Here is a 72,089-nt window from a genome sequence, read left to right as displayed (position 1 = left end):
TTAGCAAAAATATCGCCAAATTTGAATTTCGTTCTGGTATACCAGAATGAAATTACAACAGTGGTCTATGGAGCAGTGTAATACACATAATCATGCAAAATCGGAATCAACTGAAATTTTGGGAATAAGATTTTTTCGTGGATACCTACTGAAAAATGTCATAAAAAGAGGATGCTATAGGATCACGAATCCTCCTTTAATAAGCGTTCCCCAACAATGACCGACTGAAGCACCTATGGCGCTAATAAGGTCGACACAGTTACCTTTGATTCCAAATCATCTTTTTATTACACTTCCTCACTGATAAGTTAAATAGTTATAAAAATATGTATAAGAATCTAATAATATAAAAATACAATTTAGAGGGTCATTCAGACAGTTTTGCCTCTACTATCTCAACTCCTGCAAATAGTAGCCTTTTCATGTTTTTCACGATATAACCTAGGGTCTTATCTAGCTTCTGTGAAAATTTTGATATCTTTTTCCATAACAAGTGACAAAAAGTGATTGGGTATCTTTATTTTTAACTTTCATCTCTGAGACATTCATGCTGAGTTTGAATAAGCTACCATGTATGTACTAGTACTTCAAGAAGACTCTCGGACCAAGTACAGAACCAAAGTTAAAAGAGCAGAAGTAGAACTGATTGAATGACCCTCAAAGTCACACAAATAAAATATATAAACAGAAAAATGAGCATAATAGTAAACATCTTGCTAGACCATTGAATGGCTAGAACCCACTGACCATTTCTTTTGTGTGTCAGCTTAATTTGTCTCAATATTTGAGTGCAAATACCACTAGATTATGCTCCACTCTAAACCGCCTTAAATTAGCTTATTCCATACCATCTGTCATATATTTGAAAATAAAAATAAAAATATATTTAAATCATGTCCAAAAATGTCAAGTTAAAGTATTAATATTATGATTCAAAGTACCAATTAATGAACAAGTTGCATGTTTATTACATCGGTTAACGAAGGACTATAATACGGTGTACCATCTCCGCCAATTTCCTTTTTAATTTCCCTTTTTTTTAATTTCCCTTTTTTTTTAATTTTTTTTTTTTAATTTCACTTTTTTTAATTCCTCTTTTTTTTGAATTTCCTTTTTTTTGAATTTCCTTTTTTTTTTTTGAATTTCCTTTTTTTTGAATTTCCTTTTTTTTGAATTTCCTTTTTTTTTGAATTTCCTTTTTTTTTGAATTTCCTTTTTTTTTGAATTTCCTTTTTTTTTATTTCCTTTTTTTTTAATTTCCTTTTTTTTTGAATTTCCTTTTTTTTGAATTTCCTTTTTTTTTGAATTTCCTTTTTTTTTTGAATTTCCTTTTTTTGAATTTCACCTTTTTTTTGAATTTCCTTTTTTTTTGAATTTCCCTTTTTTTTTTGAATTTCACCTTTTTTTTTTGAATTTCACCTTTTTTTTTTTGAATTTCACCTTTTTTTTTTTTTTGAATTTCACCTTTTTTTAATTTCCCAAGTAAAATAAAGTTTGGCAGAGGCGGGGTACGAACTCACGGCGCAGGGCTTTGGATACTCTGTGGGCCTAGCGCCTTAGACCAGTCGGCCACTTGTCATATTGTTATGTTTCGAAAATTATTTGAACATATGGTCGCAACTTCAACATAGGCCTACCACGTGACAAGCAAAGGCAGAAAATGTACCATATTTTGGAATTTTATTTGTTAAAAACACTAATGTGTATTAATAGCGCTCAATTGTTGAGAAATCCGACATGATAAATGGGCAATTATTATACATGCATTATCGATTTGAACTCGCTAGGCCGTATGGCCGCACCGGCTGCACGTGCTATAATACTCCTATATTACTCCCGGGATACCGGGTATATACATGTGGTTCACATTTTAGAACCTGCCATTTTTCGTGCATACACGGTCTGGATTTTCGCAATTTATAGGATAATTACACGTAGGTCCCCCAAAGTTTCTTCCAGTTATTGAAGTGCTTATATAATGACATGATGTTGCATTCAATAATATAAGCCTACGTATACTTTACTTTACCTTTACTGTCACTATTATAATTATATAAACTTTTTCATAACCATTTTATACTAGTATTTTGATGTAATAAATATCAGTATAATTTCGAGTTCAACTGAATGCTTTCATCATGATTAATAACATGTTTTATTTATCAAAAATCGACTATGGCATAGTCTAGGACCTACGTAAAATTTTCATAACATTTTTACCATCAATAGAGTGTTAATTTTGACTAAATTCAGAAAATATTTTGGCGTATATAATTATAAAATTGAAATAAAATTCTCTGCCTTGATTTATTTGTTTGTTTATGTATTTATTTAACAATTACCGGTAATTGATTATTTGCTTATTTATGTGTTTATTTATCAATCAATGAATTCTTTTATTTATTGATTTATTGATCAATTAATGATTTATTTTATTTATATTTATTTCTTTATTTAATCGTTTTCATTTAATAAATTAATTGATAACAACCGTATTCATTCCAATAAGCGCCCATGCCCCAATATAAAGCGCCCACCCAGGGAAGCTTAGGGATTAAGTTTAAAATGTAGCTCCTGGATGACCTTTGACCTCGGATGACCTCGATTTTAAGTTTTACGTGTTCCCCTCATATCAAGGATTCCACTGCCCACCAAATTTGAGCCCGATCGGACAAAGTTTGAAATTTGACCCCTCCGTAATGACCTTTGACCTTGGTTGACCTCGATTTTATTTCGCGCATTATATTCCCCTTGTATCAAGGATGCCACCCACCAAATTTGGGCCCGATCGGACAAAGTTTAATTTTTGATGAATATGCATTTTTTTTGCGAAATAATTTCCCCTTTTTTTTTTAATTTCCCCTTTTTTTTTTAATTTCCCCGATATTTTTTTTGATGTGCGTATAATGTTGCAGCTAGTGGATTCAGTTTAGTATACCGCGGGGAGCATTAGCTTTAGTCAAGGCTTCGTCCGTACTTTATCTTTGAACACAGCTATCCAATTGAACATGGATAGCGCTCGCATAGCTTTCTATTTTTATATCTTGGCCCCGGGATCTTGGCCTATAGTGAAGACAAAAATTAAATCCAAACCTAGTAAAACAATCCGAATCCAATAGATATAGAGTGATCACGAGGCTTATATTAAAGAAGGCCTAATTTGAATTAGATTACATTACAATAATAATTATTAATAATATATTAAATATTTAGACCCTTCCACTGTATAAGTAGCTAATATATAATTATTCGGCATATAGCTAAAGCCACGATTTCTCCGTGTTCATGGTGTTACAAAATTTAAAATCCGTGTTATTCCGTGATTTTCCGTGTCCACTATAAAGCACTAGGCAGCCTTGCATCGTAGGCCTAAAATTAATGCTATTGTTTAATGGTTGATTACTGCTAAATAATCACTTTTCTTTGTTTTATTTTGCAAATCAACACAAAAGTTAGACATTTTATACAGTTTTTCACTATTTGGTGGCATTTTCAAATTTCCCTGAGCAAACCCCGACATAAGATGAGTTTTTAACATCTTTTTAAACATAGTTACATTTTTAGCAGTTCTAAAATATATAGGCAGTTCATTCCATAGACGTGGAGCTGTAATTTCAAATGACTCACGTGCTGTTATTTTGTTTCTTGAAGAAGTTGCATGTTTCCAGATCGAAGAGTACGAGTGGGAACATAATTTGAAAGAAGTTCAGATAAATCATGAGCAATATCATTATTACATTTATATACAATCAACATAAGTTATAACAACAATTCATTGGACGACAGGAAGCCAATGCAGTTCCTTACCAGTGTGTTATTAGTTTGTGAGAAAAATGCAAAAATAGTCACATAATAGTCATAAAATAGCTCTATTAAATAGTACGAAAACGTTCTAATAATGCCGTCCCTTTACATGGCAATTTTAATGGCAATTTTAAAACATTTGTCATGTGCAAAGCAGGGGGCGAAGATTTTTTGGCAGGCCCAGAAGGGAAGCAAGCAATTTTTTGGCACGCCTTGGGAAAATTACACCCCCCTCACGGACCGGGATAAAACCACTGCGAGTTATATACTAGTATTCTTATGGTTTCCCGTGACTTGACATAAGTCTACGGCCCTAGCACACAGGCTATACAGGGACGTGCCACTACCTAGTGGCGCTTCCCTGGGCTATATCAGTGGTGTAATACACCACTGATATAGCCCAGGGAAGCTTCACACGTAAAGACTACAGTGCGTAAAGACCAGCATACGCAGTAGGAAGCGAGCAAATTCTCGGACAACTACCAGTATGTGCCTCGGCCAAGATTCTGCTTTGTGAGAAAAAAAAGGGGGAATTAAAAAAAAAGGAAATTAAAAGAGGAAATTAAAAAAAAGGGGAAATTAAAAAAAAAGTGGAAATTAAAAAAAAGGAAATTAAAAAAAAGTGGAAATTAAAAAAAAGTGGAAATTAAAAAAGGGGGGAAATTAAAAAAAGGAATTAAAAAAAAGTGGAAATTAAAAAAAAGGGGAAATTAAAAAAAAGGAAATAAAAAAAAGGAAATTAAAAAAAAGAGGAAATTAAAAAAAGGAAATTAAAAAAAAGGGGAATTAAAAAAAAGGAAATTAAAAAAGGGGGAATTAAAAAGGAAATTGGCGGAGATGGTACACCGTACTATAAGTAATATTGGGGAAAATACAAATGAGGTCATAAGAAATACCGCCCATAATATTGCAAATAAATGGAGAAGAAATAACGCGACCAAAATGTTGATGATAATATTATGTGACCCAGAATGAGATTTTAATTCCATTATAAAAGAAATTCGCCAAATAAATGGTATCACAAATAGAAGTATCAATGTTAAGTACCATGATGTAAATAACCTGGAGTACAAACTAATGATAAGCAGTTTAATCAGAATGCGGTAAATAGAAGGTTTTTGTCTGGACAAGGGTAACAATTCCATCCCAAGAGCTGGTATCCCGTAAATCATGCCTATGTAAAACCCTACTGATAGCGAATTCAAGTAATCCAGTATATATTTGAAATCTTCTAGTCCACTCCTGACAACATGTTTCACCAATTCCGTGTAACCCCAAAAGCATGTTGAATACTCTGACATTGCATATGATGCACTTATGCCAAGTGCCAGAAGTTCTTCATAAAACTTTGGACAATTTTTAAACTCGGAGATATTTGGATTCTTAAGGAACATTTGTATTGTTTGGTAGCAGGCTTCAGAGTTCTCTGCCCAATTATATGATATAGGTTCAAAGCTTTCAACAAATATCCCACGGACTTGGCCCGGGGGGAATAGGAGCATACCATCCGGAAGTCGATCATTTATTTGACTTGCTATACATAGAGGTTCTATGCTCGCATTGTATTGTTGGAGAATTTGATAGACCATTCCAAGATTACGTGCAATATCTGCTGTAGTTTTGTCATACCCAAGATATGTTTGATTGTACGCGTAGTCTGATTGTAGTCGAATGGACAGGGCTTTATTGAAAGCAAAAGCAGCATCTGTATATTTATGCAGTTCATAGGACATGTAACCAATTATTGCATATACGTTGGCTATCATTTCATCATCTGTTTCTACAAATTTATCTGCAATCATAAGATATAAATGGTAGTTGCTGATGCTCTGTGTTAAATTATGTTTTTCGTAATATCGTGCAGCCATTAATATTACTGTTGTATATATCAATTTCTCATCTCCTTCAGAGAGCATACTAGTACACCATGTATGATTCTCAAATACTCCTTCATAGGGTATACACCACATATCCTTTCGATTCTCTGGCTGATGCTCTTGTAGTGCAGAGGACACCAGAGGTAACATATGATTTGTCCACTTGTCCTCATTTAGGCAGCTAATATGAATTTGGTTTTGAGCAGCAAGTAATATCTGACTACTAACTAATCCTTCAGCTTCAAGAACATGTTGTAGTTCTTTGCTATACTGCAGTGCTTGTCTTATATAATCAAAGAAAATAACAGAGCTTTTACATCGTATGTCGGACCATTGTGGCTTCTCTTTGGCAACTAACCTACTAAACTCAGAAATAATAGAGTGCATTTCATACCGACTTGCTCCATTTGCTGACCGATATTTCTTTAAAAGGTTGTAATTAACTAGCAGGTGCAGATTGATTGTTCCAGTAAGACTGGATTTTACTACCAAATTGGCAGTGATCTGATCGAAAGACATTGGAATTGTTCCTAATGCAATAAACGTTACTTGGAGATCTGGATCAAGGTGAACAAATAAACTCTTGAGCAATGTGAAATAGTTACTTGACTCAGTGAGGTCTATGTTGTCATTAACAATGACTAAGATAGGCAGTTCTTCCATCTTCATTATTAATTCATGTTCTTCATAAACCCCCTCTCGTAACAGACTTCCAATTAATTCCAACAGTAAAGGAGCCCCGCCTGCTTTCTTTGAGATTTCCATCACAGAGCTTTCTTGTAGACTTGGCAACAGTTTATGCAGTAGATCCTTTGACTCTGTCCCCGACAAGGGTTCCAACTTAATTGGATAGATTGGCACTCCAATGATATCAAAATCTTTTTGAGAAGTGACAATAATTTTGATTTTGTTGATACCTAAACAAAGTTTGATTATCTCAAAAAATTTTGACTTTGATCCAAAATCTAAAATATTTTGTGTATTGTCAAGAATAAGAAGGGTTGGGCATGATGTTGCTGTAGTTAAATGTGTTATAAATTGTTGCAGTGAGTCAACATCAATTTCTGGTGCACCACCAAGGGAGAAAGTTATTTTTCTAAACATATCTTTTCTAATTTGAGTAGACTTCACATTTAGCTGTTTGAAGTCCACAAAAGCTACTTGAAAATTGCGTTGTTTTTGAAGAACTTCCCCGATTGCAACCGCTGTTGCAGTTTTGCCAATAGCTGGTGGACCAGTAATAATGATCATTTGATAAGTTCCATTGGATAAAAGACTTGTAGCTGTGTCTATTTCCCAAACATGGCCTACGTAATAGTTGGGCTTCAGGGATTCGGGAAAATAAGTTCTTGAAACAGGAACATCCATAGTGGAATTGCGAGGTTGGATCGACTCACGTGAATGTGTTATGAACAACATTACAAATACCATCGCACACATTACCATCGCACACATTGGTACCACAAAGGAAATTATCAATGTTCGTGAACCCTTCAACTGAATCAGAAGCTTGTGGTTGTCGGTTTCCAACCTCATAATTTTACACAATTTCTCTTCTACTACTTTCATATAATCTTCAGGTACTTTCATTACACCAGTTCTGATATCATCCATTTGTTTTTTAATGCTGGCAGAACAATTCAAGCCACACATAGATACTTCAATATCTTTGTAGACAGCTTGAAACTTTGCATCACTGAGTGATGCTGTTGAAGGATGGCCAACGTACTTATTTCTGATTTCTCGTAGTTTGTCGATATATTGTTTCAGAATTGGAGAGAGATTCAAAGCCCCAGAATAGAGTAGCATGAAGAACAATGCTGTTGGATCCCAGTCATCACGATTACATGACTTTGGAACTTTGGATTTGATGTTCTTCCAGGTACCACCACTTTTCAAGATCTGTATAAAGTACTGAAGACTGTTGTTGTCATCTTCCCAGGGATTGTTGGGGTGCTGTTTGTCCCATTCCTGTTTGAATACATTCCGCAGTTGTTCAGTGACAATTTCAAGAAGGATAAAGGCAAGCTTGAAAAAGTTCCTGTTTTTGGGTGTATCCATGGTGACTAGCAATTTTCTACAGGATAATAAAAGAAAAAGAAAATATACTACAAAAGTACATTTATGTGTCACAAGGTATTAAAAATACATTTTTATTATTTACTTACTCGTATTATTAATGAAAAAGGAGGAGGCTTATTTATTTACAATACATTTCATGTTTGTGCTGTGTATTGTATTATTACTAATACAGGGTGTCCCAGAAAAAAATACCGAGTGAATAAAATTGAACGTAAGTCGAGATATAGACATCCGAATCAAAAAAATTAAAATGTTGCGTACAGTTTATTTTATCGTGCATCACATTTGAAAAATTTTATTTGATTCGTTTGACTGGTTGCGAAGAAATTAACGGTTATATAATACGCGCATCAATGCAATTCATTCCAAGTTTGATCAACAGGCGCTTTTTTCATACTCGCTCACCGCTTCCTAAAGTTTTTGTATCTCATTAAATTTAGCCTATTTTATAATCCGACGGTGTTATGTTATTCATGCTTTCACTGAAGATGAATAACAGTTTGTCCGAGAAAACTTTATTTCTGCAATTTGAAGCTTTCCAACTTTAATTCTTTAGGTTGTGCAAACATGTTATATTTTAACTTTACAAAGAACATTTGAACCAAGAATGACAATGATCAAGGAAAACATTAATGTACGTGTGATAAATTTTTCAAGCCAGTTGGAATTCTTTATGCAATAATTCTTTATGCAACATTTATATCAACATTAGCGAAAAATATTTACAAGTACCGAGCATCATCTTAATACATGCAAGCTGATTAGGAGTGTAAGGTGCGGTTTTAGCGTTTTCCCCGAATTTCCCCCTAATGACCAACAAAAGCCTGTGCCCCCTGCGCCCCCCCCCCTTTGCGCACGCCACTGTGTTTGCTGTTTGCCTCTCTACGCTATTCATAATAGTAAGTGTTAAAAACTAGGAGCGGCGTCGAACTAAACCATGAAGCGGTGATTACCACTTTAGTTCCCGCTTTAGTTTCTGTAAGTGTGTGATACTCTATAGTTTATATATACGTATGGATAATATAAAGGGGAACACAGACTACATTCATATTAAGCGCCAGGGGGAAGTTGCGCCCGGCTTGACATACAAGACAAAATTGAGAAACATTTGTGATTAACATTTGGTTAGTTTTTGACCAGAATTAACCCCAGTTTTGGCCCATTTTAGCATTAAAAAGATGCGAAAACTACTATTAAACTAGTATGAAATTTTCTCCCGTGTCTCGCGCACAAGGTCGGCAAAGGTGTATCGATACTAATACATCTGATTGCCATGCATTGTACGTGTTATAAATTACTCTTTCTAATTAATTTTGGTCTTTGTATAATTGGCCTCAAAGTGGCCCAGTTAATGACTAAAATATCGCTCGTTATCAAAGATAAATTAATAAAAAATTTACCTGGTTTACGACTCACAAAAACGGAAAATACGGAATACATACATACATATAGATATTATAGTCATATAGTATAACACAATTGAATGGATTTCCGCTCCAAAGAATACCACACACCTATGCCTAGTACAAAAGATTTGCCAAGTGAACCGGATCAGAATACCCGTGTGACCTTACCATTTCTTTTAGTACAGGGCACTGTGAGTTTGGGATTTTATATTCCTACATTAGTGGAACTAATGTTTTTTTTGGAATCCTTAAATCTGAAATTATAACAATTTGAAATAAATTATTTTCCTATTTGGTTTCCCGAGAAGAGTAATTTAAGACCAATTTCGATTTAATCGGTGCATTTTGAAAATTTGGCTTCTGTGCGGCATGAGATATTTGACACATAACCTTATTTACTCTATATATAACTCCTGCACTAAGCATCCTAGTGTAATGACAATTAACTTTCTTTTATTCCTAGCAATGAGAGGAACAATTTGAGATATATTAAAGCATGATATAGAACAAATATTAACTTTTGGCCCCTTTATGACCTTGGACCCCTCGTGGGAAGCATAGGGGGCATAGAACCAATTCTAATTTGATTGTTTGAGGTGCAAGGATGCCAAAAAAACATTGGTTCCACTAATATATGAAAAAAAGATCCCAAACCCAAAATCACCAGTTAGCGCCCTGTACTATTTACACCATTTGTTTTCAAAAGGGATGTACTGGGACAACGACGATTTCAAATAAAGTGCAACTTATTTCTTTAAAGTAAAGTCCTGGTGTTAAATTATATTTGCGACATGTATACAATTTTGGATACATGGATTTTCTGGTCATCGTATCAGTGGCGTAGAATTGACATGGGGGGGGAAAAGGGGAAAAAGTGTAGAGAATCCAGCACCTCATAACGTGAGAATGAATTTATAGTAGCGCGCAAAAATGTGCAGTTTTTTGGCTAAAATGGCCAAATATGAGGTTAAGTTGGTCAGAAACCCACATACAGGCGTCAACATTGGGGAGGATGATTGTATGGGCCATTCCCTATCAAAATATTGGCGGGGGGGGCGTTACCCCGGATCTACGCATATGTACTGTATTGCTTACACTTAAAGAACTGATAGGTCATGTCTATGTATGTATATTCATGATTGGCAGTATTTCATGGAGCGATTGGGCTCTCACCTCACCTGTTTCATCCTCTGCAGTATGAAGCCCTTCAAGAATCTTCCATTTCTGTCTGTCTTGCGTATCCCTTGCCAAAGTGGTGCCTCTATATGCTGTTAAGTCGTCTCGCCATCTTCGTCTTTGCCTTCCTCTTCTACGCTTTCCTGTTCTTGGTTGCCACTCGGTGACTCTTTTTGTCCATTATTCTGTTATCGTTTTTTCTTGTCACATGTCCTGTCCATCTCCATTTTGCTTCACCAATCCATGATGTCTTTCAAGTTATGTCGTTCTTATGTCACTGTTTCTGATTCTGTCACGTAAAGTAATGTTTAGCATGCGTCTTTCCATGGCTCGCTGTGTCGTGGTGAATTTTTGTTCCATATCTTTAGTTGTCGACCAGGTTTCAGCGCCGTAAGTCATGATGGGTATATAAATACACATTGATCATACATACGCCTCCTCAATGTCATTGGTAGCTTTAAATCACAAAGGTTGTCTTTGTATCTGCCAAAACAACACCAGCCAGCATTGATTCTCAGCAAGACTTCCTCTCTTATGTTGTCTTCCATCTTGACTGTCTTGCCCAGATACTTGTAACTATATCTACTTTCTCTATTGGTTCATTGCCAATTTCAATGGACTCTCTAGTGTCAAAGTTGGTAATTCGTTTTCCCTTTGTGTATTTTTAATCCAATTTTCTTGCTCTCAGTTCAACTATTTAGCTGAACTTCCAGGTCTTTAACTGATGGTGATGTAAGGGCTATACATCATCTGCAAATCTAGTTGTTTTAAAATTTGTTCCATGGCAACTGTGAATATTTTTGGAGAGATTGTGTCCCCTTGCCGTACTCCCCTCTGTATGTGGATAGGCTTGGAGACATCCTTATCTATGTGGATTGTAGCTGCAGCGTTTGTGTAAATGTCTTCTAAAATCTTAACATACCCTTCGTTAACTCCAATCCAAGGCTGCAAATAAGTCACTATGTTCCACCGAATCAAAAGTCTATCAAAAGCTTTCTCATAATCTATATAGCCTATACAAAGCTTCAGCTGATACTCATTTGCTTTCTCAATCAGTTGGTTCAAAGCATGCAGATGATCACTTGTTGAAAAGCCCTCTCTGAAGCCTGCTTGTTTTCTAGGTTTTCATCCAAGATTATCTTGATTCTATTAGTATTATAAATGATTCGTGTGAACATTTTATATGCATGTAATAGCAGACTAATTGGCCGGTAGTTTTTGATATCCTCTTTATCTCCTTTCTTATGTATATAGAAAAATAATCTTGGCTTCCTTCCAGGCTGCTGATATCGTCTTTTCTGTCAATATTTGGTTGTAAACTCTTGTTAGTTGAATGTTAATTTCCGCACCTCCTATCTTATACACGTCACTGGATATATCATCAGTGCAGGTGCTGTCTTTCATTTGTTTTACTGCTGTCTCTACTTACTTCTTTAACAGTTACATTTGGTATGTCTGTTTGATATGGAGACAAGAAGTTTGGTTTACTTTGGTTAGAATGAGAGCAATATAGGTCTTGGTAAAAGATGTTGAGTATTTCTTCTCTACTAGATGTAGGAATACCATTTTTGTCATTCATCTGGCTGATTCTAGTTTTCATACTGTTCATTTTGGAGATCTGCTTTGGTCCTTTTCCACTTTCTAGGATGGACTCAATTTGTTCTCTCCGTTTTACTTCTCTGACGCCATTTCTTTCGTACTTCCTTCACAGTTTCCTTGTACTCTACTTTCTGAGTACTAGTTTCGTCTATGATTTCTCTGAGTATCTTTCTGTTAATATCTAGCTCCTAAATCTCAATATCTTTTTTGGTTTTTTGTTTCTTTGTTGTTTCTTTTTCTCTATCTCTTAGCCTCTGTCACTATGCTGGATATTAGGGTAGATCTCGAGTCTATGTCCATATCTTCCATATCCAGTGCTGTGAATCGATTCTTGAGTGTTAGTTGAAATTCTTCCCTCCTTTTTTTCATCCGCATTATATTAAGTTTGCTCTTTTTAGAAGTCTTGATGAATTTGAGTCTTGCCAGTTTCTTGTTCAATAGTAGCTTAGCTCTAATCATCCTGTGATCGCTAGCTGCCAATGTCCGCAAAAACTAGGCATGTTTTCTGTCTCATATAAACCCGGCATGATTGCTATCTTCGATAGACAGTCATATCATTAAAAAATCATTAAACATAAAGAAAAAGAATAGAGGTATGAATCATTTTCTTTGCAGACCCTAAATGTTATCTACAGAAGATAGCAAGCAAAGCAAAACACATTCAAAATAATAATGTTCCAAAATAATATTGCCCAACACGCGTTCTAGATGATGATGATTCAGTGCGCAAAATGAGAGGATTCAGTGCGCAAATCCCGGGGCCGGTAAAACGGCTATAATTTGCCGCGCGCCAAGAGAAAAAAATCGGCATTAGGCCGAATGCAAAGCTATAAAGAAATGTTAAAATGAAGGTGGTGACCAAAAATTAAAACGGCGCTTATATAGCAGAGATTATTGGGAACATGAAGGAAATAAAACAAGAAAGAAAACAAAAAGAAAACAAAACAAAAAACAATGATGATTCATTCAGTACGCAAAAAACTAGGCCTATTTTCTGTACAAACCCGGCATGATTACTATCTTCGGTAGAAAGTCATATCATTAAAAAAAATCATTAAACATAAAGAAAAAGAATAGAGGTATGAATCATTTTCTTTGCAGGCTCTAAATGCTATCTACAGAAGATAGCAAGCAAAGCAAAACACATTCAAAATAATAATGTTCCAAAATAACATTGCCCAACACGCGTTCTAGATGATGATGATTCAGTGCGCAAAATGAGAGGATTCAGTGCGCAAATCCCGGGGCCGGTAAAACGGCTATAATTTGCCGCGCGCCTAGAGAAAAAAAAATCGGCATTAGGCCGAATGCAAAGCTATAAAGAAATGTTAAAATGAAGAAGCTGACCAAAATTTAAAACGGCACTTTATATAGCAGAGATTATTGGGAACATGCAGGAAATAAAATAAGAAAAACAAACCAAAAAAGAAAAACAAATAGAAAACAAAACAAAAAACAATGATGATTCATTCAGTACGCAAAACAATAGGCCTATTTTCTGTCTCATATAAACCCGGCATGATTGCTATCTTCGGTAGACAGTCATATCATTAAAAAAATCATTAAACATAAAGAAAAAGAATAGAGGTATGAATCATTTTCTTTGCAGGCCCTAAATGCTATCTACAGAAGATAGCAAGCAAAGCAAAACACATTCAAAATAATAATGTTCCAAAATAACATTGCCCAACACGCGTTCTAGATGATGATGATTCAGTGCGAAAAATGAGAGGATACAGTGCGCAAATCCCGGGGCCGGTAAAATGGCTATAATTTGCCGCGCGCCTAGAGAAAAAAAATCGGCATTAGGCCGAATGCAAAGCTATAAATAAATGTTAAAATGAAGAAGCTGACCAAAATTTAAAACAGCACTTATATAGCAGAGATTATTGGGAACATGAAGGAAATAAAACAAGAAAGAAAACAAAAAGAAAACAAAATAAAAAACAATGATGATTCATTTAGTAATTTTAAATTTAAAACAGCACTTATATAGCAGAGATTATTGGGAACATGAAGGAAATAAAACAAGAAAGAAAACAAAAAGAAAACAAAATAAAAAACAATGATGATTCATTCAGTACGCAAAGAACTAGGCCTATTTCCTGTCTCATATAAACCCGGCATGATTGCTATCTTCGGTAGACAGTCATATCATTAAAAAAATCATTAAACATAAAGAAAAAGGAGAGAGGTATGAATCATTTTCTTTGCAGGCCCTAAATGCTATCTACAGAATATAGCAAGCAAAGCAAAACACATTAAAAAAATCGGCACTAGGCCGAATGCAAAGCTATAAAGAAATGTTAAAATAAAGAAGCTGACCAAAATTTAAAACGGCACTTTATATAGCAGAGATTATTGGGAACATGAAGGAAATAAAAAAAAGAAACAAAAGAAAAAGAAAACAAAAAGAAAACAAAAAGAAAAGAAAACAAAAAACAATGATAATTCATTCAGTACGCAAAAAACTAGGCCTATTTTCTGTCTCATATAAACCCGGCATGATTGCTATCTTCGGTAGACAGTCATATCATTAAAACAATCATTAAACATAAAGAAAAAGAATAGAGGTATGAATCATTTTCTTTGCAGGCTCTAAATGCTATCTACAGAAGATAGCAAGCAAAGCAAAACACATTCAAAATAATAATGTTCCAAAATAACATTGCCCAAAACGCGTTCTAGATGATGATGATTCAGTGCGCAAAATGAGAGGATTCAGTGCGCAAATCCCGAGGCCGGTAAAACGGCTATAATTTGCCGCGCGCCTAGAGAAAAAAAATCGGCATTAGGCCGAATGCAAAGCTATAAAGAAATGTTAAAATGAAGAAACTGACCAAAATTTAAAACGGCACTTTATATAGCAGAGCAGAGATTATTGGGAACATGCAGGAAATAAGATAAGAAAAAAAAACAACCAAAAAGCAAAACAAATAGAAATAAGGAAATAAAAAAAGAAACAAAAGAAAAAGAAAACAAAAAAAAAACAAAACAAAAAACAATGATAAAACTTTCAGTACGCAAAAAATTAATTATAGTCACATATAAACCCGGCATGATTGCTATCTTCGGTAGACAGTCATATCATTAAAAAATCATTAAACATAAAGAAAAAAGAATAGAGGTATGAATCATTTTCTTTGCAGGCCCTAAATGCTATCTACAGAAGATAGCAAGCAAAGCAAAATACATTTAAAAAAAATCGGCATTAGGCCGAATGCAAAGCTATAATGAAATGTTAAAATGAAGAAGCTGACCAAAATTTAAAACGGCACTTTATATAGCAGAGATTATTGGGTACATGAAGGAAATAAAACAAGAAACAAAACAAAAAGAAAACAAAAAGAAAACAAAACAAAAAACAATGATAATTCATTCAGTAGGCAAAAAACTAGGCCTATTTTATGTCTCATATAAACCCGGCATGATTGCTATCTTCGGTAGACAGTCATATCATAAAAAAAATTCATTAAACATAAAGAAAAAGAATAGAGGTATGAATCATTTTCTTTGCAGGCCCTAAATACAATCTACAGAAGATAGCAAGCAAAGCAAAACACATTCAAAAGAATAATGTTCCAAAATAACATTGCCCAACACGCGTTCTAGATGATGATGATTCAGTGCGCAAAATGAGAGGATTCAGTGCGCAAATCCCGGGGCCGGTAAAACGGCTATAATTTGCCGCGCGCCTAGAGAAAAAAATCGGCATTAGGCCGAATGCAAAGCTATAAAGAAATGTTAAAATGAAGAAGCTGATCAAAATTTAAAACGGCACTTTATATAGCAGAGATTATTGTGAACATGCAGGAAATAAAATAAGAAAGAAAACAAAAAAGCAAAACAAAATGAAAAGAAAACAAAAAACAATGATGATTCATTCAGTACGCAAAAAATAGGCCTATTTTCTGTCTCATATAAACCCGGCATGATTGCTATCTTCGGTAGACAGTCATATCATAAAAAAAATTCATTAAACATAAAGAAAAAGAATAGAGGTATGAATCATTTTCTTTGCAGGCCCTAAATACTATCTACAGAAGATAGCAAGCAAAGCAAAACACATTCAAAATAATAATGTTCCAAAATAACATTGCCCAACACGCGTTCTAGATGATGATGATTCAGTGCGCAAAATGAGAGGATTCAGTGCGTAAATCCCGGGGCCGGTAAAACGGCTATAATTTGCCGCGCGCCTAGAGAAAAAAATCGGCATTAGGCCGAATGCAAAGCTATAAAGAAATGTTAAAATGAAGAAGCTGACCAAAATTCAAAACGCCACTTTATATAGCAGAGATTATTGGGAACATGCAGGAAATAAAATAAGAAAGAAAACAAAAAAGCAAAACAAAAAGAAAACAAAACAAAAAACAATGATGATTTATTCAGTACGCAAAAAAATAGGCCTATTTTCTGTCTCACATAAACCCGGCATGATTGCTATCTTCGGTAGACAGTCATATCATTAAAAAAAATCATTAAACATAAAGAAAAAGAATAGAGGCATGAATCATTTTCTTTGCAGGCCCTAACTGCTATCTACAGAAGATAGCAAGCAAAAGCAAAACACATTCAAAATAATAATGTTCCAAAATAACATTGCCCAACACGCGTTCTAGATGATAATGATTCAGTGCGCAAAATGAGAGGATTCAGTGCGTAAATCCCGGGGCCGGTAAAACGGCTATAATTTGCCGCGCGCCTAGAGAAAAAAATCGGCATTAGGCCGAATGCAAAGCTATAAAGAAATGTTAAAATGAAGAAGCTGACCAAAATTTAAAACGGCACTTATATAGCAGAGATTATTGGGAACATGAAGGAAATAAAACAAGAAACAAAACAAAAAGAAAACAAAAAGAAAACAAAAAGAAAACAAAACAAAAAACAATGATGATTCATTCAGTACGCAAAAAATAGGTCTATTTTCTGTCTCACATAAACCCGGCATGATTGCTATCTTCAGTAGACAGTCATATCATTAAAAAAATCATTAAACATAAAGAAAAAAGAATAGAGGTATGAATCATTTTCTTTGCAGGCCCTAAATGCTATCTACAGAAGATAGCAAGCAAAAGCAAAACACATTCAAAATAATAATGTTCCAAAATAACATTGCCCAACACGCGTTCTAGATGATGATGATTCAGTGCGCAAAATGAGAGGATTCAGTGCGTAAATCCCGGGGCCGGTAAAACGGCTATAATTTGCCGCGCGACTAGAGAAAAAAAATCGGCATTAGGCCGAATGCAAAGCTATAAAGAAATGTTAAAATGAAGAAGCTGACCAAAATTCAAAACGGCACTTTATATAGGAGAGATTATTGGGAACATGCAGGAAATAAAATAAGAAAAAAAAAAAAAAAGCAAAACAGAAAACAAAACAAAAAACAATGATGATTCATTCAGTATACGCAAAAAACTAGGCCTATTTTCTGTCTCATATAAACCCGGCATGATTGCTATCTTCGGTAGACAGTCATATCATTAAAAAAAATCATTAAACATAAAGAAGAAGAATAGAGGTATGAATCATTTTCTTTGCAGGCCCTAAATGCTATCTACAGAAGATAGCAAGCAAAGCAAAACACATTCAAAATAATAATGTTCCAAAATAACATTGCCCAACACGCGTTCTAGATGATGATGATTCAGTGCGCAAAATGAGAGGATTCAGTGCGTAAATCCGGGGCCGGTAAAACGGCTATAATTTGCCGCGCGCCTAGAGAAAAAAATCGGCATTAGGCCGAATGCAAAGCTATAAAGAAATGTTAAAATGAAGAAGCTGACCAAAATTTAAAACGGCACTTTATATAGGAGAGATTATTGGGAACATGCAGGAAATAAAATAAGAAAAAAAAACCAAAAAAGCAAAACAAATAGAAAACAAAACAAAAAACAATGATGATTCATTCAGTACGCAAAAAACTAGGCCTATTTTCTGTCTCATATAAACCCGGCATGATTGCTATCTTCGGTAGACAGTCATATCATTAAAAAATCATTAAACATAAAGAAAAAGAATAGAGGTATGAATCATTTTCTTTGCAGGCCCTAAATGCTATCTACAGAAGATAGCAAGCAAAGCAAAACACATTCAAAATAATAATGTTCCAAAATAACATTGCCCAACACGCGTTCTAGATGATGATGATTCAGTGCGCAAAATGAGAGGATTCCGTGCGTAAATCCCGGGGCCGGTAAAACGGCTATAATTTGCCGCGCGCCTAGAGAAAAAAATCGGCATTAGGCCGAATGCAAAGCTATAAAGAAATGTTAAAATGAAGAAGCTGACCAAAATTTAAAACGTCACTTTACATAGCAGAGATTATTGGGAACATGCAGGAAATAAAATAAGAAAAAAAAAAAGCAAAACAAAAGAAAACAAAACAAAAAACAATGATGATTCATTCAGTACGCAAAAAACTAGGCCTATTTTCTGTCTCATATAAACCCGGCATGATTGCTATCTTCGGTAGACAGTCATATTATTAAAAAAATCATTAAACATAAAGAAAAGAATAGAGGTTTGAATCATTTTCTTTGCAGGCCCTAAATGCTATCTACAGAAGATAGCAAGCAAAGCAAAACACATTCAAAATAATAATGTTCCAAAATAACATTGCCCAACACGCGTTCTAGATGATGATGATTCAGTGCGCAAAATGAGAGGATTCAGTGCGTAAATCCTGGGGCCGGTAAAACGGCTATAATTTGCCGCGCGCCTAGAGAAAAAAATCGGCATTAGGCCGAATGCAAAGCTATAAAGAAATGTTAAAATGAAGAAGCTGACCAAAATTTAAAACGGCACTTATATAGCAGCGATTATTGGGAACATGCAGGAAATAAAACAAGAAATAAAACAAAAAGAAAACAAAACAAAAAACAATAATGATTCATTCAGTACGCAAAAAATAGGCCTATTTTCTGTCTCATATAAACCCGGCATGATTTCTATCTTCGGTAGAAAGTCATATCATTAAAAAAATCATTAAACATAAAGAAAAAGAATAGAGGTTTGAATCATTTTCTTTGCAGGCCCTAAATGCTATCTACAGAAGATAGCAAGCAAAGCAAAACACATTCAAAATAATAATGTTCCAAAATAACATTGCCCAACACGCGTTCTAGATGATGATGATTCAGTGCGCAAAATGAGAGGATTCAGTGCGTAAATCCGGGGCCGGTAAAACGGCTATAATTTGCCGCGCGCCTAGAGAAAAAAATCGGCATTAGGCCGAATGCAAAGCTATAAAGAAATGTTAAAATGAAGAAGCTGACCAAAATTTAAAACGGCACTTATATAGCAGCGATTATTGGGAACATGCAGGAAATAAAATAAGAAAGAAAACAAAAAAGCAAAACAAAAAGAAAAGAAAACAAAAAACAATGATGATTCATTCAGTAAGCAAAAAAATAAGCCTATTTTCTGTCTCATATAAACCCGGCATGATTGCTATCTTCGGTAGACAGTCATATCATTAAAAAAATCATTAAACATGAAGAAAAAAGAATAGAGGTATGAATCATTTTCTTTGCAGGCCCTAAATGCTATCTACAGAAGATAGCAAGCAAAAGCAAAACACATTCAAAATAATAATGTTCCAAAATAACATTGCCCAACACGCGTTCTAGATGATGATGATTCAGTGCGCAAAATGAGAGGATTCAGTGCGTAAATCCGGGGCCGGTAAAACGGCTATAATTTGCCGCGCGCCTAGAGAAAAAAAAATCGGCATTAGGCCGAATGCAAAGCTATAAAGAAATGTTAAAATGAAGAAGCTGACCAAAATTTAAAACGGCACTTTATATAGCAGAGATTATTGGGAACATGCAGGAAATAAAACAAGAAATAAAACAAAAAGAAAACAAAACAAAAAACAATAATGATTCATTCAGTATAATGATTCATTTTCTGGGAACATGCAGGAAATAAAATAAGAAAGAAAACAAAAAAGCAAAACAAAAAGAAAACAAAACAAAAAACAATGATGATTCATTCAGTAAACAAAAAAAATAAGCCTATTTCCTGTCTCATATAAACCCGGCATGATTGCTATCTTCGGTAGACAGTCATATCATTAAAAAAATCATTAAACATAAAGAAAAAAGAATAGAGGTATGAATCATTTTCTTTGCAGGCCCTAAATGCTATCTACAGAAGATAGCAAGCAAAGCAAAACACATTCAAAATAATAATGTTCCAAAATAACATTGCCCAACACGCGTTCTAGATGATGATGATTCAGTGCGCAAAATGAGAGGATTCAGTGCGTAAATCCCGGGGCCGGTAAAACGGCTATAATTTGCCGCGCGCCTAGAGAAAAAAAAAATCGGCATTAGGCCGAATGCAAAGCTATAAAGAAATGTTAAAATGAAGAAGCTGACCAAAATTTAAAACGGCACTTTACATAGCAGAGATTATTGGGAACATGCAGGAAATAAAATAAGAAAAAAAAAAAGGAAAACAAATAGAAAACAAAACAAAAAACAATGATGATTCATTCAGTACGCAAAAAACTAGGCCTATTTTCTGTCTCATATAAACCCGGCATGATTGCTATCTTCGGTAGAAAGTCATATCATTAAAAAAATCATTAAACATAAAGAAAAAGAATAGAGGTATGAATCGTTTTCTTTGCAGGCCCTAAATGCTATCTACAGAAGATAGCAAGCAAAGCAAAACACATTCAAAATAATAATGTTCCAAAATAACATTGCCCAACACGCGTTCTAGATGATGATGATTCAGTGCGCAAAATGAGTAGATTCAGTGCGTAAATCCCGGGGCCCGTAAAACGGCTATAATTTGCCGCGCGCCTAGAGAAAAAAATCGGCATTAGGCCGAATGCAAAGCTATAAAGAAATGTTAAAATGAAGAAGCTGACCAAAATTTAAAACGGCACTTTATATAGCAGAGATTATTGGGAACATGCAGGAAATAAAATAAAAAAAAAAAAAAAAAAGCAAAACAAAAAGCAAAACAAAAAACAATGATGATTCATTCAGTACGCAAAAAACTAGGCCTATTTTCTGTGTCATATAAACCCGGCATGATTGCTATCTTCGGTAGACAGTCATATCATTAAAAAAAATCATTAAACATAAAGAAAAAGAATAGAGGTATGAATCATTTTCTTTGCAGGCCCTAAATGCTATCTACAGAAGATAGCAAGCAAAAGCAAAACACATTCAAAATAATAATGTTCCAAAATAACATTGCCCAACACGCGTTCTAGATGATGATGATTCAGTGCGCAAAATGAGAGGATTCAGTGCGTAAATCCCGGGGCCGGTAAAACGGCTATAATTTGCCGCGCGCCTAGAGAAAAAAATCGGCATTAGGCCGAATGCAAAGCTATAATGAAATGTTAAAATGAAGAAGCTGACCAAAATTTAAAACGGCACTTATATAGCAGCGATTATTGGGAACATGCCGGAAATAAAATAAGAAAGAAAACAAAAAAGCAAAACAAAAAGAAAACAAAACAAAAAACAATGATGATTCATTCAGTAAGCAAAAAAATAAGCCTATTTTCTGTCTCATATAAACCCGGCATGATTGCTATCTTCGGTAGACAGTTATATCATTAAAAAAATCATTAAACATAAAGAAAAAAGAATAGAGGTATGAATCATTTTTTTTGCAGGCCCTAAATGCTATCTACAGAAGATAGCAAGCAAAGCAAAACACATTCAAAATAATAATGTTCCAAAATAACATTGCCCAACAAGCGTTCTAGATGATGATGATTCAGTGCGCAAAATGAGAGGATTCAGTGCGTAAATCCCGGGGCCGGTAAAACGGCTATAATTTGCCGCGCGCCTAGAGAAAAAAATCGGCATTAGGCCGAATGCAAAGCTATAACGAAATGTTAAAATGAAGAAGCTGACCAAAATTTAAAACGTCACTTTACATAGCAGAGATTATTGGGAACATGCAGGAAATAAAATAAGGGGAAAAAAAGCAAAACAAAAAGGAAAAGAAAACAAAAAACAATGATGATTCATTCAGTACGCAAAAAATAGGCCTATTTTCTGTCTCATATAAACCCGGCATGATTGCTATCTTCGGTAGAAAGTCATATCATTAAAAAAATCATTAAACATAAGGAAAAAGAATAGAGGTATGAATCATTTTCTTTGCAGGCCCTAAATGCTATCTACAGAAGATAGCAAGCAAAGCAAAACACTTTCAAAATAATAATGTTCCAAAATAACATTGCCCAACACGCGTTCTAGATGATGATGATTCAGTGCGCAAAATGAGAGGATTCAGTGCGTAAATGCCGGGGCCGGTAAAACGGCTATAATTTGCCGCGCGCCTGGAGAAAAAAAATCGGCATTAGGCCGAATGCAAAGCTATAAAGAAATGTTAAAATGAAGAAGCTGACCAAAATTTAAAACGGCACTTATATAGCAGCGATTATTGGGAACATGCAGGAAATAAAATAAGAAAGAAAACAAAAAAGCAAAACAAAAAGAAAACAAAACAAAAAACAATGATGATTCATTCAGTAAGCAAAAAAATAAGCCTATTTTCTGTCTCATATAAACCCGGCATGATTGCTATCTTCGGTAGACAGTCATATCATTAAAAAAATCATTAAACATAAAGAAAAAGAATAGAGGTATGAGTCATTTTCTTTGCAGACATTAGGCCGAATGCAAAGCTATAAAGAAATGTTAAAATGAAGAAGCTGACCAAAATTTAAAACGGCACTTTATATAGCAGAGATTATTGGGAACATGCAGGAAATAAAATAAGAAAAAAAAAGAAAAAAAAGCAAAACAAATAGAAAACAAAACAAAAAACAATGATGATTCATTCAGTACGCAAAACAACTAGGCCTATTTTCTGTCTCATATAAACCCGGCATGATTGCTATCTTCGGTAGACAGTCATATCATTAAAAAAAATCATTAAACATAAAGAAAAAAGAATAGAGGTATGAATCATTTTCTTTGCAGACATTAGGCCGAATGCAAAGCTATAAAGAAATGTTAAAATGAAGAAGCTGACCAAAATTTAAAACGGCACTTTATATAGCAGAGATTATTGGGAACATGCAGGAAATAAAATAAGAAAAAAAAAAGAAAAAAAAGCAAAACAAATAGAAAACAAAACAAAAAACAATGATGATTCATTCAGTACGCAAAAAACTAGGCCTATTTTCTGTCTCATATAAACCCGGCATGATTGCTATCTTCGGTAGACAGTCATATCATTAAAAAAAATCATTAAACATAAAGAAAAAGAATAGAGGTATGAATCATTTTCTTTGCAGGCCCTAAATGCTATCTACAGAAGATAGCAAGCAAAAAGCAAAACACATTCAAAATAATAATGTTCCAAAATAATATTGCCCAACACGCGTTCTAGATGATGATGATTCAGTGCGCAAAATGAGAGGATTCAGTGCGTAAATCCCGGGGCCGGTAAAACGGCTATAATTTGCCGCGCGCCTAGAGAAAAAAATCGGCATTAGGCCGAATGCAAAGCTATAAAGAAATGTTAAAATGAAGAAGCTGACCAAAATTTAAAACGGCACTTATATAGCAGCGATTATTGGGAACATGCAGGAAATAAAATTAGAAAGAAAACAAAAAAGCAAAACAAAAAGAAAACAAAACAAAAAACAATGATGATTCATTCAGTAAGCAAAAAAATAAGCCTATTTTCTGTCTCATATAAACCCGGCATGATTGCTATCTTCGGTAGACAGTCATATCAAAAAAAAATCATTAAACATAAAGAAAAAGAATAGAGGTATGAATCATTTTCTTTGCAGGCCCTAAATGCTATCTACAGAAGATAGCAAGCAAAGCTATAAAGAAATGTTAAAATGAAGAAGCTGACCAAAATTTAAAACGGCACTTATATAGCAGCGATTATTGGGAACATGCAGGAAAGAAAATAAGAAAGAAAAGAAAACAAAAAGCAAAACAAAAAAGAAAACAAAACAAAAAACAATGATGATTCATTCAGTAAGCAAAAAAATAAGCCTATTTTCTGTCTCATATAAACCCGGCATGATTGCTATCTTCGGTAGACAGTCATATCATTAAAAAAATCATTAAACATAAAGAAAAAGAATAGAGGTATGAATCATTTTCTTTGCAGGCCCTAAATGCTATCTACAGAAGATAGCAAGCAAAGCTATAAAGAAATGTTAAAATGAAGAAGCTGACCAAAATTTAAAACGGCACTTATATAGCAGCGATTATTGGGAACATGCAGGAAATAAAATAAGAAAGAAAACAAAAAAGCAAAACAAAAAGAAAACAAAACAAAAAACAATGATGATTCATTCAGTAAGCAAAAAAATAAGCCTATTTTCTGTCTCATATAAACCCGGCATGATTGCTATCTTCGGTAGACAGTCATATCATTAAAAAATCATTAAACATAAAGAAAAAGAATAGAGGTATGAATCATTTTCTTTGCAGGCCCTAAATGCTATCTACAGAAGATAGCAAGCAAAGCAAAACACATTCAAAATAATAATGTTCCAAAATAACATTGCCCAACACGCGTTCTAGATGATGATGATTCAGTGCGCAAAATGAGAGGATTCAGTGCGTAAATTCCGGGGCCGGTAAAACGGCTATAATTTGCCGCGCGCCTAGAGAAAAAAATCGGCATTAGGCCGAATGCAAAGCTATAAAGAAATGTTAAAATGAAGAAGCTGACCAAAATTTAAAACGGCACTTATATAGCAGCGATTATTGGGAACATGCAGGAAATAAAATAAGAAAGAAAACAAAAAAGCAAAACAAAAAGAAAACAAAACAAAAAACAATGATGATTCATTCAGTAAGCAAAAAAATAAGCCTATTTTCTGTCTCATATAAACCCGGCATGATTGCTATCTTCGGTAGACAGTCATATCATTAAAAAAATCATTAAACATAAAGAAAAAGAATAGAGGTATGAGTCATTTTCTTTGCAGACATTAGGCCGAATGCAAAGCTATAAAGAAATGTTAAAATGAAGAAGCTGACCAAAATTTAAAACGGCACTTTATATAGCAGAGATTATTGGGAACATGCAGGAAATAAAATAAGAAAAAAAAAAAAAAAGGAAAAAAAAGAAAAACAAATAGAAAACAAAACAAAAAACAATGATGATTCATTCAGTACGCAAAAAACTAGGCCTATTTTCTGTCTCATATAAACCCGGCATGATTGCTATCTTCGGTAGACAGTCATATCATTAAAAAAATCATTAAACATAAAGAAAAAAGAATAGAGGTATGAATCATTTTCTTTGCAGACATTAGGCCGAATGCAAAGCTATAAAGAAATGTTAAAATGAAGAAGCTGACCAAAATTTAAAACGGCACTTTATATAGCAGAGATTATTGGGAACATGCAGGAAATAAAATAAGAAAAAAAAAAAAAGAAAAAAAAGAAAAACAAATAGAAAACAAAACAAAAAACAATGATGATTCATTCAGTACGCAAAAAACTAGGCCTATTTTCTGTCTCATATAAACCCGGCATGATTGCTATCTTCGGTAGACAGTCATATCATTAAAAAAAATCATTAAACATAAAGAAAAAAGAATAGAGGTATGAATCATTTTCTTTGCAGGCCCTAAATGCTATCTACAGAAGATAGCAAGCAAAGCAAAACACATTCAAAATAATAATGTTCCAAAATAACATTGCCCAACACGCGTTCTAGATGATGATGATTCAGTGCGCAAAATGAGAGGATTCAGTGCGTAAATCCGGGGCCGGTAAAACGGCTATAATTTGCCGCGCGCCTAGAGAAAAAAAAATCGGCATTAGGCCGAATGCAAAGCTATAAAGAAATGTTAAAATGAAGAAGCTGACCAAAATTTAAAACGGCACTTATATAGCAGCGATTATTGGGAACATGCAGGAAATAAAATAAGAAAGAAAACAAAAAAGCAAAACAAAAAGAAAACAAAACAAAAAACAATGATGATTCATTCAGTAAGCAAAAAAATAAGCCTATTTTCTGTCTCATATAAACCCGGCATGATTGCTATCTTCGGTAGACAGTCATATCATTAAAAAAATCATTAAACATAAAGAAAAAGAATAGAGGTATGAATCATTTTCTTTGCAGGCCCTAAATGCTATCTACAGAAGATAGCAAGCAAAGCAAAACACATTCAAAATAATAATGTTCCAAAATAACATTGCCCAACACGCGTTCTAGATGATGATGATTCAGTGCGCAAAATGAGAGGATTCAGTGCCCGGGCCGGTAAAACGGCTATAATTTGCCGCGCGCCTAGAAAAAAAAATCGGCATTAGGCCGAATGCAAAGCTATAAAGAAATGTTAAAATGAAGAAGCTGACCAAAATTTAAAACGGCACTTATATAGCAGCGATTATTGGGAACATGCAGGAAATAAAATAAGAAAGAAAACAAAAAGCAAAACAAAAAGAAAACAAAACAAAAAACAATGATGATTCATTCAGTAAGCAAAAAAATAAGCCTATTTTCTGTCTCATATAAACCCGGCATGATTGCTATCTTCGGTAGACAGTCATATCATTAAAAAAATCATTAAACATAAAGAAAAAAGAATAGAGGTATGAATCATTTTCTTTTTATTTCCTAAATGCTATCTACAGAAGATAGCAAGCAAAGCAAAACACATTCAAAATAATAATGTTCCAAAATAACATTGCCGAACACGCGTTCTAGATGATGATGATTCAGTGCGCAAAATGAGAGGATTCAGTGCGTAAATCACGGGGCCGGTAAAACGGCTATAATTTGCCGGCTGCCTAGAGAAAAAAAAATCGGCATTAGGCCGAATGCAAACCTATAAAGAAATGTTAAAATGAAGAAGCTGACCAAAATTTAAAACGGCACTTTATATAGCAGAGATTATTGGGAACATGCAGGAAATAAAATAAGAAAGAAAACAAAAAAGGAAAACAAAAAGAAAACAAAACAAAAAACAATGATGATTCATTCAGTACGCAAAAAACTAGGCCTATTTTCTGTCTCATATAAACCCGGCATGATTGCTATCTTCGGTAGACAGTCATATCATTAAAAAAAAATCATTAAACATAAAGAAAAAGAATAGAGGTATGAATCATTTTCTTTGCAGGCCCTAAATGCTATCTACAGAAGATAGCAAGCAAAGCAAAACACATTCAAAATAATAATGTTCCAAAATAACATTGCGCAACACGCGTTCTAGATGATGATGATTCAGTGCGCAAAATGAGAGGATTCAGTGCGTAAATCCCGGGGCCGGTAAAACGGCTATAATTTGCCGCGCGAAAAGAGAAAAAAAATCGGCATTAGGCCGAATGCAAAGATATAAAGAAATGTTAAAATGAAGAAGCTGATCTAAATTTAAAACGGCACTTTATATAGCAGAGATTATTGGGAACATGCAGGAAATAAAACAAGAAATAAAACAAAAATAAAACAAAAAGAAAAGAAAACAAAAAACAATGATGATTCATTCAGTACGCAAAAAATAGGCCTATTTTCTGTCTCATATAAACCCGGCATGATTGCTATCTTCGGTAGAAAGTCATATCATTAAAAAAAATCATTAAACATAAAGAAAAAGAATAGAGGTATGAATCATTTTCTTTGCAGGCCCTAAATGCTATCTACAGAAGATAGCAAGCAAATCAAAACACATTCAAAATAATAATGTTCCAAAATAACATTGCCCAACACGCGTTCTAGATGATGATGATTCAGTGCGCAAAATGAGAGGATTCAGTGCGTAAATCCCGGGGCCGGTAAAACGGCTATAATTTGCCGCGCGCCTAGAGAAAAAAAATCGGCATTAGGCCGAATGCAAAGCTATAAAGAAATGTTAAAATGAAGAAGCTGACCAAAATTTAAAACGGCACTTTACATAGCAGAGATTATTGGGAACATGCAGGAAATAAAATAAGAAAAAAAAAAGCAAAACAAATAGAACAAAACAAAACAAAAAACAATGATGATTCATTCAGTACGCAAAAAATAGGCCTATTTTCTGTCTCATATAAACCCGGCATGATTGCTATCTTCGGTAGAAAGTCATATCATTAAAAAAATCATTAAACATAAAGAAAAAGAATAGAGGTATGAGTCATTTTCTTTGCAGGCCCTAAATGCTATCTACAGAAGATAGCAAGCAAAAGCAAAACACATTCAAAATAATAATGTTCCAAAATAACATTGCCCAACACGCAATCTAGATGATGATGATTCAGTGCGCAAAATGAGAGGATTCAGTGCGCAAATCCGGGGCCGGTAAAACGGCGGCTATAATTTGCCGCGCGCCTAGAGAAAAAAATCGGCATTAGGCCGAGGGGGGGGCACTCAACACAAATGACCATACGGGTATGCTCCCCGGAAAGACCCCCATTTTGGGTTTCGCAGCTCCGAAAGACCCCCTATATTTGACCAAAATAAAGCTCCGAAAGACCCTTGATTTTGATAATTTCAGCTCTAAAAGACCCAAAAATTGCTCATTCCTCATATTTCTTGTTTTTTCATGCGATTTTCAACCAAAAAGCCAAGAAAGACCCGCGATTTTGACTTATCGCAGCTCCCAAAGACCCCATTTTACTTGTTCACGGCCCAGTTTGCAGCTCCGAAAGACCCCCTTTTACCGGTACGCCGTCAGCTCCCAAAGACCCACCCCCTCAAAATTCCGGGGGAGCATACCCACCAAATTGTTTTGATGTGCCCCCCCCCCCGGGAATGCAAAGCTGTAAAGAAATGTTAAAATGAAGAAGCTGACCAAAATTTAAAACGGCACTTTATATAACAGAGATTATTGGGAACATGAAGGCAATAAAACAAGAAACAATGATGATTCATTCAGTACGCAAAACACTAGGCTTATTTTCTGCCTCAGAAAATAAACCCGGCATCATTGCTATCTCCGGTAGAAAGTCATATCATTAAAAAATCATTAAACATAAAGAAAAAGATTAGAGGTATGAATCATTTTCTTTGCAGGCACTAAATGCTATCTACAGAAGATAGCAAGCAAAGCAAAACATATTCAAAATAATAATGTTCCAAAATAACATGCCCAACACGCGTTCTAGATGATGATGATTCAGTGCGCAAAATGAGAGGATTCAGTGCGCAAATCCCGGGCCGGTAAAACGGCTATAATTTGCCGCGCGCCTAGAGAAAAAAATCGACATTAGGCCGAATGCAAAGCTATAAAGAAATGTTAAAATGAAGAAGCTGACCAAAATTTAAAACGGCACTTTATATAGCAGAGATTATTGGGAACATGCAGGAAATAAAACAAGAAACAAAGCAAAAAGAAAACAAAAAGAAAACCAAACAAAAAACAATGATGATTCATTCAGTACGCAAAACACTAGGCATATTTTCTGTCTCATATAAACCCGGCATGCTTGCTATCTTCGGTAGACAGTCATATCATTAAAAAAATCATTAAACATAAAGAAAAAGAATAGAGGTATGAATCATTTTCTTTGCAGGCCCTAAATGCTATCTACAGAAGATAGCAAGCAGTTTGATCCCGGTCCCATCAGGACCCAAGCGTGTCTCCACACGGAGCGACCGTTTAAACAAACAAACAAACAAACAAAACACATTCAAAATAATAATGTTCCAAAATAACATTGCCCAACACGCGTTTTAGATGATGATGATTCAATGCGCAAAATGAGAGGATTCAGTGCGCAAATCCCGGGCCGGTAAAACGGATATAATTTGCCGCGCGCCTAGAGAATAAAAAAATCGGCATTAGGCCGAATGCAAAGCTATAAAGAAATGTTAAAATGAAGAAGCTTCCCAAAATTTAAAACGGCACTTATATATAGATTGGTTTCCTGTTTGTTATAGACCCATTCAGTGATCCCAGCGCAAGTGTAAAAAAAATTAAAATTGTTTATAAATTGCTTAGAAGAGAAGGATAAGTATAGTCATTTGGTATTTTTGAGATGACAAATTTGGCAAAAAACAAAGAAAACAGCAGTGTTGACAAAGTTGAAGCCCCATTCAAATACATCTTCAAATACAAAATCACCTTTTACCCGAACTCACACGAATGCACAACACAAATACACTGTTTGATTAAGCTAACAAAATCTAAGTCTTTAATTGAAAGTTAGATATGATTGGTACATATAACAACAATTGCATATACAATAAAATCACACAATCACAGTTTTATTCTATCAGTACTTAACCAGCGGTCTTCTTGTTGGTGATCCTAGAGTTCTTGCAATGTTCTGGACGACTGATGTATATATCCTCATTCACTTGTCCTGCGAAAATCAGCGAAGTCCATTGTACACTTGCGTTTATAAATATCCTTGCTTATGAAATCCTCATACGAAAATGATGCTGCTTTCTCCAATAATATATCTCCTTGCGCTGCTTTCTCCAAATATTTATCTCCTTGCGCTGCTTTCTCCAAAAATGGTGTTTCTTTCACCAATCGCTCTTTCTCCAGGGAACAGGCTTCTTTAACACTGCTCCGCTGTATTTGACAGATGTGTGGTTTTCATAAACCCAGCAAACTCCAGCAATTCGACAGTAGAACTTTAATCCTTTGATGAGGAAGAGCACATTTATGTACTCGAAATCTCCTTCGTTGCTGTATTAAAATAGCTCAATTATTGGCTATGTAAACCGGGAAAGTGGATCAGATGTTTCACATCTGAAGAAGTCCTCCGACGTGTAGGACGAAATATTAGAGTAAGTAAAAACTTACTGGTTTTGTCAAGCGAAAATTTCTATTTGATATGTCTTACAAACCTTGATGAATCTATTCACTGTGGTTAAAATGTACTTCTTCTTTTTTTTTTTTTTTGAAGCACGAAAGACCAACACACACATGTGGAGTTTTACAATCTCCCATGACATTTTGCAATCAGCAAACTCAAGCTCTCACATTTTATACTCCAAATCTAATAATAGACCATTCTGACACATGTACTTCCTGGGGGACTTTCCAAAATGATCTACATTTCACAATCCAAGGGATTTTCCCAAGATTAATTATACACATTAACATTTCACATTACATCACTTCCTGGGGGTTTTCCTGATGGTGCAATACACTGAACTGGGGATTTCCAAGTTCCAAACATAGATCTGACTTTGTTTACATTAATTTTGGGGGAATCCCAAAATGACTTTCCACACCAACTCTTGCAAGTGCAAGGGCGTTTCCCATCTCATGACATACTTTCGGCTTGTAAACAAAGCTAAATAATTAAATTAAATTACTCAGGGCACATCACAACTGTCAGTATTATAAATTACAGATTCATGTAAAATCTCGTATGCTGTCTTAAATACACGGCTATTGACTGAACCACTAGCAGGCTATGTTAACACATCTATGACAATGACAAAGGTACCAAAATCTGAATTTTGATGATTTTTACGAACGTTCGGATGACCAAATCACTGAATGGGCCTTTAAGGATGCGAGAATATGGCAAATACATAGTATACAAGAAGGTATAGGCCTAGTAGCAGATATAAATATTGGACTATATGAAATCCATACACCCTTGTGGAAGACATGACCTTAATCTCCCAAATAGGGAGTGTGAATTTCAAGTGGGATTACCTGAATTGGTGAATCCCGATAGGAGTAAGGCGCAAACCCAGGATCATTAACGGACCTTATCTGATGAGGTATCGGCACCTTAATCTGGGTAAGGCACCTTATCTTGAAATAACTCAAATCAAGATCGTTAAATCATGTAAATGGGGTTTAGGAAACCGGGTGCGTTATCCTCGGTTTATTAATCGGCGCGCCTTTATAATCCATGGAACAGGTGGGATGACTTTGCCCACGTTTCGATCCCGGTTTCGATCGGCACACCACTGGAAGCAATCGACGATTAGTCAACATTTTGGTTTAAAAAAATGCGATAAAATGATAATAACGATAGTAATAAAGAAAACATGCAATAAATGAATAAATATAGCGTAGGATACCGCAATGGGTTCATGTGGAGTCCGATACCGAGCCGAGCTAATTCCATATTGACATTGTCTGTATTTTTGACAGGGTTAAGGTGAACGTTCGAACCAGACACTAATCGGGTAACGGACCTTGCACTTTGAGTTCGTTGAAATACAAAATGTTACAACGGTAGCTGCCGTTTCAAATCAAGCTAATCGACTCACTTCAGAAGAAATACCATTTGAGAATGGTATAGACAGATGGCAAATATGTTCCTCAAGCCGGCAAGATGTCAACTGAAACGGATTCGACATGTTCTACACTTGAATAGACACCGCGTGTCATTGATTCAAGCAGTTATTGGTACCGTTTCTGCAAGTTGATTTTTATGTCTTTTAATTTGTCATAAGGCAGCTAACGAAATTACAAATTGATCACGAATTTAAAAAGTAATATTATTCTGACCTGTTGACCTTAATATCTGCATTTGTTTAATAACGTTAAAACTATATATGTAACTGAACACATAGGCATGTTACATGCGTTATATAACATAAAAGTTAACGTGCACGGGAAGAAAAACACATTATGAAGTCATTCATACTATTTGTGATATATCTGGCTGTAACGGAAGTGAAAGGTAAGCATTATTGGAAGCTGTTAAAGTTGAGTGCTTATTTAAAAACGGGAACATGCGTGATTGGAGATTCATTGCTGAAATATGAACATGCTGCATGCAGTGGTCCGAGCAGCAACATGCAAAAATGGCATGAATGGTTTAGCCAGCGGAAGTTAAATGCATTATGGGAAGGATAAAATGGAATTACGTTATTATGTGGAAAAGTAAGAGATCATATACTTTGATCAGCTCGTAATCGGCGGGCCTTATAACATCGCGGATTAATATCAAAATATTTAATTTTGAGAATTGTCTTGTGACATCTCGCCAGAAGCATCACAAATTATTAATCATGTTAATTGAATCCTGTACTTTGTCTACTTTCTTTAACACACAACATATAGGTCAGACAGGTCAATTAATAGCACTCTTATAAACGTGGGTCTACTTTTCGGCGTAGTGGTTAAAGCCTAGCATTTCCCGCCTATCTTAATAAAGAGCTGATCAAACTATAGGTATTTCTAACAGAATTCACGTGTACAAAAATTAAATTTGTTACATAGGGCCTGCACTTTGGCTCGACATTTGAAAGGGGCGTGAATTCATTTTTGGATACGCCCCTATTATAATTAGGTAATACTCGACTCACACACATTCCCTATATGTATATACATGTACCACATGTAGTAAATCTGCCTGCTTTATCTGTATTGTGCCGTTCTTAAGCAAATACGGTAGTTAAACACGATTTCATCAAACATTATAACAATAGCTCTTTCACAGTGTGCAATCATCCCGGGAAATAATTGGGCAATAATAGAGGATGTGCGTGAAATTATTGATTGGCTCCATACAAAGGAATTGAACCGGTGTCCTTCACCGTAATCATGGCGCAATGCAGTGCATTCAATCAAACGTTGTCGTCAACCTATTTGATCGTATAGTGCATTTGTTATGTGTGTGAGACGAGCTGTCGCGGTAGATTGCAATACGCTGGCGAAGTTACGTAATAAATCCGATTAACTACCATAGCAATAGGTGAAAACAATTTTGAACATATCGCGCTGCACTACAAGCAGATTGAACTAATCACCTGTGTATGTCTGCAATCATAGATTGAACACAATACTGGTCTTTTCAAAGATACTAATCTTACAGGTGCAAGTGATCAGCATGATATGGTTCAATGCAGAGGTACCGCGTGAAAGTATCAGTGCAGCGCGGTATATTCAAAAATTGTTTTCACCTATTGCTATGGTAGTTAATCCGATTATTACGTAACTTCGCCAGCGTATAGCTTGTAATGTAATCATGCTTTTGTTGAATGAATTTGAGTACTCCACCATATTTACGGTATGATACGTCATAATCTAGGTGATTATTTGCATTGGATGTCTTGAATACGCTGGCGAGGTTGTGTAATAATCGGATTAATGCTATAACAGTAGGTGAATACAAGTTTTGAATATATCGCGTTGCAAAGCCCCATTCAGTGATCCCAGCGAAAGTGAAAAAAAATCAAATTGTTACTTTTATAAAAAAATTTAATGAAAACAATTGGCAAAAAACCCAAGAAAACGGCAGTATTGACGAAGTTGAAGCCCCATTCAAATACATGTAGCTAATTTATATATACTGTCAGTATATAAATTACAGATTCACGTAAATGCATTATTTTTGTCTTAAATAGGCCTACACGGCTTAGGGCTGAACCACTAGCAGAAGACACCAAGTTGATGTTTTATGACCTTTGACATTCTTTTGTGACGAGTGACATGGTCAGTTCAATTCACGCCGAGTGTCCTTGACAGGTTTAACTCTGCTTCAGTCGTCATGAAAGGATTCAAAAGATAACCTCTGCCCCAACAATCCCAAGCAATTGTCTGAAACTGCTCTTCGGATGATGTATCATAAGAACTCAGTCGTCAAATGATGATAGTCATATAATGACCAAAAGATTATTACTGACTATATCATTGAAGACTGAGTTCCGCAGTCTTGTACAAAATCTGAATTTTGATGATTTTTACGATCGTCCGGATGAAAAAAAAAAAATCACTGAATGGGCCGTTAGTTCCCTCCTCTCCTTACACTGGCAATATGAATCAAAGAAAAATAAAGAAAAAAATAAAGAAAACAAGAAAAAAAAAAGACAAAGAAAAGAAACAATAAAAGAAAAACAAATATGAAAAGTTCGAACAATATTTGGTTTATAAAATTAATGCGACCGTGATGAGGCTCGAACTCACCACCTTCCGATTTAAAGTTCGAAGCGCTAGTGTACCAAATTCTGATGCCTTACCAAGTGAGCTGTGCTCCTGAGATACGAAATAAAAATAAAATAATACACTGTATACCTGCTTGTGTCGGTAATTGATTTACTCAAATTCCATAATGGTACAGTGCAACAGAGCAAAATGCCCAAAATTTAAAAGCTATATAATTTATGACCACTATACACTACACATAAAAATACTAATACAAGGGAATTTCAACGTAAGAATCCAAACAATTAAGTACCAACATGCACAGCATTGTCGTTATATCACATTTGGGTTTTTAACAAAATGTTATCAAACCTCTACTGTGATTGGCAGCTGCACAAGGCATCTCTTTGATAGTTGATAATGGCCATCCATTCAGCAAGTGGCTACTAACTGACCTTGACAGGCTTGAATGAGCACTGTCATCTGCTACAAAACCATCACACTCTAGGACCTGGTCACTCCATAATGCTACAGGGAGCACAGTACTTTGACAATGGAGTGAAAGACTATTATTATTGATTAGGCGCGGATTCTAAAAGTACAACTCCTATGCGTGTATAGCAAAAATCATGTAACTAAAGTACTAAATGCATTATGCAAAATGCGCTCTGACTAATTTATAAAGCATTTCATTAGCTTTAATTTGACATATTGTTTGACATATTTGGAATTATGGTAAATCATTAAATAAAATATTTATTAATTAATCAATTATGTCAATTAATTAAAAATTTAATGCAAATATGCATATTTCTCTGACAGAATTGTAGGATTTGACAAGAGCCATCTTTCTTGTAAGTTTGATTCTTATAACATACCGGTATCGTATTGCGTCCCGTTATAGTTGCAGAAAAAATACGCGTGCATGACACACACACACACACACCCCCACACCCACCCACCCCTAGAGGATCGTACCGTTTTACAATCGTATAACATTCATTGGCGCTAGTAGTAGTAAATTCCAATTTTCTTTGCTTTACCTCACTTGTTCTGCTCAAAATTAAAAGGGACATATCTGACAGTAAAAGCTTACATTTTATGGAAATTATGTTTAACTATTTGCTTAAACAGCACAAAACAGATAAATCAGACAAATTTACTATACATAGGCCTATACATGTATGGTATGCCAAGGACTGTTTAAGAATATAACATTAGATTTATGATATTTACTTCGAGGACTGTTATATATCAAAAATGTGAAAAATATCAAATTTTAATAATTTGTCATAAAATTTGTATTATATCGTGAATTTCAAACAATGAAATTTATTTGATATCAGAAAGACATTCTTCGTATTCAGAATGCAATTCAATATGTCTGATGTGCTCTCATGTCCCACAAAAAATACTATTGAAACGCTCAAAACGCTCATTCCAGATCCCTTAATTTTGTTAATTTTCTTTGTCTTTTTTTTTTCTTTTCTTGTTTTCTTTTTTTTTTTCTTTATTTTTCTTTGATTTATATTGCCAGGGTAAGGAGAGGAGGGAACTAAAGGCCCATTCAGTGATTTTTTGATTTTTTTTTCATCCCGGCGATCGTAAAAATCATCAAAATTCAGATTTTGGATACTAGACTGCGGAACTCAGTCTTCAATGATAGTCAGTAATTTTTATATTTTGGACATTATTATGACTATCATTTGAGGACTGAGTTCTTATGATCCGAGGAGCAGTTTCAGACAATTGCTTGGGATTATTGGGGCAGAGGTTATATTTTGAATTCTTTCATGACCACTGAAGCATAGTCAAACCTGTCAAGGACACTCGGCGTGAATTGAAAGACCATGTCACTCGCCACAAAAGAATGTCAAAGGTCATATAACACCACTTTGGTGTCTTCTGCTATCTAAAGGCCTATGGCTGATTTTGTACCTTTCGTCATTGTCATAGATGTGCTAACATAGCTTGCTAGTGCAGTGGTTCAGCCGAAAACCGTGTGTCTAAGACAAAAAATAATGCATTTACGTGAGTCTGTAATTTATATACCGGTACTGACAGTATATAAATTAGCTACATGTATTTGAATGGGGCTTCAACTTCGTTAATACTGTCGTTTTCCTGTTTTGTTTTTTTGCCATTTGTTTTTCATTAAAAAAATTTATAAACGTAACAATTTGATTTTTTTTTTTTTCACTTTCGCTGGGATCACTGAATGGGACTTTATAGCGGATTATTCAAAACTTGTTTTTACCTACTGCTATATGGTCATTTTCACAGTAAAGGGTGTAACTTTTGATTTTTAGGGTCAAAATTTCAAACCACTTAAATATGTTTCTGTTTACTGTAATCATGCATAGAAGCAACTTAAATCCAGTAAAATAGTGTTTCAAGGCTTAAACCTTTTGATTTCTGATAAAAATTTGACATTTCCATAACATTTTGGTTAAAATCTAAGAAAAATGTATTTTACATAAGCTCAGAAAATTATGACATGAAAGCTGGAATACATGTGAAATCCCATTCCAAAGTAAGTCAACAGATATATGTTAAATTTTATACCATGTTTTGCTATGTTTGTAATTGCAATTTTGAAAATTTTTAACATCAAGGGTCATTTGCAATGGAAATTTCCCAACCTTAAACATATTTTTTAAGTTTTAATTGGGTTCCTAAAATAATTTAAATGTCTAACTTCATGTACAAATACTACTTGATGAAAGGAACCTCCCAGCCAAGTTTCACAGAAATTGGAGTTATTTTTAGAATTGGCAATTCAAGCGATTTGTGTTTCGGAGGCTTCAGTTAACAACACAGGTGATCATAAAAGTAAAATATTTGGCTAACTACTACAAGTTGACATGAAAAATAGGTAAAAAATATCACAATTACTAATTTTCATGCTTTGCTTCTAAGTATTGAATTTCAGTTGTGACAAAAATTAAATTATCACAGCAAGTCATTTTTTTTTGTTTCGGAGGCTTCATGTTAACAATGGTTAAACATTGCAGAAGTAGTTTTTTGAAAACAACACTGTTGGGATCATCTAAGCTGTTATTTTCTTGTGTGTATTGAATCAATGATTCTATGCGGCAGATATTGTAGATTTATAACATGGTAATTTTTTCACCCATTTGTTAAGTATGGTGTTATTTGCATGTGAAGCCTCCGAAACGGGCTTTCTTGGATATCAGTATATTTTTCAAGCATTAACTATAATATTAATTTTTTTTTAAATTTATGACATTCTGCACATATCATGCAACAATTACAATGCAGATATCAATATGGAACATACCAATTTAGATATGCATAGATGATAATTAAGCTTACTGTTGTTTCGGAGGCTTCATTTGTTTCGGAGGCTTCAATTGTTAACGGAAAGTTTGTATTGGGTCCCATTTTCAAACGGTGATATATATCTCCATGATTTAAAAACAAGTGACTTGAGGATCTACTTTGCTACATTTTGATAAATTGATTGGATGAGCTCTTTTATTTATATTTGCCCAAGCTTGCTGAACAGTTTGTTTCGGAGGCTTCAAAAAAGTTAACGGAAAAACGGCTCTTTGAAGTCAAGATTTTATACAAATTTTAAAAGCTTGCAAATCAACTAATTTTTGTTACCCATTTCAAGTTAAGATATCAACTGTTATGAATCAAGAAGAAGTGAAGAAATAACCAAGAATTATGAACCAAAGCTATACCCACAAAGTTTGTTAACAATTGTTAACGGAAAATGAAGCCTCGAAACGACAAATATCGAAGTCCGGTTCTCAAAAATACAGGGCTGTTCACAATTAAATCTAATGTGGCAGTGTTTACTGAACATATGGCCGTACTTTCAGGATAAGAAAAATTATCCATGAACTAACTGAAGAAAACACAGGGTTTTACAAAAATGTTACTGTTTTTTACAGTTTTTCAAAATGGCAATATTAGGTACATTTAAGCCTGCTAAAACTGAACGCAGTAACTCCCGAAGATGATTATGCTACCCAAGGTAGCTGCTAACTAGATGACTTATGTGGCCAAAAATCATGGAATTCTGTGGCTTTATTAGAAAACTACGGATCAAAATGTTAAAAATCCAAAGTTACACCCTTTACCGTGAAAATGACCATATAGTATTAATCCGATTATTACATAACTTTGCCAGCGTATTCAAGACATAGGTTATGTAGGGATAAACTGTACATGGGTATAGAGGCCCTGCATGCTTTTATCGATTGGCTCCAAACAAAGGATTTGAACCGGTGTCCTTCACCGTAATCACGGCGCAGTAGCCTACAGTCCATTCAATCAAATGTTGTCAGTGTGCGAGACGAACGATGTATAAATCTGGAGGTCACATTATCACTTATCAAATTGTAAAAAGTTTGTCCAATGCATATACTGTGTGTATAGACCACTTGACATCACTGTTTATCAACAAAGGCGAGGGACTCATCGGTCGATATGGTCGAACGAGCTGCTACACTGTTCAATGGCTTTCCTGTACTATATGAAATGTGCCGGGCGATTTAAAATGCATGTGCCCTTAGCAGACTACGATGCGTACGCACACTGCAGGGCAAAGAACAATGTAAATTGCCATAATGCGCGCGCATACTGCCGGGCAATGACGTCACATGGCAAGTGGTCTATTGTTCCCGGGTATTGTCAATGCAGTCAAGCAAACAGGTATTATATTTTGAAAAGGCCGCTATAGTATATTCACAGGGGTGTCTTGAATGGCCAATCATATGGGACATAATCAAATTGCAGTGACTGCTTCCTTTGTTACCACATGTCAGTCATCTTGTGATTATTGGACCATGTAAACCTGCAAAAAACGAGCCAAAGTGCAGGCCCTATGACATGTCCTCATTCCCAAATCCAATTACTAAATGCAAATACAATGTACAAAATACTGCCCTGTCATACAAAATATCGAAGTCAATATAAAACATAATTTCAAGCCATTTGACTGAACTTACAAACAGTTTATAAACGATTATTGTTGAACGAGACACTGAATTAGAAATAACATTGCAAAAGGTACGAGAATAAGTTAGCAGGTTGTGATGGTCTAGTGGCTAAGTCGGTGCCTGAAGTGCGTGAGGTTGGAAGTTCGAACCCTACCATAGCGGGTTTTTTTTTTGTTGAAAATATTTATGATATTAGTAAACAACTTTCAGGAAGGGTTTCTCCCGGGGGGTTTCTGATCATTTGAAGCAGAAATAATGAGGTAAAATGAAAGAAATAATTTTTTTTTATCTTGACCGCTTGTGGTGTTCTATTGAAGATAATTAAAGTTACTCTAGACAACGAAACGCTGATTCCAATTATGTGTATGTCTGGGTATGGTGTAAGAACGGTGTAAAAATATTAAAAATATTATTCCAAAATATCAGGTTTGAAATTGTAAATTATGGCTGACGCTATCTTATTTTTTAATATGTAAAACATTGCAAACGTGTTGCATAGAAATATTTTTAATTGATCAAAATACTGACGGGCCTACACCATAGGCCTAACTGAACAAAAAAAAAAAAAAATCGAAATGCTGTAGGATTCGAACCTTCAACCTCTCGCACTTCAAACCACGGCGTCAACCACTAGACCATCACAACCTGCTTGAACATACTCGTATCTTTTGCAATCTTATTTCTCATTCAGGGACTCGATCAACAATAATACTTTTAAAACTGCTTTTAAGTTCAGTCAAATGAGGTGATATTACTTTTTATATTGGCTTCAATATTTTTAAGTCAATGCAGTATTTTACTTGAATAAAGAAATATCACAGGAGTCAACTGGACGATTCTGACGATTATTATTCGATATAATGACAAGGCCGGCTGCTATTTTGCTAGTGACACTTGTCACTAACGGGACACGCACGATTGAGACACGAGCCGTTTTGAGAGTAACTTTCCAACCTACGACTCGATTGTTCCACCAATCATTTTCGCTGAAAATTTAATACAAGCTCAAGTTAGTTAATATCTATCATTACAGAAAAGCATAAGACCGGCGTTTGCTCATAGTTGTAGATATAACCATTTTGGTGATCGTGACATGCAATTTTTCTCATTTTCCCGGCCACTTTGGACATGTTCAAGCTTCTTTATTTTCAAAATTATTCAACTTTTACTCGTTTTTGTTCTTTGCACAAATGTTTGGTATCTTAGCCGTGATCATGGTGCAAAAAAAAAAAAAAAACGACCCTTGTCTCCCATTTCTGGAGCTATTTCGCTAAAACATGTTTGCCGGCCAAATTTTCAACATTTAGTTACGTAACCCGTGTTCACCAACCCGTAAAAATTTTCTATCGAACAAAAGAGGTCACGAAGTTGCCGTCGTACTGATTGCGCGGACTTGGATGTCGACCTTTTCCCATGATACATCACGATTACATCGCAAACCGCTGGCGGCGCCCTTATTGTAAATAGCGAGAATTATAGCTGACTTTGTATCCCAACTAATGTTGTTTGCGACTCGCCATTGCATTGCCCTGATGAATTCTCACTCACCTGAATCAGTCCTATAAAGTCTTTTTCACTGTCTGATGCCTTAGTTCATTAAAGCCATATTATAACATTTGCTGAGGAAGACGCCCTCACTGAATTTCTAAAATTCCTTTTTTACACGATTAAATTGTACTTTATTAAACCAATATACCCTGCAAAAATTAAGACTCTAGGTGCTGTAGTTTTGTCAAAATCCGAGATTTTGAATAAAATGCCGGAATCCACGCTTTATTATTACAATGGAATTATTAGTCGAACGCATACACGATGTTCATAACACACAGTACGTACGGCGTGCGGGACGGTGATATACACAACAAAGGGTCGTACCACAACATGACCGAAGGAGTGGTACGTATTGGCGACATGTGCGCTGGTAGTAAATTCCAATTTTCTTTGCTTTGCCGTAGTTGTTCGGCTCCAAATTAAAAGGGGATATATCTGACAGTAAAAGCTAACATTTTATGGCAAAGAAATGCTAATCTATTTTGTTTGAAAATGTTATAATATGGCTTTAAGTGACGTCTCGCTCTATTGCTGTCGCGTAATTATTTAAAAAAAACATTCAAATAGATCCATCGCGGACAAAAAAATTTGTAACAACATAGAAACATAATCTTATCACAAGACTGCCCTACTCCAACCCTAAACCCTAACCCTAAACTCCGTAAACGAGGACTGGACTAGTCCAGCAAGTTGCACCCTATTCGGTAATTGTACCAAACATAAACACAGACACACTCTCAACAAACGCACCACACAGGCCACATTGAAACGCATCCCAGGAATTCGCCCGCATTGGCCCCAATTATTTTTCGCCAGTACGGTACGTGTTGGAGGCGATCGCAATTTCTTTAAAAAGTTATTATTTACTACTTTTAACTATTGTTATTATGTCTTGTAGCTCCCTCACAGTTTCCCCAGATTAGGTGCTAGTCCCCTTTCGCGATAAAAATACATTTCTAAATCAGGTAGACCCCACTCAACTTATCATCTTATCATATTATAATGTCAAAGATTCATACTTTTTCAGGATTCGAAGATTGTGGTTCTAGTGGCGTTCCCAATCTCATCCTCTTTAAATGTGACAACGGTAATTGCATACAAATGTCATGGACGTGCGACGGCGAAGATGACTGTGGGGATGGGAGTGATGAAAGAGATTCAGACTGCATTAAACGAGCAGGTGGGTATTAAACATACAAACAAACAAACAAACAACCCCCTCCCTTCACTCATATAAGCTAATATACAAACAAACAAGCACGTGTCTCACACATAGATGCAATCATACAAGGGTCCAGTTATATCTGTATAATTTATTTCGTAATGTATCTATTTGAATGAGACCAACGCTTTGCTGATGAGGACGCCCCTCAATATTTTTCAAAATTCTGTTTTTTACACGATTGTTGTGTACATTAGTAAACTAAAATACCCTGCAAAAATCAAGACTTCAGGTGCTGTAGTTTTGTCGAAATTAGAGATTTTGAATAAACCACAGGACCCGTCGTTTTATTATTACGATGGCAATATTAGTCGAACTCGTACATAATGTGCATAACACAGGCCACACCGACATTGCCTGGCTAATAATTACTTGGTACACCAGAGATACTAAAATCAATACCCGGGATCGATACACGTGAATGTGTATGCACGATTTTGACATTTAGACGAAAATCTTTGAATACCGGGGTAGAAAATGATGAATATCTCCCGTAAATGATTTCGTCTAAAGAAGCCCGATGTGGTTCCTTGCACTTGAATGTGTTGAACAGATATGATAGTCGTTAGCTTGCGTCTTGAGAAAGAAGCTTGCGTCTTGAACTCAAAAACTGACAATAATTCTGATTTTATATGTGCCGAATTATATAGCGCAGTGTATAGGCCAATCGTGGGTAGTCTAAAAGCATATGACCTATGGCGTACCATGCTCGACGCACACAGAGCGAGGTCAGTCACCGGGCAATTGTCAGTAGCCTTAGTCAGATGTCCTTCGGCCCATTATGCGTCTCAAAACTATTAAACAGGTCGGAACAAAATGGCCATGCGTGGCGGTGGATTCAACCTACCATGGCGATTTCTGCCATGAAGATATCGGGGCGATGACACTGTGCAGGCGTGCGGGCAGTCGTGACATGTCAAAAAAGCCGACACGACTCGCATTCGAATGAGTGGCTCGCATTGGCGACATATGCACTGGTATTGAATGGCGATTTTCTTCGTATTGCCTCGTCTGTTTGGGCCCAAATTAAAAGAGGACATATCTAATAATAATAATAATAATAATAATAATAATAATAATAATAATAATAATAATAATAATAATAATAATAATAATAATAATGGATGGTTCTTTTAAGGAACTCAGAGCGCGCAAAACATGAAAAAGACAAACAAACAAAGAAGCAATTAATTCTGTGAATTTGGAAAAGCTTGACGGAAGAGATGGGTTTTAAGCTGACGTTTAAATTGAAAAAGTGTGGGGATGCTTCGAAGGCTGTTTGGAAGCGAGATCCAAACAGTTGGAGCAACAGAATGAAATGTGCGTTCACCAGCTGATTTGAGGATAATCCAAGAAGTTTTGAGTAACTTTTCAGAGGATGGTCGAAGGGAGCGGGAAGTTTGATAAGTGCAAAGCGTAGATGACAGGTATGGTGGTAAAGTGCCATCAAAGTGACGGAAAGCCAGAACAGCAAGTTTAAATTGGATGCGCAAATCGACGGGCAGCCAGTGAAGCTCGATGACGATTGGTGTAATATGCTCATAGTTTTTACTTTCTTTTTTTGACAATAAGACGGACCGCACAATTTTAAATTCGATGGAGACGGTTGAGTTGATCAGCAGTGATACCTGCCAAGATGGAATTGCAGAAATCGAGCCGCGAAAGAATTATTGAATTAACCAGACATGATGTGATAGTGAAAAGTAACATTTTATACCAAAAACAAAATAAGATTCTATTTCTTATGGAAATATTATGATATGGCTTTAAAGAGGTGATTTTCTTATGTATAAGTTTATTCTTATAAAATTTATTTAAATTTTTAAACAGTAAACTTCGCAACTTTAGATTAGAATGGTAAGCAAATTATTGCACCATGTAACAGGTGTGACCCCAATTGAAATATTTGTTGCGATATCCCAAGTTCATGGCCACTTTATGCTCATGCACCATTGTGCATAAACTTGATCAGCACATGGTGGTCTGATGTGACCATTTATTAATTTTTCTAACATTACTTTATATTCTAGACCAGAACGATACCAACAGCTATCACATATATTTTTAGCTATTTGAAACATAACTTTTCATTTCTTTATCAACTCATCCTTTTCTGCTTTTTTGTGGTAATATTTATTATATTAACTGTATTTGTGTTGAAATTGAGGGCGCTATTTACATATATTTTTAATTTAATGTAGCCAAAGAATATAAGTTAGTCCTTAAATTTCATTATAAAAAGGTTTTGGAAAATGTCCTTACAATTTGTTACTACTTTTCTGGTGTTTTAATGCCACTATACCAGTGTCTACACCTTGTAAAGATGAAAACACGATTTACGATAAATAGCGCCATCAGTGTTCACTTTATCTTGTGAATGACGTATTTTTACATGCCATCAAATAAACGTGAGCAATACAACAATAAAACAAGTTACAGCTCCTAATTACTCCTCTGAGCACAAGGATTAAAGAAATGTAGGCTACAGTTTGTGCTATCACCGCTCTATTATGATATGTCATTCTAAATCTCCTTTTCAGATAAAATGTCATGCTTTTAGTTTTGTAGGGTAAAAGCGCTCAAATTACTGCGTTTTTTGCCCCTTTGTGACCTTTCGTAACCTCTAGGGGTCACCAGGGGTCAAATCTAGTACTTCATAATATATGGAAACCCTCTTGCTTTTTATCACAAAGCTCACAATGGCCCCCAGATTGTCAGCTCTACTATCAAGGCAAATTCCAAGGAATTAATTTCATGCCATGTTACAAATTTAGCAATTATTGTTCTTTTCTTATCTATAGTTCCAACTTGTTCGAGTTCAGATTGGCAGTGCGATGATGGGTCATGTATCCCCCGTAGATGGCGTTGTGATGGAGACCAAGACTGTCCGGACAAATCGGACGAAGCTACTTGCCGTGAGTGTTTGTATATAATAGAGATGTTGCGATTCCCAAACGCCGTGATCGTAAGCTCGTCTATCTATTCAAAATCACTCCTGTGACGGAACGAGGTCGCTTATTTTAGCCAATGTTGAAGATTTTGCACGTACGAAATGAACGCGTGGACAACGCATAGAATGCATAAAGACAGTCAAGATTATTGAACAAAAATGCAGTCGGGGTTTAAAAATCTGATTTGTAAAGATTAGTACATGTACATTTCAAATAAACTTAATTCCTATAAAAGAAACAACGTCCTATAATCAAGACCGAATTAAAAAGACTGTTTTGCGTATGACGCCCTATCTACTAGACCGAAAATGCGCAGGTCAACAACCAATCACATTGCAATCACGTCAGACGCAAACTAGTCGTTTTAATTCGGTCTTCAATTATAAGTGCACAGTCACGTTAAAGTAGTCATAAGACCCGGATATAATTATAGCCCTAGATCGCTAGATATATTGTTTGTCGCCCTCCTGTGGCTAGATATCATCCGCACTGGCATCGGTTTCTGTCCCAGCCGGCTTGTGCTCCATCGTGATGAATTGATGGGGTGTGGATTCAGGTGTGGGGTTGTTCGGTAGGTTTTAGAATAGTGTTTGTGGAAGTTCTCGTTGCAGTTTGAATGAGGAGAGACCGAGAATATACACTCTAGCATACAAACCTCCTATGTTGGTATATATTGATGAGAGCTGATGAGTGTTGTGTATGAGAGTGGGGTTGGTATGTCAATAACTTCAAGCTGTTGGGCTTCTTTAATTGTTACAGCGGAATCAACCTGTCCAGTAGAATCCTTTACGTGTAGTGCTGGAATTTGTATTCCTTACGCATGGGTTTGCGATGCGACACCTGACTGTCCGGAAGGCAACGATGAACAGAATTGCAGTAAGATATTGCATTTGATAAATTACGTTACGTTCATTAATTACTGTGTATGTCTCGATGGTGGTGTTCTTGCTTTTATCCTCCCTAAACCATGTTTGTTTTTATGTTATTCACCAGAATCTTCAACATGTACTGTTGACGAATTTATGTGTTCTGATGGGAAGTGCATCTCTCACATATGGGTATGTGACGGAGATGGTGATTGTGTTTCCGCCGAAGACGAAGAAGGTTGTCCAGAAAGAACCTGCAGTGACAGTGAATTTCAGTGTAGTAATGGGTAAGCATGTTGTACAGTCCAAAAAGGTAAGAGATGGCTTCAAAGCCCTGGCAGAATAATAAATTCAGAGAATTAATTATGTTCTTATAACTTGTGATTGCGCAAGAAAGACGAGCGGCCACAAGACTGCACCCGATTCCCGATTCAGGTTGGACGATTCTCGTACTTTTACACCTCATCTTTCTTGCGTAATCATAAATTAAGTACATGTTCTGTGACTAATAAAAAACAGGTCCTACTCGTCGTACTAGTAATTATCACTTCTATACAGGGATTGCATTCCAAAGGATTGGCGTTGTGATGGCGACATAGAGTGCTTGGACGAATCGGATGAGGTCAACTGTCAAACCAATAGCCCATCATCAGCCCCTGCGTGTGCTCGTGTGCAGGACTTTCGCTGTAATAACGGACTTTGTATACACGGATTATGGGCATGTGATGGTGATCTTGACTGTGAAGACGGCGAAGACGAACTTGGTTGCAGTATGTGTTTAGCATGATTCATGTAGTTACCTATACAACAGCGGCGTATTTATCAATTGAGATATTTACGATTTGCCAATGCGAATTAAGCGTAATTTATCCTTGATCGCTTTGGCAGAAAAGCGAATAGCACAAATGTCCGATAATTGCGATTATACTGGCCTTTATACGCTTTCAGCTACGCCCTAATTCCCTTGGAATCATATCACGGCGATGCGGTTTCAAAAGAAACATATGTGCAAATTTAAATGCTACATAGTCCGAAGGTTTTGCAGTGTTTTCTGCTGAGACACACGTCCGCAGTAATTTTCTGTGGAACGCTTCGGTTGTTGTTTGTTTCCGCTCAATTGATCAGCTTTGTTTAGGGCATTGTTTACCTAATTGACGTCTTTCGCGGCTAAAGACGTCTTCCGCTGCCTCAGACACTTCAGCGGGGAAATTAACCACTGTGTCTGTCACAACGTCAAAACGCCCACGGACTGTAATGGGCCTTGAAGCCAAAATATTTAGCGGGCATTTTGTGACGTCTTTGCGATCTTCAATAGTCTGCTGCGACTTTTCATTCTCTCCACCACTTCACTCAAGTTATCAGGCTTTGCTTGCTTTTTGGACGTCTTCTGCAACGGGAAACGCTGCGGAAATGTATGTAGTCGCTGTTGAAGACGCTAGGGGGAAATTAGCCGCTGCGTCTGTCGAAATACTTTGACTTTTAAATTCACAATGTAGTCTGATATTTTTGCGAGCGTCTTTCCGTTGCGTCACACGTCGCGTTTTATTTCTGCGCAGCGATTTTGGGTTGTCTGCCGCGACCTGTTCTTTCCGCAAATCGTAAACTACGATATATCTGAAGTGTGCCATTGTACCCCATCCTCCCCCATCCGTTACGAATGGCGTCATACAATACTGATAAAAACGTTGCCACTGTATAGGGCATGATGATGTGTGCTAGGGTATTTTACGTTAGGCTAGCCCCCGATGTTAATGTGTTAATAATTAACTGTGGCATTGCCATGTAACATTTGATAACCAACTGTCTCAAATTCCATTTCCTAGTATTAGAACTATATACATATGATTGAACAAGATTATCTTAGGTAATCGTATACCCACGTGGGTAATATACTGCTTGCTGGTATGTGACAATCTGTTTATGTGGTCACCTCAGTGACATATAATAGAAGCCTCAGGGGGAGCTCAAGTTGTGAAGTGAAAATGTAAACTTTGCTTCAGGCACAGGTACCGTAATGTTATTGGTAAATGGTCTTCTTATCCTATTCAGATATATATTATACATTTCCTCATGTCAAAACAAAAGTTATTTACTGAACTGGCAGTTTCAACCATCTTGGGCGATGGCCATCTTCAGAGTGATGTTTTTCTACACCAAGAGAGGGCAGTAAATAACTTTTGACTGTCAGGTCAGTAAATAATGTTTGGTTTTGATAAGATGAAGTGTATATTATGAGTTTCTACAAACCTAATGAACCTCTTCAACATATTCAAGAACAGATATATTATATTTGACAATCTCCCTCAATCTCTGATCAACTTTATTTTTCAGTTACAACTACAACAGAAATCACAGTTACAGTTCCAAGCGCGTACCACATAGAATGTGACCCTACCATGGGTTGTGAATGTATCCCACCACACTTCTTTCAATGTAAGACTGGGAAATGTATATCAACAAAACTTGTTTGCGATGAGAGAAATGACTGTGGCGATTGGGAGGATGAACCTGGAGGAATCGAATGTCGTAAGTCTAGATTGCGCTTTATCATACATATAATTGTTGATCTCCAGAGGCGGCAGAAATATGAATCGGGTAGCGAACTTACTTGGTACGGTACTTGAGTGAAATCATGTAGAATATTTCACAAAGGTGTTTTGATGTCTGGAGGTTAGGAGAGTGGAAGGCTGAGGTTCTGCAGACTGGTTTTCTCGGAGTTGTAGGTGTCTTAGGAGGATGTTATTTTCTTCGGCAGGGAGGGGGCGAGGTCATGATGAATATGTTGGTGACCAGAGTAAATTTTTTATAACCCCTATCGCGGGCTATGGTCCAAAAAGAGATGGTGCACGGCGATGTTGACCCTGGAAGTCAAAAGTTGGATTGACAAAAGTAACCGCTGGTGGCGCATCGTATTTTGAATCAGGAAAATTATTGATTGTAGTGTACTGTTTACGAAAGTTAAGCTTGGGATATATAGTTTTGCTATTATTTGGGTTTTTTTTTACTCCAATAAAGTATTTTGGGTATTTTGGTTGTTATACAGGGTGTACCACCTAGGTTTCATTATCATTGAGGTATAGGACTTTTTATTTTTTCGGAGGAGAGCAGGTAGGGCAACTACTTGATAATATTTCTACATGTTCATACTACATACTCTGAAAATTTTAGAAAATTCGCACGAGTCCGTTTTTTTAAATCACACTTTTGTTCCTAAAATGGGGGTTATAGCGCCCTCAACGGGCACTCTCTCCATAGGGCTACATGTAAAGACCAGTTATAGACAAATGGCCCTAAAATAAAACGTACTCATGCGAATGTCCTCAAATTTTGCACATGATGTAGATTTAACATCTGGAATGTAATGCAAGTGATGCCGTTGCTGCTCTTCTAAATTCATTTTTAAAATGTCCGCCCCAGACCAAGGTGTGTCCTATAAAAGGCAGGTTCCAACGAATGTGGTGATATTAAGGTTGGTCTTTACCTTGAAGTGTTTGGCCCTCATAACCGCCAAATTGTTTGTCTAAAGTATATAAAAGTATACATATTTAGAATGAAAAAGACTTGAAAAATCCATGCTCAGTTTTGGAGAATATAAAAAGACCCCATTATTTTTACACAAATTGGAAGCCATATCTTTCAGTGAAAAGATGTGGCTTTCACATATGCAAACACTGAATAATGGTTGAGAACAAATAAATTATCACTCCAATTGTTGGAGCCGGTTTTGTATGACAAACCCAATATAACTCAACGTACTTATTTGGTTGATTTATCAGATCAATGTAGCAAAGGTGGTCTAAATGGAGGATGCCAACATACATGTATAGAATTACCATACGGGTACCAATGCGCATGTCAAGATGGCTTTCAATCAGCAGGGCCTAATAACTGCAAAGGTTTGTATTTTCATGACCATCGCCAATATCATATTCCTATTTATTTGTTCTCGTCTGTCGCATCACCTTTTCTTTTTATCATAGCGTAATGCAATAATTGACCTGGATTAGGTTCTCCTAGCCGAGAAAATGTGCAAAAGTTGACAAGTAATTCAACAACTCTTCCTATACCTTTGTACAGGAGCCAAGCGTTGTTAATCCGTGATGAATCCACACTTCCAGTACACAGTAGCGTATACGCGGACGCAAGGTTACGCGTACGCGTTACGTGAGCGCGTAAAATTCGTAATGCTTGGAACTTATGCGTAAACACTTTCTTAATATGTTATTAAAGTAAGCTAAACATTACCGCTTTATTCTTTAGTTTTATTGCTAATGTCAACAGAGAAATCATCGATACATCATGAAACATGATTGAATCCCTAATTTAACATGCTCTGCATGCTAGCCATAGGCTTCAACATAAAAAAATCAAAATTTTCAGGTATTTTCTCAAAATATCAAAAGCTATCTTAAGAACCACTGAACCAATAGTAGGCTTGTTTGCTCCTTTTAATACATTTTCCATGCTGATTCCAAATATGGTCATGAAAGTTCACATATCTGAAATTTTTGACTTTTTAATTTTTTTTAAAAACTTGTCGTCTGCAGTCGACACCCGCGTGAAGAGAGTTAATAAGCTAACTTGCCGATCATCAACTTAGTCTCAAACCATGCATAGTTGGTGATCAACGTCGATTCTATACGTCAAAATTACGTCGAATTCAATTCGTTTTCATTTCAACAAAATGTCTACCTCGTTTCAACCTTTGTCGATATCAATATGAACATGCGGCCGGACGCACATCGGTGTTGAAAGAACGTTTATTGGACGTTGACGGAAACCTACAAATCAGACCGTCATTTAAATTGTTGAAATTATGACGTCGTTTCAACGTTGATATGTCAACACTGTGGCAACTGTATACAGGGTTCAACCAAAGTTGCAAATGAACGGAATGATGGTATGAAAGAGTAAATAGATGCATTTGTAGGATTGTAGATAAATAATTCAAACAATTTGGCTTGACAAATCCATTAAATGAGTTCTCACGACTTGCGCTTTCGCCATCGGTGCTGATGGCTTGATCACAAGTGACTTGGTCCACTGCTTTTCCCGTGAAACGATCCACTGCTCAAAACAAAAACATCATCACTTCCGGGAAATGTCAATAAGCTGTTTCGCGGGAAAAGCAGTGGGCGAAGTCACTTGTGATCAAACCATCAGCCCCGATGGCGAAACGATAGAAGTCGTGAGTACTCCCGGGATACTCTTTTAATGGATTTGTCAAGCAAAATGTTTGTGAATTAGTATGAAAGAGTATTTGAATAACTTTCTTTTAATAATAGAAGTAGCCTTTAAGAAACTATAGTATTAGTAGTCTATCATGGTGTGGTGGCTGTGTAAGTCATTATAAAAACCATGTACCCTTTTTCTTCTTATAATAGACATTGATGAATGCCACGAGAACCCGCCACCTTGCAGCAATGGACAAATATGTACTAACACAGACGGAAGTTATCATTGCGCATGTCCATCTGGTTACGTCTCCGATACAGATACTGCGTCCTGCATAGTTATAAACCCATCACATCCAGTATTAGCATTTGCTTTCCGAGAAAGCATTAATTTTTTTGACACAGAGACGGATGAGTTACAAGAAGTTGTCGGTGGATTACGTGGTGCTGTGGGTATTGATTACGATAGCGAAGGAAATACCTTGTTTTGGACAGATGTCTCAAGCGGAAAGATTTCAAGGTATATCTGTTTTGTATTTAGAGTATTTCAAAGTTGCATCTTCACTGATCCTCTCCACTGTCGAGTCGCTTCCCGGGTTGTATCGTAATCACGCCCTCACGACAGCACGGTTTTATGGCTCTGACCACATCTTGATCTGTGCTCTGACCAACCACATGGCAACCAACGGCCGAACAAAGGTTATTGAGATCGCTGTCCATCATCTCGCAAACCAGTCGCCGGTTCGAATCCCGCTTCAGCAAAATATTTCAAATTTAAATGATGTATATTCACAACAGAGGACTCATTAGTAATATTGAAACAAAAAGGTACCGTAACTATTAAAAAAGTTTTTCCAAAAGCACAATACACTAAATTATTGACGTGTCCGTGGCGTTCACAATGTACGTATTGTGTAAATTTGCAGTGATGGCTTACATTTTGCAATAATCTGACGCTTTTCTGATTTCTAAATACAGATTGGATATAAAAACGTTAGCCCAGGAGACTTTAATAACAGAGGTCGCATCAGACGGCGTGAGCTATGATTGGATCAATCAAAACATATATTGGACCGATTTCGCTACGAATACTGTGGAAGTTGCTAAAGCTGACGGCAGCTATAGGACGGTTTTGTATGACACTGATTTGGATGATCCAAGAGGCATCGTGGTCGATCCGCGTGAAGGGTGAGTTACTGATGCCTAAAAGAGTATGCATCGTTTTCACTGCTTTTACATCCAAATTGATAGTAATAACTCATTTCAAATAAATTTTCTTGATTTGCTGCCATTGTTTTAACTGCTCTTCTTTATTTTAGTAGTTTTTAAACGGCCAATCGGCACTAAATCTCATTTTCTTATAATATATCCCTGGAATATATAATTTGCACATTCCATGATTATTCCAAACATTTAGATTCTTGTATTTTACCGACTGGGGTTTGGTACCGAAAATAGAAAAGGCGGGAATGGATGGGAACAATCGTCGTGTTATTGTTGACAGAAATCTCAGGTGGCCCAATGATGTAACTATTGACTACGATGCAAGGTAATAGTACGGAAAAGATAATTACGAACAAAACCAGATTTGAGATCTGCTCAGTCGTACTGTGGGTATCAGTGGCGTAGCGTCATAGGGGCACGGGGGTGGCACGTGCCCCCAATCGAGCTGAAATCATGGTCGGTGCCCCCCAATGTGATGACCCACGCTACGCCACTGGTGGGTATGGTGGTAGTGGTAATGATGGTGATGTTGGTGATGGTTTTGGTGGTGTTGGTGGTGGTTGTGGTGGTGGTGACGATGGACAAAATGATAATAAAGGTGAGGATCGGTGTTGATACTGGTTTGACATTACAGGTAATGGCGTTGATTAAAGAATGATAAGGATGACGACAGCGCCGTCGATGAGGATGATGTAGTGTATCGTTGATGACGTTGATGGCGGTGATTATGATGATGAAATACTACGAACGCTAATCACCTCTTTCCTTCATTTATATTCTAATCATTTCAAATCAAGACGATTGTACTGGTTAAACGCTGGTGGCGCGCTGGTAAATAAAATAGAAAGCAGTGACATGGATGGATCAGACAGACGGGCCATAGTTCAGCATGGACCTTATCAACAGGCTCTGCAGCACCCGTTTTCAATCGCCGTCTTTCAGGTGAACCAGTCTTGTATCGTAAAAATTTAAAAATGAGACCAAATACACAAATAAATAATAATAAGACAAAAGACAAACGAACACACAACCAATAATAACGATAAATAACTATAAAAATATATCAATTCCTCTTTTACAATTTGGTAATGTATATTTCCTATTCAGGACACTATTTATTGGACAGATTGGAGACAATATACGCTTCAGTCAGTTAATAAATTTTCTGGTGCAAATCTTCAAACAGTTAATTCACTACAGACAGCGGATGGATTGGCGATGGGTTTGACGGTACTGCACCCTGAAGCAAAATACACAGGTAATTTTATCCATTACGATACAGGGGCCTTAAAGAATTATGTAATATTTTACCGCCTTATCGACCAAATCAATGGTAATAACTCATTTAGGCAAACAGAGCAAGTATATAGACGGACGCCCTCATTCGTGAACATACAAATAACATGCGCAGTTGTAGACGACGAAGGATGCAGTCTCGTACCGCGTATAGTGAGACTGGACAACTAAATGTCTCAGGCGAAAGACATTTTCGTCTGCAAAAGATTATGCAAATCATTGATTCATCTAGGCCAAGTTGTGATGTAAAATTGTTAAATTATTTAAGGCAGAGGATAAGTATTTTGTTTCTGTAAATGTTTTTGTTTAATTATTAAAACCAGGTTCTTTGATTGTCATACTTCCTTCTCTCTTCATGTCCCGGACTTCTACTAAACTTAGTTGAGTCCTGTGAAAGTCAATGTATGTGTGTTTTGGTTTTTTTTGAGTGGGAAAAAATATGTTTCAGGCTGGATTATTTAGCAAGATATAATCAATCACTGCATCTCCAAAATGCACTTGATCTTAATGAGTACTTACCACAGTTTCAAGATAACTTCATTAATTTGGCAACAAACATCAAAAGCAGAAAATAACATAAACGAGGCCTTCTGAACTGCCAGGGAGCACTGAAAAGCACAGGCAACTTATATGAGCAACTTATATAAATGCAACATTCTACATTTCAAAACCGACAGCTTTTTAAATAATGTTCCTTCAGAAAGGTTTCTTTAATATCACTCACACGTGAGTACGACTGTAATGACCGTTGCGAGACCGGAGACAGTGAAACTCGGATATAATGCACTAATGGCGAATACTCAAGTTACAGAGAAAAGTAACTATTTTGCTGTCTTCCCAGCAAACACAAAACGTTTTTGACATGATTCGCAAAAGGTTATAAAAGGTTGTCAGAAAACGTTTAAATGTCGGGTTATATAAAGGGTATATTAAGAGTATAAAACGTTTTCATAACCTTAAAAAACATTTTTGATAATCTACTGCTCAGCAAACAAAAATGTTTTGCAGAAAACGTTTAAATGTCGGGTTAAAAGGGTATAAAATCGTTTTAATAACATTCCAAAAACATTCTTGAAAACTTGATACAAAACATTCTAAACAGAATGTTATTTTGGGAGTTGAAAAAATATTTTGCGAAAAATGTTTGCCCAAAATATTTGCAGTAACGTTTTAAAAACGTTTTCATGACCTTTATATAACCCGACATTTAAATGTTATTAAAACGTTTTGAAAAAAACATTTTAAGAACATTTCTGTGTTTGCTGAGTGCAAATATTTTAACATAATGTTATTTAAGTGTTGACAAAATATTTTGCAAAAATGTTTGCAAAAATAGTTTACAATAACATTTTTGAAAACATTTAAAAATATTGTTGTAGTGTGTTTTCATACAAAACGTTTTAAAACGTTTTCATGACCTTTATATAACCCGACATTTTAATGTTATTAAAACGTTTTATGTAAACCAAAAGCCAAAATATAACTTATTAAAAACGTTTTTAAAACGTTTTTGTGTTTGCTGGGTTATTTGTCTTTGAAAGGTCGTAGTTTCTGTCCAGTCCAAGAAAATACAACTTGTTCACACATTTGTCTTGCATCACCCGATATCGAACATTACAAATGCGCATGCCCCGGTAGTTCGTTTCTCAGCGATGACAATCGGACATGCGTGTGTTTAAATGGATTGGAAGCGGATGTAGATACACCATATTATTGCCCGGAAGACGAACCAACATCAATACCGACATCGCCGACGGTAACGATCGAAGTAACATCAATAGTGTGTCCAAATGAAGATGATGTGCAATGTCGGGATCAGAGCGGACGTGAAATTTGTGTATCGAGGGTAAGTTACATCACGAACACTTAGCTACACTTAATCCCCTTTGGCCCCGTGTAAAATGCCCTGCCCGCTGAAGAGGAGGCACCACACGTGTAGTATTTTAAAGTATCGGTGTAATATGTAGGCTATACCTTTTTTCAATATCATCACCTTGATTATTCGTTAATCAATTCAATTAGATGAACAGGTGATTAATATTAACAACTCTTTCCCCATTTCTGACGAAATCATCAGGAATACCAGTGTGACGGGATACGCCTATGCCAAGATGGGATAGACGAAGATGGCTGTCCTACATGTTCTCCTGATACGTTGGCATGTGGAACAAAGTGCATTCAACAACAGCAAGTGAACGTTTCATTTCCTTTGTCATGAAATTATGATGGTCACTCGGATCTACAACATGCTCATCTATCAGGACACAATTCTTTAACCCCAATACATATACACATTCATTGAATGACCTTTGAAAATTTGGGTACAAAAACTCATACTCTGCAACTTGAGGTCAAAATTTGCACTATGATTGTTTAATTGAGTTTTATATATTGAACTATGCCATTGGGATGAGGCCATTGTGGTCCATAGTGGGCGGTGTAAATATAAATAGTTGCTATAATGAAAGACAAAGATAAAGAGAATTTATCGCGTCTGACGTCATCTGTCAATCAAACTCGAGCACGGTTTGTTTACAAGTGTCGTGATGATGACTTGCTGAACGCGGATTTATAACCGGGCGCCTTATTGTTAATTTTGCACCTTTCGACATGCAAACCATCTCATAAGTTAGGTCTTTATAGTAGGAAACTTTCTTAACCGAAGGCACCATGTCCACAATGCCTAGAAAAGCTGCTTTTTGCCTTGTAAAAGTACGTAATTTTTCGCCATTTGCTGCTATTCCTTTTCTCCGATCATCACCAGATAGATCGGTCTTCCTTTTACGCGCTGATTAACCTGTGTAAACCAATCAAGGATCGTAATTGACAGTGACATCAGACGCGATAAATTATTTTTATCTCTGTCTTTAATTATAGGAAAGATATGGGTAGTCATCAGGAATAGTTTTGTCTTGGACGAATGGATATCTTTGAAACTCTGGGGTATAACATGGGTAAGGTCTAATATCAAGGTCAAAGCAGGTGTCAAACTTTAAAACCACGCAATTCTTTTGACCGGCTAGCAGGCTCCATACGGGCATAACGGGGATTACAAAGCAAGTTTGCATCCAAAGGGTCTGTGAAGGGCCAGAGGAACACTCTATTTTCAGTCCTAGAAGCAGGTGGCTTGGGTGGTCAGATGGTTCCGAGTTCCGACACAAATACTTGGATTAGAACAAATAGCCGGACCAAGACATGTCATTGGTCATATTAAAGGATTTCGATGATTCATTTTCAGGCAAATCTGTGACGGAACATCCGACTGTCAGAATGGTGAAGATGAAATCAATTGTACGACCTGTGTAGACATTCCTGGAGAGTTCCCATGTAACTTGTCACTCGGGTACCCGTGTATTGATATCACTTCCGTATGTGATGGTGTGCAAGATTGTCCAGTGACCGGCAGGGATGAGTTGGACTGCGATTGTTCTGATGATCTGTTGATGTTTCCATGTGATACACAGGTAAATACCCAGGGGTTAAATACATCTGACAAACAGCTATAAATTCTTCTACAATATTCTACGTGTCTTATTTTGCAGTACTGACACAAAGCGATATTTGAGTCCTATATAATTTCAGAATAGTATTAGGCGTAACAGTTGTTTCAACCATTACATGCTGAAAAAATTGTCGCGAACTATGAGTTTGACAAGCAGGACAAAAATCGAGTGTATGAACAAAAAAGACAAGGGAAATGACGATATCACTACTGTATGAATTATGGTTGAATGCACCACATCATACTTTTAAAGTGTACAAAGTTCCTATAAACTATAGGGATATCCCGAATTCAGGAAAAACAAAAGATTGTAACCATTGGTGTTATACGAACAATGACGTGCCAAAAGGGATGTCTCTTTTGGTATAAAAAAGGAAGCCGGCGGTATGTAGTCGAGTCATTGGCGTTTTCGCCAGCTGCCGGTGCTTCCTGCACATTTAGTTTTTTCACCTACAATTTGACTAGTACTAGCACATTAATATGATTCTCTTCCGAGTTCTAACTGTAGAACAACAACGATACACATTAAATGTGTGCGCGACAAACAATGTGTTTGAGACTTTACCGCATTGATCTACCTATCGAAGTTTTTGTCATTGCAGTACATTTGCAGTGCTGCATCGGTTATCTCAAGGGTAAAAAGCAACCAAAATGTTAAAATTTACAATATACATATATGTATTATGCCTTTTCCCAAAAGATCGTTTACAGCCTGTCTCCAAAAAAAAATTGTGCAAGTGAAAAGCGCCCTCTATGACAATTAGAAAATACCGTTGTGACATGATGCTGACATCAACGTCAACAGCGCAACCTTAGTTCTCAAATGCCGTTTGTTCTGTTCAATTTGCTTGTTTTAATCTCGAGATATGTTTAGTTGACAACGAAAGGGTAAAATCACAATTGTGCCACTTTTACTAAGGAAGAGGGCTGTACATGTAAATCAATGATAGCTGATGTTGATGCGTCTAATGCACCCCCCCTTCGGGGCTCGTGCATTACACCCATCAACATCAGCGTGACTGCATTATTTTGTCTAATTTCTCTCCCAACAAGTGATATGCGTTCATTAACCTATAAGTGTGCAATATTTGTTTGTCTTTTAACATGTCTTCAATGACAAAGAGAATAGTATTTGCCATTGACATGCACATGTGTTACAGCAGAATATGAAATTTCTATTTGTCTTTTAATCTGTTTTAAGTTGAAAAATAGAATCATTATACCATGGTAAAACAGTGAAAACAATTTTGCATTGTTGTGTAATTAATGCATTCTTTTGATTTCACATAGGAACTCTTGATAAGCTTGAAGCTATCACTGATTTACATGTGCAACCTTTTTCCCTATTAAAAGTGGCACATTTGTGATTTTACCGTTTCGCTATTAACTAAACATATCTCGAGATTAGAACAAGCAAATTGAACATAACAAACGGCTTTGAGAGCTAAGACTACGCCCTTTACGTTGATGTAAGCATCATGTCACAACGGCATTCTCTAATTGCCAAAGAGGGCACTTTTCACTTGCACAATTTTTTTTGAGACAGGGTGTATACATTGAAAGTTCCATGTTCTGCAGGCTGGTTATCCATGCGTTCCTCGTGACGCGGTTTGTAATGGAACTACTGAATGCACTAATGGGACAGATGAGACGGAATGCGGTTGCTCTGAAGAATTGGAATATACATGTGGAGATGGAACATGTATCCCTCTATGTCAGCGTTGTGATGGGAAGTATGGCGATTGTTTAGATGGTTCGGACGAGGCTGGATGTGGTACGTTGCGTTTTTTGTACGCGCTAATACTCTAGCCATGTCCTTTGATGATGCGTGTATTAGCCTAATTGTGTTGTCCGTCTTGGATTAAAACCTTGGTATAAAAGCGCCGGGACAAAAAGTTTCACATTGGACGTACATCTTTCCTCCTACTCAATTCCTCAGCAGCCAGTGAATGAGTGAGTGCCAGTGTTGGTATTGTGCTGGTATAGCTGGCATAAAAATCCCCCATACGTATTGTTAATACACCGAACTTCTTTATCATAGAGCAGAAACAAAAGGAATATGCCTGAAAATCATGCGTGGTCCTACTAGGAATCGAACTGAAGACTCACTGCCTTCAACTAACAACACCGAGTCTCATTATAATTACTGATAATTCTTCTTCTTTTAGATTTGCCCAACAGGATACACTTACGAGGTATAACCAAATCATTGTTACAAGATCGAAGTCACACATTAACTTTGCATTGCACAGTTGGGCCATTATCAGTGGAATGTGCCCCTGAGGGTGTAGTTCTAGAAGAAATCATCATATTGCCAAATGATACGATTAAGTTGGATGAAACAGAATCGAGTGAATACGAATGTAAAAAAGGTAATGTGATTAGACATTCAGTATTCTGATTTATTTGTATGGATGCCATTGGAATAATGAACTATTTCATCAACAGTATGCTTCGACTATATTTATAAATACGTATTTATATAATTAAACGCACCGCACGTGACCACCTCCGCGCTGCCATAACAGCTTATAGATAGGAAGCCTCGAATAGTGGGTGGTCTTCCTGTACATTTGATTCAATGCAAAGGCGGTAAACAACCCAAGTAAACAACATAAGACTGTGTGCAGCAAAATTGACTTTTTTGTTCAACTTTGTGATTATATTTTAAACGTTTCCGTCGATAAGTATTTTTTTCCGTCGGCAAATACTTTCAAAATGTTGTTTCTGATAACATATTATTACAATTTCGAGAATCTTCGTGTGTGATAATTTTGCTATTCAATTAATACTTAAACATTTCTATAAAGAATTGCTATCCTATGAAATCAATGGATCTTTATATTTTAAACCAAAATTATAGGGGTAATTTTTACTTTCATTTCTTATTCTTTCTTGTACTTTCAGTATCTAATTTACCTCAACCATGATGAAGGAAGCTTAATTTGTTACGGGATCCTCTGTCAAACGAAGTTTTGAAAACAAATCGTCAAACTGACCTTGGTGAAATGCTGGATTTTGTAGAAAGTTGAATATTAATAAAGGGCAATACCAATTTTATTTACATCTGTTTCTTGCAAGGAGCATGTTTCAGACATGCAGAAATTGTAAACATCTTGACTTTTGTGCGTGTATTATCAATAACAACGATCGACAAAATTTATTACATATATACATTATGGACCGTTCGCAAACACTTGTTAGGGGAAAAAAAAAAAAAAAAATTTCAGCCCCCCTTTTTTGACATGAAAATTATGGGTCAACCCCAGAGAAAAGCATATAACGCTCATTCTACAAAATCCGGTGCCAATCCACTGTAAAAATTGAAAAAATTTAAGTTGTTCAAAAAGACCTGCTTTTTGGTTTTTTTAAGAGCAATTGTATCACTACTTTCAGATGTAAAAGATTGTCAACACCACTTGTATATTTTTCTTTCAGGAAGTCATGATGTTTTTTAACACTAAAACTCAATGTAATGTGAGCTACGTTACCGGCTACAAAATGGGCTGGTTTTACTTAATCCAAGGTCATAAAAAGCAAATGAAAGATCACTTGAGTGAAATGTAACACCGATTTCACCATTTTATAGAAGTTTTAAAGATGCATTAAATGAGTGCGTAACGTAGCTCACAGTAACGTAGTTCACGGGTTTTTAATGTTTTTGATGTGATTTGCGAATGTTAGAATGTTATGTCGGTTAATTCTAATATAAATGGGGTTCGATCACTGGTACCTATCACATATTATTAGGAAGTACTTGTTATACAAGTGCATACTATGGAATTCTGGTAACGTAGCTCACCAGTCTTAACATGGTCGGTCAAAATTTCAATGTTTACAAAATTTCCATGCCAAAAATGCTACAGCATCACGATTTTTACTGTTATTTTTAAAAACCTATGAGTGTTTTCGTTCAAAAACCGCAAACTACGTTGATACCTCTAGTCTTTCCAATAACGTGTGTTAAAAAGGGGTAACGTAGCTGACAGCGTTTTGGTGGATAGTGCAATTTATTTTAGAATTACACAAAGACGTTTTAATCACTAAAAAATAATGTTGATATGCAATATGATGGCGCTTTATCTAATTAAAAAACAACAAATATGTAAAGATATCGCATTTATTCAAAGAAAATATTAAGGGTCAGATTTGACACTTGAGCAGTGGAAACGCAATTTTAGCGATTTTTGAGCCTTTGCAAGGGTTAACCAGGCTGAAGAAAGCATTTAAACTATGGAAAACTATATATGTCCATGTAGATCTCGTATCATATTTGATGCCCTAAATGCTCGACAAAGTATTTGTGGACCAAAGAATGGAAAAAGGGCTATTGGCACCGGATTTTGTAGAATGAGCGATAAACTCAATTTCCCCTGGAAAATTTGTGGTCAATGTTTTCAGGCCCCCCTTAGGAGAGTCAAAACTTTTAAGGGCCCCTCATTTTGCATCAGGCCCCCTAACAAGTGTTTGTGAACGGTCCCTTAGTTTAAACATCCATTCAATTACGCAGTTTTTTCTGGTTTTTTCGACATACAGTCACGCCCTCATCGGGGAATCTCCAGAGATAGTTATGCAAAATTGGATTTCTACGTGCAATGCTTCTGGAGCTTTATGGAACACATGTAAATGACATGGATGGCACTTATTCCGTACAACTCCCGGTGGAGCATAGCATGATGAAGGAATCTCAATTTGCGAGATGTAATGATGGAATCTGTTGGCCCCGTCACATTTTACCAATCAATGGGCTAAAGATTTAGCTAAAGTCTTCTACAGAGGCACTATAAGTTTTGAACAGAATAGACAATAATTGGGTAACTTCCATTTGAAATACTCAGTTGTGGAAGATAAGTAAAGCCATAATATAGGGGAAGTATGGGTTTCAAAATGATTAACCCTGACCAATTACATTTGAAAAACATACTCCCCCTGTGGAAGATATTTCCAAAATCTTTCACAAGGTAGTGTGGATTTCAACTGGAATAACCCAATGTAATGGTGGGTGTCGACGTTATGTTTGCAACCACCGATTAATTTCTGCCTGACAGGTAAATTTGTGTTCATTCATATATACGTTGCCCCATCTGCCGACCTGTTTGCGAATGTATATAGGACGGTACGTGAGGTTCTAAGTGCAGTATTATAATGTCTCAAAGAAGGTTTATAACCTCAACCCTAAACCTTTACCATAAACTATATACCCTAAATCCTAAACCTTAACCTCCTTATGAACGTTGTAATGCAACTCTTACTCTGTACATGTAAAACTTCGAACGATTAGAACAATATTGATCTAATAATAATATACGAACGCGGGCGCTTTTCCAAAGAAATTGGGTCCATTGAGGAAATAATTTCCCGTTGGTAATTTTCTTTAATAATATTAATGAAGACGTATGTAACTGAAACCACGTTCTTGTTGACGTGAATTGTTTTCTATACCACTAACATATATACCAATTATGTTAATAAATGAACTTTTATGTACTTATATTTTAGGTACATTCGTATCAAGCATAGTATCAGGCACCATCGTCGGTTAGTACCGTCTGTTCAGCCGGCTCCTTTTTTTACGGATTGAACAAGTGTAAATAATAAACACAGTAAAACAATTGTCACATTGCCTTGTTTTAATAATAATTAAGATTTACATTCTATATGATCATTAATAGATAATAATCTGTTAAGACCTTTCTTAGCAGACACCCCCACACACCCCTATACCACACCCCGCACTCCGGCGCACACTCCCACACCCACCACACCACAAACTATAAGAACATGCACATAGAAATTATATACGTCTTGCGTTTATCCTATTCTTTTCTGCTGTCAGCAATAAAAGGAAAACGTCAAGATTGACCTTCCTGACATAGGATGCTGTATTACAAATTAAATTTTTGCCGCGCTGCAAAGGCACCCCATCAGGGTTTAACTATGGTTTTTAATAGCGATCAAATTTAAAGACGGTATGGCCTGCACCCGGGGGGGGGGGTTCTTCGAAAAATTTTGTACGGGGGTGTGCCACGCAGACTTTCGGATGCTGACTTTCTCTATACCTACTTTTTGCTGTTTTTGCTACCCATCAGTATACCAATTTTCAAGAAAAAGCACCCAAAAAGCACCCAAATTTGCCATAATTGGGTGCTTTAATGGCATTTTTGCCCAAATGCGCCCAATTGGGCGCATTGGTATCCACTGAAAACCCACCCATCGATATACCAAAATCGCTGAAAAGGTACCCCAAAACCGTGGCACATCCCCGTATACCTTCAACCAGGAAGAACCCCCCCGGGGGCCTGCATGAGATTATATCATAAACATAATACAATACATATCCTATTCATTGATTATATTTACATTTATTCCGTAATAGACAGCCCATCACCCATAAAGACAGCTGAACTAAAATGCTTAATATTACCACTTCAAGACATGTTTTCCAGTGCTTAATATTAGTAATGTAAGCACAGGTCTCAATAAATCGAGCAATCAATCAATTTATTTCATCCATTCATTCTTCGTTGTGTCGGTGTGTTTTCCACCCACCATGAAATATACAAGTTACCCCACTCAATTGGCTATTTTGCAAGCAATTCTCCATGAAAATGGCTTTATTTTTTTCTTCCCGCGATTTGCCATTTTCCGCGCAATTTGCTTTTCTTTTTGCACAAATCGTTCATTTTAGACTGAAATATATTATGTTTAGTTTTAGGCCTAGGCGTTGGTGGCAACTTCTTCCTACGAAATTGTTATACCTGATTTTGTTCGTATAGTAGTTACACCAAACTGTGGTTGTGGGAGGACGTTACGAATCTAGTAACTTCAGCTCCACATTTGTGCTGCCTCGAGGTACTCTCTACCTGGTTTCTTGTGTGTCAATTTCCTTTTTATTTTCCATAATAATAGCTCTACAAATTTAAGCACCTCACATAACTGCAAGTTTTTTAGGATGATGTATCGTCTTGTCTTCCATTGGATCCAGGAAATCTTTACCACGCATGTCAGTCTTGTTGCCACATGCCAAAATAGCTTCATTAGGAACCTACAAAATGAAGATGTTATAAACGTGTTATATACAGGATACAGGATATTGCAGGATTTAATATCACTAATCATGACCAATCCAACTTTAGCCAAAATTATGCAAATTTGTGCTCATTTTAATGCTTCCTTTAAGCCATCTAAGGGTTTTTCTGAGAATGGAAATTAATTTGGTTTGGTGTTATACGCCCGTATGCTAAATAAAGATTTGTTATAATGTTATATACCATGTTATAATACTGATAATAACAATTAAAAAAAACCTTTTTAGACTGTGACAAAGCTGTCCTAAAACATTGTACCTGTATGGATAATGATTTGGAAATTCATATTTGCCACACAATGTGAATTTTCTTTGAAGTTTTCAAAAAAAGTGGACTTAATTTTGTCCAGAATGAAAGTATACAGTGTTACAGTTAAAACATACAGTGAAAACATACAGTTAAAATAATGTCATGAAAACATGTAGTTCAAACATTTTATATGAAGAAACACTACAAAAATTTAAAAATGTCAAAATATTATTCTCTAAAAAAAGTGTGGAAAACACGACAATAAAGCACTTCTATTTTAGACAAATCGCGATGTGTTTGCCGGTGCGTTTGGCAAGTTTGAATAAATTCAGATACGCTGAATTCTATAGTCGGTTATCTTCCAAACAGTATTTTGACAAATGGCACACGGGATCATACAGGGGCAAACATTAGTGTAATTCCTGTTAATACACTTTTCGTCAGATCTAATGGATCCCATAAATGTAAAGTATGTGGGTACGAATACGAATTTGTTTATTATAGAGCACAAAATGCATAAGGTCGATTTGTTTCTTGTGCAGGCAGGGTACATGTAGGTCTACAAAGGTCATTGTTGCTCCACTTTTGGTAAAAATTAAGGCAAATTGTTTGCTTGCTTTCGAGATTCCAGCGATATCTGGTTAATACACAGTAGTAAAGCCTTAATGTACGATCTTTTTTTCAGAATATACCTTTATTTTTTCATAACCGATTTTTTGGTATATTTGTAATACTTACACATGTTCCAACTTAAATCTATGAGCAAACTGTCAAATTCGCCCTATTTGTAGCAACTTAAATCTATGAGCAAACTGTCAAATTCGCCCTATTTGTAGTAAAACGGGATGATTTTCTGTTGGTACGACACACACCGACATCGCCTGGCTAATAATTACTTGGTACAGCAGAGATACTAAAATAAATACCCGGGATCGATACACGTGAATGTGCTATGCACGATGTTGATATTCAGACGAAAATCTTTGGACACCGGGGTAGAAAGTAATGAATATCTCCCGTAAATGATTTCGTATAAAGAAGCCAGATGTGGTTCCTTGCACTTGAATATACACGTTGAGCAGATATGATAGTCGTTAGCTAGCGTCTTGAGAAAGAAGCTTGTGTCTTGAACTCAAAAACTAACAATAATTCTGCTTTTGTTATGTGCCGAATTATATAGCGCAGTGTATAGGTCAATCGTGGAGGTAGTCTAAAAGCAGTGGCCTATGGCGTACCATGCTAACTTACACCATAGATTTTTGATAATCTATGCTCACAACAGCGAGGTCAGTCACCGCGGGCTATTGTCAGTAGCCTTAGTCAGATGTCCTTCGGCCCATTATGCGTCTCAAAACTATTAAACAGGTCGGAACAAAATGGCCATGCGTGGCGGTGGATTATTATATTATATATATATTATATTATATATATTTATATTTTTTATATTATATATCATCAATCTTTATTCAGCAAAACAGACAAACAAAGAAAGTAATGAAAAACAAAGACTGGACTTACGCCCAGGACAAGTTGGTAGACAAAAGTCATCAACTATGCAGGGCTATGCATGCAACGACGCGAGCAACGAAAACCTACCATGGCGATTTCTGCCATGAAGATATCGGGGCGATGACACTGTGCGACATATTATCAATTTTTCAGATTGTGATAATATGTCAGAACGATCGCAAATCGTAGTCTCCTACGAAGTGAAATATTTTGAATGATAGAGGTGAAGTTGATGATGTTGTTTCTTTGCAAATTTCAAATATTTTTCGCGTCCAAATGCATTGGGAACTCTCATAATGATTGCATATTAACTATTTTATCATTTTGGAAGAAAAAAAGAAAAATCTAAACATTTAAAAAGATCGTACATTAAGGCTTTAAAGGTCATAGGATTCTCCTTTGTTTTTATGAATAAGGCAAACGTAAAGTAATGACCTCAATTGAGGTATCAGACATATTTTGCTACTTGCTTCCTTCCCCAGATTCCTTCAATAAATTTCCTTCAATAGACTGAAGAATGCCATGGGTACCATTTTGTAACGTTGATTTTTAGTTCTTTGTACGAGAAACACGATAGCCAAAATAACAAATAAAACCTTTCAAGATGACTCATCAAAATTTGATTGATCACTTTAAACACCACCAGACGACTTTTATTTCCTTATTACTTGTTGCAAAACACCCCAGGCACCTGAATTATATTGCGTCAAATCACTCGAATCACTCAAATTATATTCATTGGTACATGGGATATGGTTCGCATACTAAAGTGTAATCCCTATCATTAATAACCTGCATTTCCCTACATTTGACTACATTGTACAATCTTGGAAGTCTTGAGCAGTTGTCCAATGTGTTCCATTATTATGTTTTGTTGAATCCAAGTGTGTACAAATATTGGATCCAAAACATAACAATAATAAAATTGGATGCTTTACGCCCAATATTTTAAAATATTGGACTCGACTACGTCTCGTCCAATATTTTAAAACTCATAGCTCGACCAATAAATATGGGCTTAATCGATCCAATTTTATATCAATATTGATGGGGCGAGGAGAAGTTTAAGTCATTGTCGTAGATGTCCTGTTTACTCCAAACACAATACACATTATGCCCATGATCATGAAAAACTTGCTCATGGAATTTCCACATAGCGCGCCAAGTGTTCTAAGTACTTTTTTCCAAGATTGTAGGTTTAGATATTACCTTCATCAATGGACTGTACTTCGGAAGATGATGATCCTTCACTGGATTATTAGTTGCTTTGTTGTATGCACTGATAAGCATCCAGCGTCTTCTGGGACTCTTATTTTGATCACTCTTGTGCAAAAGGGTGCTGCAAAGAATCAAATAAATACCAGAATTAAATGCGTGTCCAATTTGGGTCCATTGATACGCTGTAGTATTTTAATAAATTGGTTTACTCAGGAAATTAATTGCTGATTTTTGTGCAAAAGTGAGAATAAATGAAAAGCAGAGGAAAGAAATTGATAGTTGGACAGTAGAGAGGATCAGGAGCTACAACTAAGATTAAAAACAATGTTATTACTGCAAACATTCAACAAGTACTCGTTATCCAATCTATTTCAATTCATTTTTATTTTCTGACGAATGTGTGTTAAGGATATATAAAATCGGCGATCGATTATTGATAACCATTAGTCTGGACATACCAATTAATGAACAGCGCATCTCCAGGTTCCATGTCGACATACACCAGTTTCAGTAATTTGGCTGCTTGATCAATTCTTTCCGGGTCACAAGCTGTCTGACCTCCGACCTTTATGGTGTCAAAACGCCCCATTTTGTGGGATCCTTCAATACCTGTCACAGAATTTAAGATTTAAATATTTAATGTAAATATTATTTGGTTAAAGTGGAGATACTCTTACACGGCATTAACCCGAATTTCCCGCAATACAAAACCGTACAGGCTGAATGCCTCGCCTTCAGCGGGTGAAGGCGGGCAACAAGATTAGGTTAGAATATTACCTGAAGACAGCCATTTTCTTTATCACATTTATCAACAGCAACCAAAACAGTTAGCATGTCAGGATACAGACATCCATTCTTATACCAAGAACTAGAAAAAGAAAAGAGAAGAGACAACATTTTTAATCATAAACAATTAGTGCTGTATTTTTCTGTAATAGGGCGAAGTTCACCCCACGGTGATGGGACCCTCGATCTTATTGTTCTTTTGCATGGAAATTAAAGACTGTCTACTCTAGTTGTCAAAAAACAACAACAAAAACGCGCGTGTTTACCCCAAACGACCCAAGTAGATCAATCTTCTGCGCTCATTTTAGTGACAGGGGGTTGGTGAGGCCCACCATTGGTTTTTGAAAATGTATGATTTTCATTTCGCTCTTGTAAAATTATTCCAAGAGCGTCTGATATTTTTTATTTGTTACTTAGGTTGAAATCGTCATTTCCTTGTATATTTAGGAGAAAATTCGGTGAAAATCGCCCGTTCGTAGAATTTTTAGCCAAAAATCAATTCTGCCTATACTTTTTCCAGGCGGCGGATGACATGATCGAGCCGGCAACCCGTGAAACCGCCCGGCCGTATGGCATTTTCCATATACTCGGTTAGTTTTGTGGGGTTCATTATCGAACCCCAACGGTTTTAGCTTGTATTTATATTATTTATCAACATAGGCATATTTTTGTGTGATATTTCAAGCGTTTTAAAATTTCAAAATAATCCCATTCAATTACACGGTTGACGATGAAAATTTACTGAATTTAGGGACTGCACGTCATACACCACCTGACTTTTTCCTAAATTTGCATGGGCGCGTTCACATTATGACGTCATAGTGATATTATGTGGGGTATGTTTGTACTTATTTTGGTAACAAATATAATGGTATATGACGTTTGTAATTGAAAATTAGGGGCATGTAACCCCCCTAGTCCTACAAGATATGGCTCAGTAGTTCTAAGGTTGAAGTCACTTTAGAGTATAGAGTGTATGTACAGGGTGTCCCAGAATGATCTATACCGGGAAAGATGGAATTTTTAGGTATGAAGGGCATGTTAAATGGTCATATTGTTTTACATTTTAAGTTTAAGTTTAACATATATTTAGCTTTCTCAGATTTTTTAGATTTTAAAATTGGACGTTTCTAGTAGAAGTTATAGATGATTGCGTAAAAATGGTGAATTCTAAGTTTTGACAACGCAACCTATTTTGAAAATCTGTAACATTACTAACCGTTCAGCACAAAGTTATTTGGAAAAATTATGCAGGTATTTAGTTGGGCCCTGTTCATATTTCCACTAAATAGCCGATATCTATCTATTATTTATGACGTTACGAAGCAATCATTATATGGAATTAAGGATTTGTGGCCTCATCCCATTCTCTCTTTGGCGGTAGTTTTAGTTATTGTGGTGTGAGGTCCATGTCATTTGAAATGCTTGCAGAGGTCGAACTGGTTGTGGTACAGAAAAGATGGCTCCTCAATTTATTGTACAGCAGCGTGGATTTCTTTCAAAAACTTACTGGCAAACCGGCAGCTATGTTGAGACGCAAAGAAGTTTCATTAGACGATTTCCGCGAGCACGCAGAAAAGTCAAAGGAGCGATAGTGTATAACGTAAAGAAGTTTGACGAGCACAGAACTGTCAGGAATCGAAGCTTCAGAGTGAAGCTTCAGGTGCTCGTAAGACTGTAAGAACTAGAGCGAACATTGCAGCTGTCCGGCAAGATTTAAGGCGCAACCCCACCAGTAGTTGTCGTCGAAATGCTGTGCCAAACATCCCACGTTCTTTATTTAATCGTATCGTGCCATTTTCAAGGGTATGCGAGTCGTTTGCGCTGAAAATGAAAAGCAGGTTTTTCATCGATTTTACATTATTGCATGCCACGCTAAAACAAATAAAGGTAGCGTGCTGAAATTAACAGAATAAGTAGGAGACTTGTCCAGCATTATAATGCTGGTATCAAAAATAGATACACTACCCGTCTTCTATTTTTAGTTATTTTTGCAAACACGGTACAAATCATTCTGGGACACCCGGTATCATTGACATATGACGCGTCTTACCCATAATCCTGATGCCAAGCAGTACTTCCTCCCGTGCGTGCTTCTTTCATCATTAGTTTGGTGTGGTAGTGATAAACCTCTCCACCTAGGAGCTGAAGGTTTGAGAAAAAAGTAAGAAATTGACAATGCACCGCCACAATTCGGAAGTGAAAATAGTAGTACCTTATGCCTAAGGAGCAAGGAACAGCTGTTGATGAAGATACGTTTCCTAAAGAACAACCTCCATGGAGGAAGAGGCGTACTGGCCGGTGCACCGGTGGGGGACGGCAGGTCGCCATTGTCTCGGAATATCGGGACATAATTGACCAAAAGTTGTAATGTGCATTTTTCTTTGGCCCATTTAACATTAAAATTACAATGTTATAAAATCATTTTTGTAGCTGAACAGATTTGAAAATATTCTGTCTCTGTAGCTCCGGTACGCACCGACATCTGACATGTAGTATCACCAAATCCGTAGCCCGGCGGATTAATTTTGGGGTGGGGTTGTAACGATTCAGTGGCGTAGCGTCATAGGGGCACAGGGGGGGCACGTGATCTGAAATTTAAAAAAATCCCATAGGAAAATGGTCGGAAAACGGCTTGTGCCCCCAATCAGACCCGGTGCCCCCCAATCATGGTCGGTGCCCCCCCACACACAATATGATGACCCACGCTACGCCACTGTGAGGTTTTTTCGCTTGCATCTAATACGTGGACTGTATGGGTCATTTAATGACCATTTAATTTGAGGCATATGATATTTTCAAAAAATTGGACACTTTGGTGGATTTGGAGGGCATGCGTGAAAAATCTACACATTATGGTGCATTTATATGCAAATACAAAAAAATTCCGTAAGAGTAATTAGACAAAATTAAACACTCACTTCTTCCGCTGTGTCTACCATTTTTCTTGCTCTAAATATCATGCCAGTGATGTCATTGCCGGGTTGTCTCCATAGGCAGACTTTACTGAATGATCCTTCACCATCGTCAAGGCCAAACGAATGCTTTCGCAAACCATCGTCACTTTCTAATGCTGGTATTAGCACTGAGAGTTCTTTAGGCCCTAACATGGCCCTTTAAAAATATGAAAACTAAAACGTCAAAATCAAATTCTGCTAGATATACTGCGCCAATAAAGTATCATTACACTTGGAAAAATAATCACAATTTCAAAACTGAACAACATTTGGGTAAATTTTTTTTTTTTGATAGATGCACTATCTAATCCTGCCCCGGCGGGTCACTCCCATTGTGACCTGTACACCATCCGCGATAAAAAAAAAAAAAAAAAGGGTAGTTTTTCGTGGGTAGGCACGATACGCGCGTATCGTGTTTATGGTATCAAAAGCATTTGAATAGACGAAGGTCCAGTTTTAAAAGTGACAAACTGGCCTATAAGGCACAAAAAGATTCCGACTAGCGCAACAAAGAGACAACACAGTTTCTTCAATGAAGGATTTTTTCAGCAGTTTTTATTTCAGTTTTTACTTCTCTGTACTTTTCATAACTTTCATTTTATTTGTCAGTTCTTTGTTTTCATTTGTTCCTTTTGTTTTAAATTAAAGCCAAACGCATAAGTTAGCCATTCACCACTCTCAAACCAGATTTGTGGTCTGTGGAGTTTTGAATAAGCCAGTTTGTTACTTTTGAAACTGGACGTCTACTCTAATGCTTGTAACTTTACTTCTTGAAGTCACATTGGATTCAATGTGGTGTCATAATGTGCAAGATTAGATAGTGCATAGAAAA

The 72,089-nt window shown here is 36.2% G+C and overlaps 2 protein-coding genes across 2 annotated transcripts; one reads left to right on the top strand and one right to left on the bottom strand.

Moving 5' to 3' along the window:
• The first annotated feature begins 32,453 nt into the window (after positions 1 to 32,453).
• Positions 32,454 to 56,068, top strand: LOC140156966 (low-density lipoprotein receptor-related protein 2-like). The gene is made up of 14 exons (XM_072180016.1): positions 32,454 to 32,505; positions 42,243 to 42,395; positions 45,239 to 45,352; positions 46,148 to 46,264; positions 46,382 to 46,541; positions 46,813 to 47,024; positions 48,586 to 48,780; positions 50,031 to 50,150; positions 51,639 to 51,948; positions 52,407 to 52,616; positions 52,846 to 52,977; positions 53,450 to 53,594; positions 53,760 to 53,910; positions 55,971 to 56,068. Exons 1-14 carry the CDS (start codon positions 32,454 to 32,456, stop codon positions 56,066 to 56,068), a joined length of 2,169 nt encoding a protein of 722 aa, XP_072036117.1.
• A 7,939-nt stretch (positions 56,069 to 64,007) lies between these two features.
• LOC140156946 (L-proline trans-4-hydroxylase-like) lies at positions 64,008 to 71,410 on the bottom strand. Its single transcript, XM_072179994.1, has 6 exons — positions 71,222 to 71,410; positions 70,354 to 70,445; positions 68,290 to 68,382; positions 67,973 to 68,122; positions 67,506 to 67,635; positions 64,008 to 64,495 (listed from the first exon to the last, which is right to left on the bottom strand). Exons 1-6 carry the CDS (start codon positions 71,408 to 71,410, stop codon positions 64,379 to 64,381), a joined length of 771 nt encoding a protein of 256 aa, XP_072036095.1. The 3' UTR covers positions 64,008 to 64,378.
• Positions 71,411 to 72,089: the final 679 nt, after the last annotated feature.

This window comes from Amphiura filiformis, chromosome 1 (assembly GCF_039555335.1).
Source record: "Amphiura filiformis chromosome 1, Afil_fr2py, whole genome shotgun sequence".
Lineage (NCBI taxonomy): Eukaryota > Metazoa > Echinodermata > Ophiuroidea > Amphilepidida > Amphiuridae > Amphiura > Amphiura filiformis.
This window is presented reverse-complemented; position numbering and strand designations above follow the sequence as displayed.

Coding starts and splice junctions, on each gene's coding strand:
- LOC140156946 (XM_072179994.1), bottom strand. CDS start 71,410: ATGTTAGGGCCTAAAGAACTCTCAGTGCTAATACCAGCATTAGAAAGT. Junction 70,446..71,221: donor TGGTAGACACAGCGGAAGAA/GTGAGTGTTTAA, acceptor TCAAACCTTCAG/CTCCTAGGTGGAGAGGTTTA. Junction 68,123..68,289: donor GAAAATGGCTGTCTTCAGGT/AATATTCTAACC, acceptor TTCTGTGACAGG/TATTGAAGGATCCCACAAAA.
- LOC140156966 (XM_072180016.1), top strand. CDS start 32,454: ATGAAGTCATTCATACTATTTGTGATATATCTGGCTGTAACGGAAGTG. Junction 50,151..51,638: donor AGGGCCTAATAACTGCAAAG/GTTTGTATTTTC, acceptor TTCTTATAATAG/ACATTGATGAATGCCACGAG. Junction 53,911..55,970: donor CCCTGAAGCAAAATACACAG/GTAATTTTATCC, acceptor CAATTCAATTAG/ATGAACAGGTGATTAATATT.